We start from the raw sequence: 72089 nt of genomic DNA, 5'->3' as shown, positions 1-72089 counted from the left end.
CTTCCCAAGATTCGATTTACTAGGTACTAGGATCGGTTCCCCACATATATATGGTATCTAACTTATATGTGTTGCACATGTCCATAGGATCGGTTCGCCTTTGCCTAAAAAACGTGTTGCACATGTCCATAGGATCGGTTCCCCTTTCTGCTATAAACCTTTCTGCACCTCATACAAGGATCGATTCCCTTTTGTGATGTGTTGCACTTCTTACTAGGATCGGTTCCCCTTTACCCAGAGTTAGGTCTTACAAACTACACAAACTCGGTCATACCATCAAGTAATTTCTTAAGATCAGTTTCACTAATAAAAGTCATACCAATACATAAGTCATGCCTTATGTGAATAGTTTTACCAAGAACACAAACAAGTCATGAGCGGTTGTACTAATCACACATATTGGTCATTCATAAGATATGCAATGAATAACAATCCCAATAACGCCTGGCGATTTCCTTTTCGATTCACAAGCTAAGTTCATGAAATTACTTCCTTAAAACACATGTAAAATATTGTTTTCTAGGATGAAATCCTCACCTCATACCCATAGATAATCACAATAGCATTCAAACGATTATGTTGATGTCTTATCTACAAAGTTTAATGGTTAAGCAATAAACCTCGTATTGTATTCCTTAATACTATGTCTATATAGAGTGTTCATGCTTCGCAGTTTTGTTTTCAATATGCACGACTTGAAAGATACGTTAGGGGATGAAACAGTTCAAGTCAAATATCACTAACCTCAAGTGGAAGGATGATGTTGTGGTCGTAGGTCCTTACTTCTTCACTTCTTCAAGTCTTCGCAATACTTGTAATGTCTCATATCCTAATACTTTCAAGCTAACCTATACGAAGTTGACTCTAGTACATTTAATCAAGCGACTCTTAAATGAGTTTTGGTTCACTAAAATATGACAACCAAACTTGACATACCAACGTTTTGTGGGTTCAACCGAGCTATGCTCTAAGACGTCCATTCTAAAATTGTGAAAGCTCACATAAAGACATTATTTCATCATAAATAATTGTCTAGTTTCAATGATTATTCAAAATCAAAACTTGATTTTTACAAAAATTTTCTAAAACGTGAACAACTCATGTGAGTAAAAAAAAAAAAAAAATTCTCTCGAACGAGCGTTCACCCTTGAAACAAGAGTTTATTCCATTTTTGTGAAAGCTCACATATTAAAAATAAAATTTTGTTTTGATGAAAGCTCATAGACAAAAAATTATCATTGGACGCATGTCTGTTAAAAAATAATAATTTATTTTCTCCCTGATGCTCGAACGTGAGAGATGGAGGAAGATGAAGGTGCTTGGTCGGTCAGGAGAATAATTATTTTTTTTTTAAAAAGGGTTTCTTCTCTTTTATAACAATTTTATTTCCTAAACCTAATTATACATGGGTTTCCATTCTTGGTCCCATATGCTAAGCCGACCAAGATTGGACATTCCATCACCCAAATCAGCAGTGCCACACCAATTCATGTTCGTCAGAAGATGCTCTATCACGCTACGGATCTTCATTCTAGCAATAGATCGCTCATACGCGACGTCATTTGAGCAAACCGAAAATCCGGTAACATTTTTTTACGACTAAGTTCCATTACTTATTTTGTTTATACTTATAAAAAATCACCATCATGTGCTTACTTCGGAACATGACTGTCCCACACTAAGCAGGGGACTTAATGTTGATGGAGGATTTTTGACAAAGGCTAGAATCGTAAAATCACATTTTAGCATATTTCTGACACGGCTTCAGACACGTATGTGAAACTATTTTAGGATCCAACGAGCAACCTCTGACTGAGCATACATCCTCTCAGAGATCACAATCTTGCATATTCCTGATCCAACAATCAGACGAGTATGTGGCATCCATGTCTCACGATTAAAGAATGAAATATCATGTCGTGACAATTTCTAACTGAGTGTACTGCCTCTCAGAGCATACATGAATATGTGATTATTAAAGTCTCTCGGCTGAACTTTAGATATTTCGTATATTTCATTAATACTGAGCAATTTCAGTAATCACTTGTGTATTGAATCGAAAATGATTGGACGACTCCTAGATGTATTAACCACTAGTATAGAGAAATAACGTCTTCATTATGTCGCAATGTTCCCTGACTTTACATAATAAACATTCAGAACGAGTATGACGCTTCAACTAGCTCATACCTCGATTTTCGAATAATTATAATGCTCCTAAACAACTAGTCTGTTAGTATAGAGCCATCAATTATTTATTTCGAGTTGCAAGATTCATCAACTAATTCCTAGAATATATTCTACGTTCTTTATAATATTTCGTTATTTCAATTCATGGCTTTTCCCAACAGAATTCCATGGGTTAGTAATAAATATTCAACGTACGGGCATCTGGGCCACCACCGATTAAGTCTCGATAAAATGGTGCGAGTGTGCTTAACAATAATGCACGAACGAGCACCCAAATGCACGAACGAGCATTCAAAAATATGGACGAACGAGGAAACCTATGCAAAATAGGGAAGAAAAATAATAATGCACCTAGCTCAGCTGGTCATCCCCGTTCCCCAAAGTTTCATGCGTTCCAGGAGGTCCCAGGTTCGAGCCCCCAATGGCGTAATATTGCAGAAATTAACATGGAAGGTAGAGTTAGTTTTCCCCCTTGTGACACAATCTCAGCCCCCCCACCCCCATCCGCTTCGGCTCCTTTGGCTAGGTTACCCATGAGGCTTGTTGGTAGGCTAGCACAGCAACCTGTTCAATTAATGTAGTAGTATGTCGTTGGAGCTTAGCTTGTTAGTCTTCCAACTAGTTCCATGTAATAATCGTTATCCAATAATATAATAATATTATTAAAAAAGAAATAATAATAATAAGGTAATAAAGAGGCGCCTAGGGGACCGTTGCGGCCGGCCGGTCATGCCAACATGGACGGTCCCACACCTTTCCATTTTATTTTATCTTATTTTATTATTTTTTCTAATCTCATGAAAACTCCTACATTCGAGCAAAACTCTCAGTTTCTCCATATTTTCTCACACGATGAAAATAATATAAAATAGGAAAGAGTGTCAGGGGACCGGCACACCGGCCGGCCGGTCATGCCCTAGCGGTGGCCGGTTCCACAAACTCTCTAACTCCTTACTTTCTTATTATTATTATTTCTTCTCTCATCTCATGAAACTCCCTCGTTTGAGCAAAAAACCTTAATTTTTCCATATTTCACCAATATTGCTCAAACTACCAAAAGCCAAAAAGTCAAAAAGTCAAAAAGTCGAATGGTCACATGACCGACTAGGCCTCTCACGGAAAATTTAAAATATTATTAAATATTGATCGCACGAGAAAAGTTCTACTTGCTCATTCAAACAAAATTGAGAGTTTCAGTCAAGATTAAACTCTTCTGAAAATCCAAAATATTGCTCGAACGCACGTCAGAAAATATAAAAACTCTCAGAATTGAGCCACGAGCAATATCGTGACACAGGCATGCCACCTTGACCGACCAAGGTCGGACCTTTGCCCTACAAGGAGCCGGTCCCACACATCTTCGTAATTTTGACCTGATTTGATCCTCTACAACTCATATTAGGTTCAAATTCTTTCCAAACAACTTGGAATTTGATCAAACGATCATCAATTGATCCCACGACCACCAAGGGCCGGTCCCATACCATTTTGGGCGGTCCCTCATCTCTCCATAATTAGGTTTTACTACCTAATGTTCAGACGAGCACTATTTTAATAAATGATTTAACCAGCATTTAATCATTCTTTCACCAACTGGTCTGCAAAGGACTTTGGTGTTTGCTCATTCGAGCATCTGGGCACTACGTGTTGGATTTATCATCCCATGTATCCGGTCCCTCTCACTCATTGATTGTTTTCAAATCATCAATTGATCAACAATCGATCAAAATTAGGGTTTCGAATCAAATGCTCTGCAAAGCCTAATTCTGAACAGATTCAAACACCAATATTTTTATGTTGATCCAGCAATCAACATTCTAATTAATTATATTCGGTCCAGCTTCCAATATTTTAAATTAATATTTTATTTAGTCGTGTTACCAATAATCATTAAACAAGCAATATTTTCTCAGATGAGCAATATCTTCTCAGACTAGAAATATTGATTCAACTATCAATATTTAATAATTCACCAAACGAGCAACCAGATGAGTAATATTTGCTCAGACTAGAAATATTGATTCAACTATCAATATTCAATAATTCATTAAACGAGCAATATTTTCTCAGACGAGAAATATTGATTCAACTATCAATATTCAATAATTCATCAAATGAGCAATATTTGCTCAGACTATCAATATTTGTCATATTGATTCAACTATCAACGTTCTTTCGAGTACTATACATTTGTCTCAACAGACATGCTCAACCCATGAATCCTAGAGCATTCATCAATCATGCTCGACTTAGCAATACAAAGACTCATCGTCTAATCAAGTCAACAACTGACTAATTAAATACACGTCTGCCTTATAAACTCCACAATCATGAGACATCAATCATGTCACAAGGGGGATATTAAATAGGGTTTTGGTCTGGAGGCCTACGGCACGTGTGTTCATCCAGGATGAGAAATATGAGTAAGTCGTGCAATCGGTTGAGGATGTTAGCAAAGTAGTGGGTGGACAATCAACCAAGTCTCCGCACGGCGTGGAACTGGTTTAACCACGATTTCCCACTTTCCCACTCTTTCACTCGAGCAACCGTCACACTTACTGGAGATCATTGTGTCTATATTATGGAAACATAAATAGTTTTCTGAATTCATGATTGAGAACGACCACAGATATACGGGAATTATCATAAGAATTATCATCTGAACAATCACTCTCAACATAGCAGAATTCAAACTTATTCGAACTCAACGGTTAATCAATTTGCAGAAACCTACAACACGTTCACAATCTTTTGATCATCATTGATCTCACATACTTCTCAGATTCCCTCCTACAGATCGACTCATCCTCTCTTGTGACCGAAATGACTCTGAAACAACCATTTTCTTGGTTTAGGCCGGAGTCCTACAGATTGATCTCTCAAACTCAAAGTACTCCCGTGCAGTGCATCTGTTTGCAAAAGGTTAAAGCAATTTGCTCATTTGAGGAATCGACCCTCGTCTCTTCACTTTCCTAAAAAAACTGCAAATCGTTTTCTCCCATCAACAATAACATAGTCTGAACAACTTAAATTCTGCTGATTTGGGCAGCTCTTCCTTTTAAGTAGTCTGGGGTTTATTTTAACCAATGCAACATACAACATGAACAAGTAAACGCAATAAATAAACACAAATTAATTGCAGCACCCCTAATAAATTATGAGTATCGAGGGATCATAGACCAAAAAGAGAATGATCGAGAGATCATGATAAGAGAAGACAAAGAATAAAGTGGTTCGGCACTAAAGCCTACGTCCACTGACAAACCTCTTAGGGAGAAATGATAGACGCATTTATGTGTCTAATTTGTCCCAATTGTTTATATTGTTAGTGCTCGATTTTGTACTTATTTGGTTATTTTATGTCTTTGTAGGTGTTTTTGGAGAAATAAGCTTTTGCGGCGAAATTGGCTAAAAAGTGGTTTTTGCGCTCGTGGGAGAAAATTACTATACGGACTCTCACTTTGGATAAGGGGTAACCTAATTACAAAGGGACACCGGAACTGGATAGGGGGAGGTCATCTTCAAAGTTTCAAAACTGGATTTTGGCGGAAAAAAAGGCAGCAGCGTCAACAGTTTTGGATCAAGGATTTGAGCGACCTAGGAGGCGATTCAATGGGCAAATTTGGTACCCACGGACTCTACAAGACATAAGGGACCTGTTAGAAGCGATTAGACCCATCTAATTGGGCTGGACAAGTCATAAAATCCACACAAAGTCAAGACAGTGCACACGGTTTCTGTTTAGGGTTTGAGATTAGTTTGAGAGATTTATGGGATATCTTGCGTGGGATATACATCAAAACAGTTGGGTAAAAGTCCTAGAATATATTTGAGACGAGAGAATAGCTATAAACAGCCTGTAACGCAACAAGAAGAAGATTATTCTTCAAACAACCCGTAAAGAATAATGGAGATTTCCAAGGGGTTTGATCGATTTTCAAGGGGATTTAAAGCCTATAAATAGTTGGTTTTATGTCAGAGAAGGGGGATGAAGAGTTTGGGGTCGAGCCAGAGCCAGGAGGAGCGAAGAAGAAGGAAAAACAGCAATGTTCACCTGCTGCTGCTGCTGCCATTAAAAAGCTTCAAGAACACGAAGAACAGACTCTCCAGGGCAGACTTATTTTCAGCAGCGTCAACAGCATCAGCGAAGTGTCGCAGTTAGCTGCAGTTATCTTCTATCGTTTCTGTTGGACGTGTTTTGTGAGTCTCAGAACCACTATTTTATAACTTTTGACTCTTTTAATCACACTTTGAACTTTGAATTAATATTTTGAGTGTGTGATTGATATGAATAGCTAAACCCCAATACTGGGATGATGGAGGAAGCCATATTTTACACATATAAAAATTATATTTAATTCTTTTATGACTTCTTGCATTTTTATTAAATGTTTTATGATTTTTTCTTAATTGATTGTCATTTCTTTTGATGGTTTATGCTTGGTCTTAGTACTTTTGATATGCCATGCTTTAGATTTACAGTTAATCTTCTAAAAATCTACCTTGGCAAGAATTAGAGTCCCTATTTTTATGTGAGCTATAATTGTTTTGGAAATAAATATATTAATTATATGAATGATTATGGTGGAATCCTGAGTCCTAGTGTCTCTTGATCCTGTGACAATTTTGTATATATTTTTGCTTTGAAAATCTTTTCAAGTCCGAGCATCGAATCCTTATTTACCGCAATCGAATTACTACAACAAGAAATTATATTGATCATCAGTAGATACTGAGATAGTTTTACACTTACAACAAAACTCTTATTTATAGAGTTAACTAACCTAGGAGATTATGGAAAATCTCATGTTCTGGTTGACCAGGTATTTAATAAATATCCTGAAAAATAAATACATCATTATCTTGATTATCTTTGACTTTATCTTCATTGCACGTGCACAAGCTCACGTACAAGCTCACGTTCACTTCTTCTCTTCATGTGTACGGTTACCTCGGTGTCCTATACGTACACCCTATAATATTCCAATAACCCCAATGCAAAAATATTAAACAATAAATTAACACAAATTAACTGTACAGGCAGAATTGTAGTGAATATCATGTTTTTTTACCAGGCAAAAAAGAAATGATGATATGAATTTTTCGTTCTGTCTTAAATTGGGATTCTATTCTCTTAAAAAAAAAATTGTAATCTTGTTTGTTTTCTACCAGTGGTTCTATACGATCCGTGAGTTTAAACCACATAAAAACAGCTGACGGATTTTATTGTGAGAGGATGATTTTTACGTAGTTCCAAATCATGGTTCAATAAAAAAAATTGTTTTTCTATTTCCTCTAATGTTGTAGTTTTTGTGTATTATTTTTCTTCTAATAATCTCTTACCTTCTTATAAAAAAAGAACGAAGCGAAAATTGTTTTCTTTTCTTTATGAAAGAATAAGAGATCATAATATGTTATTTGTTGACGTCCAGTAAAGCAAAGATAAAATTTAACTTCTTAGAACCACTTCAGGAGAGACGTCTGCCTATTCACTTCATTGAGTTAGGGAAATTCCAATGGACTTAGCAAACAATGGGATGGCTGAATTACAAATCTTGATGGACAAATGTTCAAATACTTATGCCACGGAGCGGCGGTGCTTATGTTATTAGGGAATGCCATTGCCACTCAATGGATATTATTCAAACTCCTATATTTACCTATTTCTATCCTCATTTGAACTCACATTTTCTCTTAAATCACATAAAATTTCTTCCATTTCAAATCTCAAAAATAAAAAGGCATCAACATCCCAACCAAGATCAACCCAAGCTATCACGAAAGTTCGTAGTGCAAAGTTCTAAATGGAAAAAGATGATAGTTGTAGGAATTATGTATATCTTACACCTGATGTTGTCAATGATGCACAACAACTACAATTATCATTTTGGCAGATAAATTTTGGAAAAATTCTGCGAAGATACTAGGAAGCCCAAAATTGGTGATGCAGAAGGGTTGTCGAGTCGTTTCCATACTATCGCCAAAGAACTAAGTGAATACGTAGTTGTAGTCATGCAAATGAATTGATGCAGAAGAAGCGGTATAACTGATGTTAATGTGTTAAGAACAATTCAAAATTTTGATTGTTGTGATTTTTAAATTAAATTATTTATTCTAAATTCCATGAAATAAGATGTAGGGAGGACTGGAAAAAAAAACACAGTGAAGATTTCACATACGAAAGTTGTTACAACATCCTCATGAAGTTGGATAGATTTGACCCTATATTATTGGATGGGTATGCTCTACCAACTAGATCTCATATGGCATATGCTTCATCTGTTTCTCAAGCATTTGGAACTAGGTCACCATTTTTCTCAACAAAATCACGGTCATTACCCCAATCTCCTATTGGTTGCGTAGTTGTTGTTAGTCTGTCTCCATATTCTTATTTTAATCTCAATTTTCCTGGTAACAATGCAAAAAAAAAGTTAGAGATATGGATAAAAAAGAACTAAAAAAAGTGCCAGAAGGATCATCAAACGAGGTAAACATGAATGAGTACATGGATAACAAGCGTGAAAGCGACTTTGCTAGATCAATACAACGTGGTTTTATAGCAAAACAGTTAAAAAAAGTCGTTTTTCGCAAGAGAGACATTACCGTAGTGCACAAGAATAAACTTCTTTCAATGGATATTTTTGTAATGAATCAGCGGAAGTTTGAGATGTGGCAAAAAAAAAGTATTAACAAGTTACAAAAGGCATAGAATGATAAGTGCACAATTTACATATTTTGAGTGTCAATTACATACTTGTTTTAGTTAGATTTCTTGCATATTATCCTTGTATTACTCCTGTTTTCCATTTTATTGTTACTTTGGGTGAATCATCCGAAGTCAATGGAATCGAGGTTAAAAGAACTACAAATAGAAAAGAATTCATTCCAGCACGAGCAAGAGAGTTGGACTTAAGAATACATTTTTGGAGTGAAGATCCAAAAGTACATACGATCAGGAAATGCTGAAAACCTAATTGTAGAACTGGGAAGATGGCATCAATTCTGTCAGAGTTACGGTTGGGAGATCATCCCAACCCAGGGCCGAAAGAAGTGTCGGAGTCTGAGTTACGACTGGGAAACCAAACTATATACAATTTCAGGGTCACTTACGGTTTGGAGTCACTTCTAACCTAGCCGTAAATTCAAATGAGAAGATATGAAGAATTTTAAGACAACATCTTGTATAGGACGACGATACGAATGCAACACAAAAAGAACGAGATTAATCTGACGTCGGATGAAGAAGTTATGGCCAAAACAGTGAACGAAGGAAAAGAAAGTCTGAAACACTTACGGTGGGGAAACCAAACCGTAAACAGTGAAGGAAGTAAAGTAAACGACACATCAAGATTTTGCTAACGAGGAAACCGCAATATAAAACCCCCGGGGCCTAGTCTAGTTTTGAATACTCTCATAATTAAGACGATATAAAAAGAACAAAGCCAACTTCGAAGACCAAATAATATATCCTTAGTTACTTAGTTCCCTCAGTATTCCTACGCCTAAAACCGTCTGGCCAACGCACGTGAATCCCAAGATAGAAATCACTATCTTGAGTTGCTTTACCGATGTAAAGTCTTAAGCGCTCAACTCCTTTTGATCATCTTCCAAACAGTAAAGGAACAAAGTTGTTTGGCAACTACTCTATAAATATTTAAGAAAAGATATGTTGAGTTTTGACAAAGGCTCTTCCGTTTAAACAAGTAAACTCCTTTGTCGAGTAAGATCAATCAAGATCCAAGATAATCAGATCTGGATTCACAACTATCAGATTCGGATATTGCAGAATACCACCAAATAATAGTTTCCGATCTATACGACTACTTGATCAAATCTATCAAAGATAAAGTAGATCATAGTCGGATCCCAGTCAATCAAGATGTGTGCCTAAAGTAATATCACAAGATGCAAAACCAATCAGAAAAATCTTTTTGTCTTCAAATCTTCAATTGCCTTTTATTTTACCTGCACAAAAAATACTTGATTCCACTTATGATCAATCACACACAAAACGGAGTCTGTTAACGATTAGATCAAAAAACAGTTCTGAAGATCTCGTTGATACTTTGATCTAGTTTGAGCGACCTTATGTCTTGAAGACAAGGATCTCAAGAATAATCAAACCAGGTGCAATCAAAGTTTCAACAATCGTTACGTCAATCAAATCAATAATCGAAAACTAAATAACAATGATCTTGTCTAGTTTCCCACCAACGGTACTTGATAGAGATTCTTGATCCCAAACAAGCCTTTAAATGAGCGACGTAAGATATTTCTCCTAATTAGGTTACTTTCCTCTCTGGTATAGTATTACAAGTAATTCTAGTAGTCATCTTCTTGGAAACAATGAAGTTCTCCTGGCTAAGGATAGTTTGCAAGAATAACAAACTTCTCAATTTATAGACCAAGGTTGTTTGGACAACATGGAAATTCCAAAACCGAGAGATTCTCAAGATATGCAATAAAGTACCTAATTTCGGTTTTCATATTTCCAACTAATATACAACCTGTAATTCCGAAGTCTCCACTTTAGAAAATATCTAATATTAATTAAGCACTTAACTAATATAGCTTTTCTAGAGATATGTTTTGATTGCTGGAAAATCAAAAACATATAATTCGAAAATCTTAATTAAAAGATTCTCAAATATTTCGGTTTGGGATCACCTTGAGTATCAAGGAATATCTTTGAACAATCAACGGTAAGAATTATGTACATTTTCAAATTATGTCGACATCTAGAATTTTCCTATCTAGCAAATCCTAATTCCAAACTCACACAAAACCGTAAAGTAATATGTGAATGTTGAAAATATGTCTTTCTCTTGGGACCGGTTCTACTATGACTCTCAACATAGGTTAGGATCGGTTATACCATGACTCCAAATATAGGTAGGAATCGGTTCTACCATGACTCCCAAAATAACCTAGGATCGGTTCCACCAAGTCTCCCAATATAGGTAGAGATCGGTTCTACCATGATTCCCAGCAAAAGGTAGGATCGGTTCTACCAAGTATACCAAGATATGTATGGATCGGTTATACCTTGACTCTCAATATAAGTTAAGATCGATTGTACCTGAATTCCCTCCTTAGGTTCGAATTGGTCATCCAATAGATCTTCATAGAAAACCAAACCAAAACGCCTTATTGAATTTTCCTTTCGATTACGAAACAAGTTCGTATATCTACTTCCTTAAACCAATGTGATAAAACATAGTTTTCTAGGATGAAATCACACCTATATCCAATATATAATCTAGTGGCAAGTTACATAGATAAACGTTATACTTCATAATTCATATACTTCCTTGACACTTTGATCATACTAATATGACCAAGTCTAATACTAGAGTATCATATATATAACCTCACATGTTATGTTTTTGATCTTAAACGACTTGAAAGAAGCGATAGGAATGGAAACATGTCAAGTCAGTATCACAAACCTCAAGTGGAAGGATGATGTCTTCGTTATAGTCGATATGTCTTCACTTTCTTCAGGTCTTTAGACCAATACTTATATGTCTCAACGTTCCTAGACTGTCTAGTCTAACTTAAACGAAGTTGTCTCTAGTAGTCTTAATCAAGCGACTCTAATTGAGTTTTCATATTAAAATATGACAACCAAACTTGACATACCAATGCTTGGTGGGTTCAACCGAGCAATGCTCTAACACATAAGATTAATACTATTTCATGATCCCGAAATCCAAACAAAAAAAAAACACATCCAACAATCATAAGTAGGCGAAGCTTCCAAAATTACAAGTTAGTTTTGGGTAATGACCTCTATACTGACTTTTTAATTTAACATGGCATCCCTGCCATACCTAACGTATGCAATCAAGACGACCTGACATTCCTGAAAAAACCTTTGTTGTTTTCCCGAGTATTCGAGTCATCATCCTGAACAGGTTATCGTAAAAACATGGTACCAAAATGATTGACTACTATTTCGCAAAATAAAATTACATTATAAAACATTTTTGTCTTACCTATATGAATATACTCATCGATGGCATCTGCTGACATCCCATAACAGAGAATCCAAATAACTAGACTGATTTTTCATACATGACCATGCCCTCGAATATTTCACGCATTATGCTAATAATTAAAATAAATGTTATACCCGGCAAAACTCTGCAATAAGCCTAACCATCAAGTTGCGGCCCAATGAAATCGACGTCGAAATTTTTGATCAGATTATACATATCTAGGAATAAAATAATCTTACTTCAGTTTCTAGTGGTAATATTTTATCTCTAACCACGTTATCTTATTCTCACTACTTCTGTTGGCTCCATAGGGATAGGTATTTGCCTTATATATATTTGCAACATAGTGTTTCTCTTCTTTTTAGCCTCATTTGACTATTCATCTAATAGTTCCAATATTAGAAAATGCTTTTGTTGCTTGATATACCAGTCTATATCCATTCCATATTCTCCTAAGGAAAAACAAAATTAGGATCCATTTAATAGAAATTAGATCGAGTGAAATCGAAAAAAAAAATAAACTTTTAGATGTATATATATAGAGAGAGAAATTTCGGAAGTTGATTTGTGTGAAAAATGTGACTTATGAGTTGACAGTAAAGAACGGGGGAGAATTTATGGCGTTGAAAAAATAGAACCGTAGGCGACATAAAAATTATCACGCGGCAATACATAAGCTGCCAGGCAGATGTTCTATCTTTTTTCACATTTTATAATAGTGCCAAGCGTATTTGTCCATCCACATGACTTATCATATTTTCATAGAAATTGCACTTGTATGCGGTTACAAGCTTAAAATCGATGACTTTTGACTTACTTAATGTCAGAGTCAAGACTGAATCGAACCGCATAAGAATCCATTTCCACTTCTTTTTTAGCTAGGTCGAAAATCAACAACCTAAAAACCTCACGTCATCTCTTATTCCATGTCGAGAGTTGCAGTAACCTCCCCTCTCATTGACCGGTGAACAAAATCCTCGCTTCTAATTGGTTGAAAAGCAACTTATACCCCCTACATTTTGTGGCCGTTAATTTTTAATAGAGTTGGCTCGATCTGACGCTCTGAACCGGACGATAGCTTAGCAAAATTCTTACACCACATTTACATTATTTTAATAAAATCTGGACCTTCGGATTAGCTGCAACTAAGATCGAGAATAATACGAAGGCTAGGGAAAATTTGTTATATTTTCAGAAACAAAATCTGGGAGCGAGGACTAATTTCGGAAACAATCTAGGATTACTAAATTATGATAGATACTTACCATCCCTATCACAGAGATTCATCGAATCACATCTTACGCCAAATTTTTGGATTCATTCATTGGCATCTTAGGCCAAATATAGCGACGGAGATATGTTTTCTTACCCAAAAAACAATTATGCCAACTAAGACCTTACTCTTTTAATAGGACCAATGAGCAAGGAACAATTTCTAGTAAGATTTACTCTTTTGATTAACTTCTCAGTATCAGATCGGACTCTGGGCGAGAGCAGCGGATATACCGATCCATTCCGCAAGAATGATAGAGATTAACTTCTCAATATCAGTGGTTTTTTATGTAGGTTGTCACCCCTGCTAACCCGAGCGTCAAGTTGAATTATCCTTACTTTCAAGTTTTTAAACTCTTTGGCGGTGTTTGTATAGGCTGGTCAGTTCTTGCGCGAACTAATAATGGAGATGAAGGGTTGTGGAAGGAAATTGTTAAAGAGTTACAAAGGAGGCTAACAAACTCTTCTGATAAATTAGAGAGCTTATCGGACACGTGCTAGCCTAGCTAAGTTGAATCATGCTTGCTGTTTATTTTTTCGGTCAAAAGTGTACCTATACTTTTTGATCAATACACATATGAGTGCAAGGATCTATGGAGAATGAACAAGCTCGATAACTTGCCATAGATTGCCCACCAATATTTTTACGTAGATAGATCCCGATGACTCAGGATAAAAGAAGAAGAAAAAATATTTATGGGCTATGAATGAACTGATTGCTTCTTTTTTTATGGGCTATAATAACTATCCATTTGAATAGGTGTTTATTGAGTGAGATTGTTACTTAAAGTAATATATTGATTTCCAACAATTTTTGTTAATTCCTTTAATCTTCTTTTCGTTCATGTTTAACAAGAAGATGAGATTCGGAACAAGGGCTCATCATTAGGCATAGATTTCGGCTGGCATCGTGCACTTGACTCTAGGGGAAAACTTGCTCGGTTTTGTTTTTTGTCACTTTACTGTTTTAAGTAAATTCCAGTATTTTTTTGATTATTTAAGATCATGCCACATCATTAAAAAATAGTACATAAGATTATACTTTTGTATATTGTTTTAGTGCAGAACTTACCGTGACCAGCCATACCGTGCCTATACTGAGATGGATGTGAGCAAGGCATTTTCTGTTGCTTTCGGGAGTCTGGGTATGAATGGGTAAAAAAATTGGCTGCTGCCTGTGCCAGGTAGCTAATTATGGACCTCCTTAGATTTGGTCCAATTTTTACCAAATAAATAAACTGATGCTTTTCAGATAAGCTCTTTTCTCGGCTATTATTTTGCTAAACAATTTCCATGGGTGGGTCCAGATCGTCTGTGCCACTGCTTGTGTGTGCCCTATGTGCCACACCAATAGAATGACGCCACATCATTCCTCTCATTAACCATGACTAACTAACTAACTAGATTTTCTATATATAACAGCAGTCATTTAGGAAAGATAATCAATTATGGACTAAAAAAGAGATTACCAGTATATAGAAAATCTATTTAGTTAGTCATGGTTAATGAGAGGAATGATGTGGCGTCATTCTATTGGTGTGGCACATAGGGCACACACAAGCAGTGGCACAGACGATCTCGACCCCCATGGGTTGGTTAATTGTTTTATGTTAAAAGATCGATGGTCATATCTGCTACTTTGGTATTATCAAATTTACACCTAATTTTTTCCCATAAATTATACTCCCTCTATTTCTGAAAGACCGACTTCTATTCTATTTTGGTCTGTTTGAAAATTATGTCCAGCTTATGTTTATAGTCATATTTTTCCTATAAACTCTCTGATATACCCTTAAAGTTTTATATTCATAAATACTTTTTTAATGGGCCCAATCTAAAACATTAATGGACAATTATGAGATTTGTATAATTAAGGAAACAAATATATCCTCTATTCCTTTTAGCTTTCTTTTTTTATTTTCTATTTACAATCCCATAACAATTTTTGGTAGTTTTTATTACTAACATTTTTATCCAAATAAATTAGGCAAATAACTAAGGGTATGCATGTAAACTACTACGGTTTCCTTAATATTTTGACAAAGTCAAAGCGGACTGTCTTTTGGAAACGGAGGGAGTAGTCTGCATGCGATAACTGCTGCGTATATGCTATTTCCCAGCATAGCTGTTTTATCCGGTTCACTTTTCTTTCTTTTTTTCTGTTCGCGGGTATGTATACTTCATGCACTATTTTATTTGGTTACGTTACTAAATTTAGATTCAATAAAACTCTTAGTTATTTTTGTTACTAATTTTAGACCTGTATTGCTCATGTATAGTATAAATTTCTTCATTTGTTTAGGGCGATATATGATTTCACTAAAATTTAAATTTCTTCAGTATCTTTCTTCATGGTTAGTTTTCACTTCGAAAAACCACACACCATTCTTAACTATCCTTCAATTTGGAAGAAGGTAAGCCTGTAATTAACTTATCCCTATAGGTGGTTATCTTTTGTTTTTGTTTTGTTCTCAATTTTTGGATTGTGATAATATATGATTTTCAACCATCGCTGCTATTTGCAAATAAAATTGAATGATATTTATTTATTTAGTTTGTTTTTGCATGGGTATCAGGTAAATGTTTTAGGAGCATGAAACCAGGAAGGGGAAGAAAAATGCATTAAGATAGAAGAAAGTGAAAGATCTTTCGCTGCTATTTTGTCAACAATTCCTCGCATCAAAGAAGGTCCTAAATCAAGCACAAACTGGGATTTTAAAGGTATCCAAGCTTACAATATATGATTGATGTCGCATGTGTTTCCATTATATAGGAAGTAATTCAGCGGGAAGAAAGACATTAGATGATAGAGCTGTTGCATGAATATGCACAAAGCTGAAGAGCAAGTCCAAACAATGCAAAATGGTCAGTTATCTATGTTTGTAGATTTTATCCCGGAGATCTGCTGGCTAGAAAAGGCATGTCGAGTTTAGAAGTTCTTAATTTAATTTTTCGTGTGACACTAAAAAATTTCTATATTTTCGTAGTATCAGTATTAAACTTAAAATCATATGCCTTTTGATAGTCTTTTCTCACTTTGTAAAGCAACTTTTTATATATTTTCCAAACCAAAAAATATTGAATATAATACTCGCATATTATATTTCGTATGCAAGTATGGTTGTATTTCGTGCATGTATGCAGGATCTTAACATCCCTAGGTGCAAGGCAACATCGACTAAATTTATTGCTGACAATGGTTGGTATTACCTTGCATGCATGGTATGCAATAAAAAGGTGGTTGGTACCGAAATGATAGATGTCTGAAGGTTAATTCAGAAGACCTAAATTCATTTGTATATTTATATATTTGCTTTATGTACTTTATAAATCTCTTATTACATGCGTCTTTTTATCTAAGAAAAACAGTTCGGATTAAATATGTTATTTTAGTTCTAATGCTAAGAACAAGCATAAGAGATGGCATGTCTGTCTCTTTTTTTTAATTTTTTTTTTTTTGCACAGAAGGTACTTAATGAATTCCAAGTTTTACTTATCACCATTGTTTGAGCTACACTCTTGCAGACAGTAAGATCTTCTCTGGAATATGTAGTCATTACATTGGTTTCCCGCAGGGGAACTCAGTTGCAGGCTAGGGTACATAAAGATCACGTAGACTAAATGCCATCTTTTAGACCTCTTCAGTAGACTAATTGGCAAAACTATGTTTTTTTTCCATTACGGAATATTTGTGTTCAGTTCTAATGGAATTTTTTGGTGTTTCATAGACATACGTATATCTAAAGTAATATTGAATGTTATCAAACACTTAGAGATATGCTAAGGCTAGCACAATAATAGATAACATTTGATGATTTTTTTGTAATTATTGTTTTGTTTGCGGTTGTTGGAGTTGATTTCTCCAGCGAACGATTGTAAGTAGCTGCATAGACATTAGGATCAAGAAATCCAATGTGAATAAAGAAAAATTCTTGCTTTTTGACAGTCCGGGGATGAAGAACCAATATTCTACTTGCTTTTTAACATGAGATTTTTTGCTTTAGGATATTTTTGAGAGTCTAGCAATCACAAATATCTGAAACCTTGAAACAGTTCTAAGCAACAATATTTCGTAATATTCTCTTTTTATTTGTTGATTTCAACATTTTTGACACGTATAATTTAATATTTTTTCCGGTTGTTTGGGAAGGGTTATAATTCAAATCAGAATTTAGAAGATTTTCTCTCAAAGAAAATGTGTTACCGATGAATCTTACCACTTTTCAATAACTCAATTTTGGTAAAAATATTATTTGAGAATATGATATTAAAGTTGAAACACTAAGTAGAGAAGAAATTGGTCCATCATATGTATTTCAAGAATTGTATTATACTTTTACGCGTACGTACTATGAAATAAGTATAATAAACATGAATTAATTTGCAATGTTGGAAGGAACAGGAACTTGATAATAAATTCAAGAATAAGTGTTCAATCAAGTTCAAGCCAAGTGTTTTATCGACCGTTCTTGATTTGTTGCTATGATGATATGCACGTAATATAGAACATCTTCTTATGAAGTCAATATTTCGATAATATGTATAAGATATGTGATTGTGATAACATGCAATTAGGGTTTGTTAATGAATTTGCTAATGCACAATGTGCTTGACTTAATCTTTGGCTTGACTCCTATAGTCACCCACACCGATGTGTCATCTGTATCGAAAACAAGTTGCCCTTCATAATTAGAATAAAACATTATGATACGTACGAAAAACCACTAAATATTCTAGTCGTTAGATGACACTGTCACGAAACAAAAAATTAAGACACGTCTCTTGGAAATTAAAACATACTTACAAAGTTATACCTTCATATACTAGAAATTAGTTCACTATGATATATCAAACCTTATCATCAGTCAATTTTAATCTTGGAATGTAAAATAAATCATCTAAACTGTCCCTATATACCCGACATTTCAGTATCATTTCGATACCAGTTAAAAGTCCATTTTGGTGCTATCGTTAAGGGCAAGTTGTCAACTTATAATATATGGGATCATCATACATTTCAAGGCTAAAATAAATATATGTACTCAAAATCGTTAACTTTATAATGAACCATATCATTTTATATTTCACGGGTGCCCATAAACTAATTCAACGAAATCAAGTTTAAATATTTACTTATATTATACGGGCACCCAACTCTCACCTAATGCACGAGATCAAAAAATAATTTGTGGGTAAACATATAATAAACGAAAAATCATTCACTCACTTGACAACTTTTTTAATTTTCATATAATTAATCAAATAATTTTTTATTGAATGAAACATAACAAATTAATCAGATAATTTCGAGGTATTGTAGGTCTATGGAATGCTTCTGAAAACTTGAAGGTGGGGTTATAAAGAAAGTGAGTGTAAAAGAATTGCAATTAGGGATATTGAACAAATAGTGAAGAGGTTAAACAAAATGCTAAGATCGAGATTAATTATGAAAGTCCAAGTCAATCATTTGCTAATTTTATCATTTGAATTCATTTTCAAGTTATTTATTTAGGTTTTGGTTGGTTGCTTATTCGTCAAAATTACTTTGATGTTGGATTCATTTCTTTTTCAAACATACGAAACAAACAACTGATTATACGTTTTCTAATTGTTTTAATTGGGCATCTGACAATTTATCATTTGTTCATTATCTTCTTGCACAAATGTGCTTTTGTATAGTATTAGTTAGTCGGAAAAATAATATAGTATTATTAATTTGTATAGTATTAGTTAGTCGGAAAAATAACGTAGAAAACCGTAATTTTACAAATCATATTCAATTGCACAAAAAGATAGATTATTTGGAATGGAATGGTTTTCGTGTGATCGTGATTTAAAACTTTTTATTATGAATGAGAAGATTTACGGTAAAATTAACAATTTAGTTTTGTTTTGTTTTTTCATAGATTTACTATGAATTAAAAATATACTATTTCTTACTGTACAGATGTAATAACAATGGGAATATTTATTTTTACTATAATATTATTACTTACATAAATTAAATTAGATATTCCCACAATATATTACATATCCAAGGACATCAAACTTTTTTATCAGTAAAAAAATAGTATATTAATAAAGAAAAAATTTAAATGTACTAGAGACACTTGGGTCACCAATCCGCAGTTCCCACAAGCCCCGGTGCGTAGCACGGGTTACATACTAGTTTCATTAACAACCTCACAAATTTACAAGTATTACGAAAGATAGAGGACAGAGCCAAAGCACCTCAATTTACACGGCACTAGCTGAGAATTTAGGTACAGAAACACGAACCTTGGTTAAGAACAATAGTAACCCTCTCTTCGTCTTCTTGAAAATTCCCTAGAACCAGTTACTAAATCCTACTCTTCTTCAGTGACGGACTAGATTTCACTCCATCTCTTTATCTCTCACTGTAAAAAATCAAACTAAAGCAACATCAGCAGAAATGTTTAGTTTTTTTAATGGAAAGCTAGCTTCTCCATACACATGAAAAGTTAGATCCTTGAACCCTCTTATTTTCATTTTGAGCTAAGTAAATTGGTTTGGAGGAATTAGGGTATCAAAATTTCACTACATTTAAATTTTGAGGTTATGGGTTTCAGTCCTCTGAAATTAGGGTTTAACTTGGGGGTTTTTAGATGTGATTAAATTGGTACTGAAATTGGGTTTCATTTGTATCAGTCGCAACTAATTTCGACACATTATCTCAGCAATCCAAACGAAAGTTAGATCTGATATACTAACTGGAAAAATACTCGAAAATGGCGGAAGATTCTCCTGTCCGTGAGATTGAAAATGACAGTGCAGATAGTTATGAGGAGGAGGAGGAGGAGGAGGAGGAGGAGGAAGAGGAGGAGGTTGTAAAAGCTTTGGAGGTGGAAGTAAAGCAAATGGCTAAATCAATACTCGATTACCGTCAAACCCTCCCTGATCAGTTGAAGAAATCACTTGCCACTCTCCTTGTTGCACAGAGACCATCGTTAGTAGAACCTATTGAAGAGGATTTTCCTTCTCCGCGTACATCTCAGACGCTCGTGCCTGGGATATTAGGTCCAGCTGGCTCTGCAAACCAAGGTTAAAATTCATGGATCTCTACTGACAATTTTGTTGCTTGTTGTTTATTTGTGATTTTTCTTCAGTTTAGAGCACTGAACAATGTGACCTGAGCATGGATATTATGCGTTCTGCCTTCTTTTGATCCATACCAGATGTTCTAAGAAACGTGCATTAATATTATGTCCACTCAAATTACTCCGATTCTCATTGCACCTTGATTTTACTGAAATTTTTGCAGATGGCGCAGAGAGTTTGGAGTCAGGTAAAGTAGCATTACTAGCAGAAGACGATCCCGAAACTGCAAGGAAGATATTGCAGCTTAAAGCCAAGGTTTCTAGCAATGTTGCTGCTCTGCCCATAGTTTTAAAGAGAGTGAATGACTGTATTTCGAAGATAGATAATCTTGGTACGTATGATGCTAACCTTTTTCCTGGTTTTAAAAGGAAAAAGATGTAATGGTTCAATCTGCTTGTGGAAGTTGTTCTTGTGCTTCTCATTCTCTTGTGAAATGGTGATTTAGATCACCTTTAGTGTAAAAACATAAGAACGCCAACATTGTTCTGTTCTGTATTCGAGTGTTCTTTTTCTATTCTAACATGCTCTAGGCAGGATACAAAGTTGATGTCGTTGAAAATCCCAACTCTTGTATCTTTTGGTCTATAGAAAGAAGAAATCAGCTTCCTTACTTAGGTGTGTTTCATGGTTTCACTAATTTTCTGTTTTGATTTTTATTCCATGAAACCGACTTTAAATTGTACAAACTGTAGAGAAATCTTGCCGACTCAGTGCCTGAATTTTACACTGGTCAGAATCAAATTTCAGATCGTCTGTTCTATGCTTTTGCAATGTCTGATTTGTGTCTCAGTCGGAAGTTTGTAACTTGGCAAATTCCAAGTTCAAAAATTAGAGTAGTCAACTAACTAGAACATTAAGTTCAGGAAATTGGTGCATCTGGAGAAAACAACAGGAGAGTTTCTGTATCGGGACATAGAATGGACTTATTGTACTTTCTGTACCAAGTATACAATGGATTTTGCTGATACCAAGGATTTTGATTCGGTGAATTTGTTACTTATAGTCTGTATATCCATTAGGAAGGTTTGGAGACTATTATGCTAGAAGGATACTTGGAGTGTTGGATTCTTTTTAACTCGTATGGAATATGATGGAGAGATTTTTGCTGTCATGTGAAGCTCATATGGTGATTTTGGTGGACTTAGTAAGTTCAAAGATATTAAATGTGACAGAGTTGGGCAGTGCTACATTTTTGGTTGGTCCATTGACTCCATTCAGTTCTTGTTCTTGTTTGCCTTTTATGAGAAGGACTGAAAGTTGGAATGAAATATTTACAGGGCATAGTTCTAGGTGAAGTGTGTGGTTTACAGTTGTGATGGTAGCAAATGGCAGTAGGAAAATGCTTTTGCAGCCACAGTTTGGTCTTCATTACACTAGTTTCTGATCTGAATAATTGAATTTGAAGTTCTTTAGCTCGAAAGAGAAATAAAAGAACACTCCAAAACGTTTGGACTTCATTCCACAGTTTGGTCTTCTTTAGCTGGAAAAAGCAATAATACAAGACCCCTAAACTAGTACCCATACTGCATATCATAGGGACAACTAGTACCCATACTGCAGGCAACTAAATTTACAGTGGAGGCTACATACATGATTTACAAACAACACAAACAAGACAACTTTTGCAAACGACACAAACAAGACAACTAAAAATGGCGACGAAAACACATACTGATATTACAAAAGGATGCAAACCCCCCAACCCAAACAGTGACCCACAAGTTACCAACCCGCGACTAGATAGAAGAATCCCTAGTGGCCCAATCTTCACTCTGAATACGTATAATTAGATTATCAGACACTTCAGGTTTCTATATAAGAGATTCAGGAGTCGAGATTGGAGACAATTAGAGGTAAACAATCCGAAAACATCCTTCTATATACACACCAAATTAACAAGTTCAACATCAGAAACTAGAAATCCTCTCTTATTGAACTTAGATATAACAGGAGGAAACAAAATCTTTTACTTTTTTCTACTAAATTTTCTAAAAACCGAAGTATCTAACTAGTTATAGACATGTCAGTCATCTGTGGCTAAACTTTCAGCTTCAGCTTCTTCTACTAAGAGCTTAGTTTGAATCCAAGTACCAGACTTATTAGTGAGACCATCAAAACAAAGAGAGAAGGGAAACCCTTTTGAACGTTTTGTACACCATTCTTCGTTTTTAACATGCTCTGCACAGAGAAATAGCAAAGAACCAATTAATAAATGGATTCGAGCAGCATTAAAATTTTCAAATCTTCGAATTTAATGAAAAACAGTACATTTGGTAAAAAAAAAGTTTGCCACAAGTACCAAGAAACCAGGTTCCTCAATATTAAATTGTTCTGTTCAACTACATGTTTATTTTTTTGTGTTATTACTTAGATCAACTTTTTAAAAAATGAAAACAGTTGGAAGAAGTAGTAAATGCAGTAAAGAAAAGTTTACTCACAATTTCTTGTTGTAAAGTTAGCTTCTCTTCACTAATTGTACTAGTCTCTTTTCTTAACTTTGTGTTGGTAGCTTCAGCCTGCAAAATGGTTATTAGCTATAAGATGTCAGAATAGTATATTTCCCGACACAGGAACCAAAACATGCAGTCTGGGCTACAGCAAAACTGGTCTAAACTTAAAATGACTATACTGGGCATGTGAACCAATAATTTAATGGAAATAAGCGATGTTACTGCAATCCAACAATTCAGGCAGTTATTGAGTGTAAGAAAAGGAGTTATAAACAAACTGACCTCACTTAGCTTGGACTCCAATTTGTTTAACATTGATCCCAACTTCGCTACAGTTAACTCCAACTCCTCCACGTCCTTGGCTAATTTCAACTTTTCTACATCCGTGTCTTGTTTCAAGTCCTGAACTTCCTGGGCCAGCTTCAAATCCTGAACATCACCAGCTAGCTTGATCTCTTGAGCAACATCAACCAGATTCCACTCTTGCATATCCTTCACTGGTTTTAACTCCTTCAACTCATCATCCAGTTTCAAATACTGTACGTCCTTGGTTTGCTTCAAATCCTGCACATTCTTATCTGGACTCAGTTCCTGAGTATTCTTGGCCATTTTCAATCCGTGCACTTCCTCCACTAGGTTCAAATCCTTCACATTCTCAGCTTGGTTGATGTACTGCACATCCTCCTCTAGGTTAAAATCCTTCACGTTCTCAGATTGCTTCAAATACTGCACATCGTTCGCTTGTTTCACCTCCTGAACATCCTCAGCTAGTTTCAATTCATGCACATCCTTCACTACTTTGAACTCTTCCGCGGACTTAGATAGCTTTAAATCCTCAGACACTTTAGCTACCTCACACTGAAACAAAGAGAAGAAATTGCCGCATGAGGATCTCTCAAGATGGAAAGAGCAAAATAAAATCTCTACAGCAATATGTGCCCATGCCATTACGCATGTTATATACCCTTTTTCTTTCATACAGCTCAAAGATTTAAAATAAAATTCATACAAGATAGTTTAGGCAGTGACAAGATAGATAAATAGTCGACCTAATAGGTACAAGAAGGCATATATACTACATGTCATAAGAAAAGTGAGCGACATAATTTGATGTTGAAAGTTTAGATAAAAACAGAATTTCTTTAGAATTAGAGCCAGTTAAGATATTTTACCATATGAAGCAGCGGATAGTTTTCCATTTCTTTCAAAATTGGACCCTTTACACTTGAATCAAGACAAGTCAGGTCCTGTTTTGGACTTCCATTGATTGGTAACAGCACTGGAGAATGGGGCGGGCTTATGAGGATCACTCTCAATTTGTTCTCTTCAATATATCTTCCGTTGTCTTTGGCGAACTGTCAACAAAATAATAAGAAACTCTGACAAATTTAGTCTTGCTCCTTTTGCCTTTCACATAATAATACTGGAGAAACTTACCATGCTAGGTGTGATGTTCTCTTCAGTGGTTCCAAATGGAACAATTGTGCTCTGAACAAGGAATTTATCTTTGCATTGCATATCAGGAGGAGTTATCTTTTGTGCTTGCATAGTAACTGCATTTAAACCAAATGGGAAAACATTAGAAGTTGATTAGAGAACTATTGAACATACACGTGCAGAAAATACATGGCTATTGGCTGGGCACTTATGCTCCTTTGAGTTATTAATATGAAAGGTTAAAAATAATGGAAATGGAAGCGACTTGCGATGATATAGCGTGAACATTATAGTATCCAGGGAAAATGACACTGGTGTGCTTACTCAACGGCTTTGTTCAGTGTTAAGTACCATATGTAGGACTCCACCCTGAACACTTTGCCTTCATTATTGGAAAAAACATATCTGTATACATATGCGAGTTTTTGGCCCTTTATAAAGTGAAAAGTATATGTAATAATACCTGCGAAATCACAAGTAGACCTTGGTTGAACAATACCAATGTTTGGCCGCACACAATATCTCTTGGGAGATGTGGTTTTAACCTGAACCAAAAAAAAAAAAAAAATTTACACTAAATGCTACCGCAATCACATAATGTTGGCCTAAGCGGCTACCACCCATCAATAGTTTAGTATATTTCTGGGACAACATGGTGACGGTGTGCGGATCATAAGGGAGATAACTTTAAATTACCTTTTTCTTCTAACTCAGTGTTTTTGTAATTTAAGAATAAAACACTAATACTATGCTAGGGGGTCTCATGGAACTGGATAACGAAGTAGCAAGGGGGACAACATTTTATTCAATCTGAAATGAACTTAGATAAAACGTCTGATTTTGGTGTCACCCTTTTTGCCACCAAATACTTGGGACTTGGGATGACGTATTAACAAAGTAAGCAAGAACTTGCTCCCAGGTCACTCATATAGGGTTAGTTAGGATATAAGAAGTTCATTTTCAGAGAAGAAACCAAAAAATCCTGACGTAAAAATCAAAATAAACACAGTTTGCACCTTGAAGGCCACATATTGATCCAAGTTGTTGACAAGATGAACTGAGCACATGCTTTGCTTCTTCAATTCAACTAGAAAGAGAGGAAGTAGTATCAGAATAACCTTGTGAAACATCAAAAAGTCTGAAACATGAAGTGAAATAACAGAATTTACTATTTGAATTAACAACTATCAAGACAGAGCATACACATCCTGCGATGAAGTAATTAAGACAGTGCAGCCAACAAGAACACTAAGAACTACCAGTAGGAGGATAAAACAAATGTTCCAGATGTAGACTAACATACTTGGAGAATATGTCATACGAGTATTAAATAGAGAAGCAACATACAAACTAGTTATTTGATTTTTACTAAATAGCTCCACAAGTTCAGTGTTCTTTACGGTTTTCACAAAGTTAACAAAGTTTATACCATATACTTTTAGGCGCTTTATATAACTGAAAGCCAAGACCACTAAGTGCATTCGCCTACACCCACACTCTCACCCAGACTGTAGCATCAGATTCACTAGCCATTTATTATTCTACTTCAAAAAAAATCTCTAACTTTTTAGACTGGATTTTCTATTATCAACCAAGCAAGAAAGTTTAGCAACAGGTAGGCACTGCTAACAGAATTTTTAGCAACTAAGCATGAATTTAAAACATGCGGGAACTGTAACGAAGTAGAAGTGTAAACAAGCGAGGCTACAGATGATAATCCTTTTTATCAGTAATTTCACTGCCATATAAAACCCTAAACTTGGTTATCAAAGACTTTAGCCTTGCTTCTGTAAATCTTTGCTCCCAAAAGATAACATATAGCTTAAATGCAGTAAATAAACCTTTCCCAAATTTTCCGCATACCACTTTCCACGCATCAACCAGTGAAAACTCATATGTATGCAAACAAAAGCTAACAAATTCACCAACACAATGACACTTTCGATCAGAAAACTAGTAAGCAAATAGTCTACTTAGAAAAACATAATCTGATCAAACACACTTACAAGTAAACTTGAGTTCTTGAGGCTGAATCTTCAATAGCTCTGGTCCCATTTCTCTAAAAATCACAAAGCCTTAAATGAAACAGCAGTAATCAAGAATAAAACACTAGAGCGGATCTTCTTCCCTACAAATCATATAAACCAAATCAGTACAGAATGAGATCCAAATCATTAACTACCTATAGTCACATCAAAAACTCAAAAATTACTACTAGAATTACTTCAACGATCCGAAACCCTGGTTAATCAACTCAAAAACTCTATTAAAACTTGACCAGAATCAGTCAATATTCAAAAATCAGATCCTTCTGGATTTAACCGAAACCGATCAATGTACTTACATTCAACACAGATCAAGATCGCAAAACCTAAAAAAGATCACAAAATTCAACAAGAAAAAAATCGAAAAAAAATCAGAAAAAGACGTGAAAGCAGAGATAGAGAGACTTACAGTTGACGAAGAAAGAGAAAAAATGATGACAAGAAGAAGACTGAAACTGAAATTGAAGAGTGAATTTATGGTGAGAGATAGATAGGCGAAGAAAAATATGAATGTTTTTCGGTGATTTTACGGAAACGTCACGGGGGGACTAAGTGAATGTGGGAAAGACAAACCCTAGAAATTATCAAAGAGGGTTCGGTTTTTCGTTTGTGTTTTGGTAGGTCTGGAGATTCAGAAACACTGACGTGACTGTCTACTCTGAGCGTAGAACCGAAGAAATAGAATTCTGGTGGGAAAAAGAAAATTAATTCAAGAAGTAAATATATTAAATTAATAAATAAATAAATGTATTAAATTAATCGAAACCTTTGATAATTTCTAGGGCCTCGGAGCCCACTTGTTGCTAGGTTATCAACCAAAAGCTTTGTATAATAATAAAAAATTTATTTTTATTTTAAAAAATATTAAATTAATAAATAAAATAACATTCTTGCGATCGGGTTGCTTAGCCGTGGGAATCGATTGCAGTGGGGTTCGATTTTTGTCCGCATCTGTTAATTTATCTTGTGGGATTAAAGGCTTAGTCCTATGGTGTGCACATTTCTACCCAAATTGCTAACCTACGTTCATGTTCCGTTGAACATCCTTAAATAAAGCATATTGACCATACGATTTCTCGATGAAATAAATAAACGATTTAGATGAGCTATGTGGGACCATGTTATTTCAAATTTCGAAAACAAAAAGTAAAAAGTTGGTAGTTGTATAAATGGGCGAGAAACACCGAATCAACGATCATTTCCTTTCCCTTTTATATGCAGTTGGTACTTGGTAGTGCTAATTAATTTAGCAGCTAGATTAGTAGACCACGTCAGCTAGTACAACCTCCTAAGTCGTATGGAAGTTTTAATCTAACATGTTAGTCGCAGAATCAAACAGCGTCCAGCGCTGAATGGTTCAGCGCAACCAATCTCAGCTATCTGATCAAAAAATAGATCTAGATGCGCTGAACCATTCCGCGAAAATGTGATTTTTGTGTCCCCGAACCATTCAGCGCAACTATCTCGCTGCTAGTTCACATGCGAGCAAATGCTAGCAGAGAGAACTAATGTTAACAAATAGCCAATACTTTTTGTCTAATCTAGCAGTTCAATCTAGCCCATGGGACTAAGCCTAAGCATGATTTACAATTTTACGCGTAATGGTTGTTCGTTTGTCTATGCATCAGCTCCAGCAACTGTCACCAAGCCTTCAATGCCGATTTAACCCGATTTAGATCTCTCTTAATACGGATTCGGAAAAATTCTCGTGTTATTGTTATTTTAAACTTTTGGTTATTATTATTTTGATAATCTTAGTTATTATACTTGTTCTTTGCAAAATCGATTGAATCTAACAATGATCCCATTGTTGTTATGTACGGCGATGCATCTAGTCCTTTTTGGTTAGTCTGGCCACCTGATTTCGTTCTTGCTCTCAAAAAATCTCAGTTGGAACTTTCTAAGATCCCATTGTTGTCATTTGCAGTGATGCAAACTATACTTGTAAGGGTAGGATTGTTAAGCAAGAACAGGTGGAGATACTATAGATTTGCAGGCTGTATTATGATTTTAAAAACCCCTGTAAGGTTTTCCGATTTCCAAAATCGACTGTGTGAATAAATTTACAAAGGTTTTTCCACTTTTATGAAATAAAAAATATACAATGCAATGTTGCTTGTACTTGCCAAGATTGTTGCAAATGGAAGCTAAAATGTCGAAAACTCATTGGGTGCGAGCTAGCGTGAGACCACGTTTACCACTAGAAATCTAAGTATCATTTCTAAATCTTGTCGATCTTAATTATAAATGTAGATCAATTCTCTAGCCTATGAAAGTTACCTTGGGTTCAGGCATAATTATTAAATATTTTTATCCATTTTATTGTTGGTGAAAGATATCTTCTAGCCACGTGGAACCATTTGAGGAATCAGTACGGCAATTGAGAAGAACCTGCAAAATATAGAATCATGTTTTAAAGTTCTTACACTTTACCTAAGATATCTACCATAAACATAGGACGACGTCATGCAGAAAGAAGAAAGACTGTTAGGGTGGTATTTGAGTAGGTAATATTTTGCGCTTAATGGTAATTCAGAACATTCAGATTTCGAGAATACCATATTGACTTATCGGCATATCAAAAAGATCTTTGATTGACTAAATCTCCACAGGTCTAGCTGGATTAGGAATGAAAGTCGTTACTCTACTCGGGAATGTCCATCGAGATAGCAAATTTACCATATTCTCATTTCTCACATGTATCTTATAGTCCAAAATGCTAGCATAAAGTGGCGGCACGTCAAAGTCCATGTAAAAGAATACTCTAGATAGTAGGTAACTTAGATATGTATCTCTCAAGTAGCACTGGATCATGGAGATCTTATCTCCATTATCCATATAAGTAGGATACTTAACCTCCAAGTTAAGGGTTAGATAGGTCCTCTTTAGTATGAATCCACATTCCTGTAGGGGTTCTCAGAGCTACAATATTATTCATAGCTCTTCTCCTATTAGCCATAGCATGGAAGTAAGAAGTGTTATTATCCATGTCCTTCACCCACTTATCACCCGATTTTTGTTGCCGATAGTCAGCTTCAAGTTTTTTTCCAGTGTTTCAACTGTTCTACTATAGAATGTATTTGAGAACTATTTAGATCATTGTGAGGGAGTGACTGATAATAATCTAGCTGATTTTTGAGAAAAGCTACTTTCTTATCTATTTGACCAAAATGCAAACGTTTCCATCTTGCTAGACCCCTCATAGTGAAAGTAATTTTACTGCTAAAGTCTGAATCTGTAGATGTCCAAGACTGAGCAATAGTTTGCGAACATGATGGATCTGAGAGCCAACATTTGTAAAACTTCCATACATTAGAAGGTTTAAACATGTCTGCTTTAGTTGTTAACAGGATTGGACAATGGTCCGACCCAAGAAACGGTAGGTGATACAATTTTGATTCAGGAAATTGAATCTGCCACTTATCATTATGAAGTGCCATATCAATCTGAGCCCTTTTATATCCCTTACCATTAGATTGGTTTGTCCAAGTATGTTGTTTCCCTATGAATCCTAAATCCATTAACCCCGCTTCCTCTATGACATTGCATACCCAATTATCAATAGAAGTATGAGCAGATGATTGACCTACAAGTTGGAGATGGACATTTAGGTCTCCAATAAGCACCCATGGCTGGAAAACATTGTCACTGAGATCTTTCAGAAAATCCCATTGCAATTTTTTGTTATCCTCACAAGTCGAACCATACATACAGGTGAGAAGCCACTCTTCCTTATCCGGGTTTGAAGTAACCAATAAATGGATCATATTATCCTTAACACATGCTATGTCACAAGGAAAGCCATCCTTCCATAGAAGAATCAAGCCTCCAGCTCTACCTACTGAACTTATAATATAAGAGTGAGGATAATAGTAAGGTTGAATAAGGGCTTGAGCTCTTTCTTCTCCTATTTTTGTTTCACATAGAAACACAATATCTGGATTATGGTCTCTAGTTATATCCCTCAGATAGTTCCTAGTATCTCTATCCGCAAAACCTTGTACATTCCATGTTAGAACCTTCATGCTTCTACTTTGTTTAACATCAATAGAGATGCAATTATGAAATAAAGTAATGTGCTGGATATGTAAATAACTATGGCGTTGTAAATCAATATAATAGAATTTCGTATGGGATTGTACCTGGTCACCAGAGCCGGATGCGTTACTGCCAAAAGCCCTCGAATAGTTTTGCTCCCCCTAGTAGTATGGATAATTGCTGGATCTGGGCTATCATAATTATAATTATCCATTGAAATATCAAATTCCCCCATCTTAAGATATGCTCTCAGTAGATTTTAATCTATTTTATTCCCTTTTGTAAGATCTTCCTGAGGTAAAATCGGTTGCCTGAGAGCCCTGAATCTATCAGAAAGTGATGTTGAATCCATTTGTTGTTGAACCCGTTGATTCTCCATGAAGGGATTTAGCATGATGAGAGTAACAAAGACCAACCCCAGAAGGTACAAGATAATGGAAGACATTAAAAGATAATTTTGTCTGTCAATGAAACAAGTAATGAATGTTGTACACCTGGTCAAAGCCCTGTAATCTTGTCGAGAGAGCAAGTGGAGAATAACCAAAGCCATAGGTGGAAACAATGAACCTTAATAATTTAATAATGGAAACAAAGATAAGTTGGCTTTCTGAGAAAAGATATGGAGTGTAAAGGTGGAAGCTGGATCCTCTCGTGCAAGGGAAATCATAGTGGGGAATTGAAGTAACCAAGATGAAATCGAAGGTAGGGACAGAGGCAAAACTGCTCACTTGTCACAACGAACGCATCTAGCAAGGTAGACCAGATAGATCTAAAGGAAGAGAAGAAAAACAATCGTATTAACCATTAGATGATAAAAAATTAGTATCATTAGAACGAGAAAGAAGAGATTAAAACATGCAGGATTAAACAATTAAGAATTTCATAAGGAAATTCTTGTGTAATCGAAAATCTGATGTTCAAGTTTCGCTCGATTTTCGCCGAGTTGTTAAGGTGGTACTAGCTATCTTACATCACATTTCTCCTCAATTGCTACAACTACTTCACCGCAACTGCCTGATCACTCCTTCAATCATATTCATAGTACTGTCGCTGAATCAGATAATATTTCGCTTATGACTGTTCCATCTGAGGAGGAGATTAAGCTTGTAGTTAAGAGTTTGGCTAGCTGGAATTCCCCAGGTCCAGATGGCTTCCTTGCTGGGTTTTATCAAACCCAATGGGAAGTTGTAGGTGACGATATTGTGAAACTGGTGCAAGATTTCTTCATACATAAAAAATTTCCTCATCATCTTAATGAAACAACTATATGTCTCATTCCAAAAATCAGTAATCCTTGTACTCCAAGTGATTATCGGCCTATTGGGCTCTGTAACACTAGTTACAAAATCATTTCCAAATTACTGGTCAAAAGAATGCATCCATTTATGCAAAAACTCATATCTCCAACTCAAGCCGCATTTGTTGCTAAAAGATATATTAACGATAACATTGTCATCGCACATGAAATAATTCATTCAATGAAAAAGTCAAAGACCACTAAGGGTCAAATTGCCCTCAAGTTAGACATGTCTAAGGCATTCGATAGGCTCGAATTGTCTTTCTTGGATACAATGTTACGGTCTATGGGGTTCTGTGATGATTGGAGAGCTCTCATTCAACAATGTATCTCGACCACGACTGTTTCAATCCGTCTTAATGGTGGTCCCTGTACATCTTATTCTCTATCCAGAGGTTTACGGCAGGGAGACCCGCTTTCTCCCTACTTGTTTATCACTGCAATGGAATATTTAACTAAATCCTTACATCAAGCACAACAACAGAATCTCATTAAAGGCATTCAAGTGGCGAAGAACGCTCCACCTATCAATCATCTGCTTTTTGCTGACGATTGTTTGCTTTTCTTTCAGGCGGATGACAAAACAATAGATAATATGTTGCACATTTTAGAGGAATTTGGTTCCCTCTCAGGACAAATGATTAATTTTTCTAAGTCGGCAGCATTTATCACTGGGAAAGTATCTGATGAAAGGAAAAAACAAATAGTAAATAGGCTGGGTGTTCGAACATTGACTACTACTGATAAGTACCTTGGTTTACCAATTCTTCTCGGTAAATGAAAAAAATACTTCCTTTCAGGGTCTGTCGGATGCTTTCGGTAATCGATTGCAGGGCTGGAGCTCAAAAACCTTGAACCAGGATGCAAGAACAACTCTGGTAAAGTCAGTTCTTAACACAATGCCTTCTCATTATATGGGAAACTTTAAAATTCCTCGTAACGTTATTAGAAGGTTAAACTCAATTCAGCGCAGATTCTGGTGGGAGTATAAAACTAATAAAGGTATTAACTTCTTAGCCTGGGATTCTTTCACTTCAGACAAACAGGGGGAGGTCTTGCTTTAGAAATCTAGAGCAGTTTAACATGGCTTTAATGGTTAAACTAGCTTGGAGGCTATGTACGGAACCAGACCAACTATGGGTTAGGATACTAAAGCCAAAGTATGTTGCATATTGTGATTTCTTACATCTATAGGAGGATATTACAAACTCTTCTTGGATTTGGAAAGGGATAGAGCAGGGGCTTAAAATAGTACAACAACATTATAGATGGGCTATCAAATGTGGTACTAAAGCTCTAGTTTGGTATGATAGGTAGATAAATGGCCTCACTGAACCACCAACCCCAAAGCACAACTTTGCTGAGCTGGCAAGAATAGTATATGTCTCGTATTTGATGCTTAATAACCCTAGAAGGTGGAATGTGCCTCTTATTACAGAGATTTTTGATTCTCAAATAGTGCAACTAATTCGTAACATGTATATCCCTCAACATGGTGAAGATGCACTTATTTGGGAACCAAATCGAACATGAGTCTTCTCTGTCAAATCTGCATATAGAATTCTTGCACCACCAACTAATTATATAACTCATAATCATCGGCAAGTGCCTACTTTAGTCTGGAAAATATTATGGAAGGTTGAGGTGTCTCATAAAGTGAAGCTATTTATATGGAAATGCTTAGAAGGGATTGTCCCTATTTTGTTCAAAATCGGCCATTACAAGACTGGAATTGATACTCTCTGCCCTTATTGTGGATCACACACTGAAACTCTAGAACATCTTCTTTATGACTGCACTTATGCTTCATCTGTCTGGATGGATATGAATGTTAATGTTTCTAATTTACAGACTCAGCACATCCCAGTATCCACATGGATAATAAGCTGGTTTACTTCCTTTCAAGCTGCCCATAATGAAGAATACAATAACTGGTTGCTTATCTTAATGAACACTTCCTGGCAGATTTGGAAAAATCGTTGTGATAAGCTCTTTCGGAACAAAAGTCCTAACAAGTGGATCACACTCAGTAATATTAGATGGGTGATAAGGCAATGTGAGAATGATCAAGGCCAGAATAAGCAAGTTAGGCCAAAAAATAACAATTGGAAACCGCCGGCGAACAACCAACTTAACATCAACATTGATGCATCATTTGATAATGTAACAAAAAAAATGGAATTGGGCTAATTGTTCGTGATTCTGCAGGCAAATCCAGAGGCATCAGGGGCAAGAGCTGCAATGGAGGACTAGACCCTGAACAAGCTGAATGCTTGGCCATTAAGGAAGCACTGCTTTGGGCCAAGAATTTTCACTCAGTGCATATACTGCTAGAATCGGATTGTCTAAATGCAGTGACAACTATCAATGATGCTGGCCCTAATGTACATTGGGTGAATCAGGATATTGTAAATGAAATAAAGCATCTGTTATCTACTACTGTAAGAGTTTCTTTAAATTATGTAACTAGGTCAGGTAACAATGTAGCGCATAAAATAGCAAACAGAGCTAGAAAGCTAAGAGCTTCTTCTGATATTTTGCATAATATCCCTGATGAAATTGAAGATGCCATAAGGGATGATATGTTTAACCTGAAGTCGGTTCTTCAATTTAATTGCATAAAAAGCCTTTCTTCTTTACGTTTTTTTTTTTAACTTATGCTCATTTAATGTTTACCTTTGTTTTACATTTGGGTGTATCTTCTTTTATATCTAGCAATTACATCTGGTGCCAATACAAGAGGATCGAAAAATTCCAAAAACCAAAAGTGACAACGCGGGGTACCAAAATACACCATCAACTTTTTCTTAGGCAACCTGTATGGACAAACTTAAATATACGATCCTGTTATAGGGGCGGCATGGTTTATTAGAGGGGCGGCATTGTAATAGGACAAAAAGGGTCATTACATGACAATTCAAGTGTCCCTTATCCAAAAAAAACTGGAAGTGACAAATTAACCCTCATAATTGATAAACTAGTTTAGTGATGATAATCAAGTTTAGTGTTAATGATTAATTTCACTTATATTAACTCAAAATCAAAACCAAAATCATATTTTTAGAGTTAAAAGAAAAGTTTAGAGGAGAAGGTCAATCTCAATCAATTGAAGAAATTAACCAACAAAATGAAGAACCAGGACCTGAAAATGACCGGGTATACTTCTAAATTAGTCCCAACTAGCTTTTTGTTGCTCAAAGTTATCTAAAGTACGTAAAAAATTTAATTTTTTTACATTTTCAGAGCTAATTACGGTTGGAATTTTGCTCATAACCAACCGTAAATCGAAGTTACGGTTCGTAAAAGATGAAATACCAACCGTAACTGGTTAAATTTGAAGTAAGCCCAATCGTAAAACCAGTTACACTTGGTAACCAAATGCTTGATACCAACCGTAACTGAGTTACGGTTGGTAACCAAATGCTCGATACCAACCGTAACTGAGTTACGGTTCGTAAACTAAAATGGTTACAACCGTAACTGAAGAAAAATCTCAGATATAAGAACATACGGTTGGTAATTGAACTATTATCAACCGTAACAACATCAAAATCTCCAGTTACGGTTCGTAACTGAGTTAAAATCAACCGTAACTCACATAAACCCAGAAATTTTAATTTCAATTTCATCTAAAACCTTAATTTTTGATAGAAATTATACTTAAATCGAACAAAATAAACCAAATCGTAATTGGGTTTTCAAAACATACCTCATATAAGTCATTACACTACACTTGATTAATTTTCGAATCGTCGATTAATCGAAGACGATGAAATTTTGAGTTTTAATGGAGGTTACGGTTGATGGGAGGAGGAGAAGAGAAGAATAAAGAAAACAAATTTTCAATTTAGGTTTGATTTAGGTTAAAAAATAGGGAGGGTAATCTAGTCAATTTGCACCCCTATAGGACATCCCCTAACCAACTAGAGGGACATTACTATCACACTGTCGCCCTCTAATAAACCATGCCGCCCCTATAACAGGCTTGTATAAAATACCATAAGATTGGAAATAGTCTTCTGTGTTCCTGTCGTTGTTGTTTCAATAACAAGTCTTTTTGTTTTCAAATCAGAGAAATGAGTTGATCTATCATTCATTGCGTTGGAATAAAGTAAGAAATGGCCCGGTTAAATATAATTCTGAGAGTTCAACTTAATGAATCTCAATCAAGGAATAATATTTAGAGATGTATCTCATTCTCTGACAATCAGAAAGTTTGCAGAGACTAGTCTGTGAACCTGATTTACGTGTGAGAGTTCTTGGACAATTCCAAAGATCAATATCCAAGAATCAATCAAGTCGTATCCAACAAACAAGGATGGATGTATCTACTTTGATTGGTTTATGTACAACCTGTGATTTTTCAGTTATAAAAATTAACAATATAATGTGGAAAAAAATAACACAAACACCAGAAATTTTGTTAACGAAGAAACCTCAAATGCATAAAAACCCCGGCACCTTGTCCGGATTGAACACCAAACTGTATTAAGCCGCTACAGACACTAGCCTACTACAAATAATGTCGTACTGGAATATAGTTGAGACCGAATTAAACCCTCACGGCGATTCAGTTACAGTCGCGCTCCTTACCCCTCTTGAATCCCAGCAGGACTTCGTGCAATTGATTCCCTTAAATGACGTCCTTTATATCCTAAGAGTTGCTTCAACTCAATTGAAGACTTTAAACCAATCTGCCTCCCACAAATAAGCTTATATGTGATTTCCTTTTAGATCAAAGATTAAGGTGAGACTGGAAATCGATAGCAATAGACAAAAGTCCAGCTAACCTCAAAACCCGAACTTATGCTTCCCGAATAGCAGCCCAGATTATTATTCACCTCACAAGTATTAAACTTGTGGAATCACAAAGTCTGAGACGAAGAGAACTTTATGATTTTACATATCTTTTATTAGTGAGCATCTCAATAATCGAAACAAGATCAAGATACTCGACCTATTAAGATAAAGATAGTTGGACCTGGCTACAAATCCCTAGGTGAAGTCTTTTTAGTCACTAAACCCTGGAAGGGTTTAAGAGAGATGAAGACTCTAGTTTACAACTAAGGTACACAAAGAATAGTGTCAGGGATTCAAAATTCCTAGTTGCTTAAGGTTCTCCCTTATATAGACTTTCAAAGTATAAGTTGATTTAGGTTTAAGATAAGATAGCTTTGGAACCAAGCAAATAATATTCACCATTAGATGAATCTTTCAAATGTGATTAACATATCAAGATATACACTCTGGTTAGGATGAACCATAACCGAACCGTGTACAAAGATATTGTTCATAGACGGTCAGCCGAAACTAGCCGATTGAACTATAAGCTTAATCATTTTCATTAACACTTTAAAATTTTAAGCTTGAGTCACAACCATAGGTTATAACTTGATCAATCATGTCTATATAGTGTTTTTAGAGATTTATTCAAATTATCTCACAAAAATAATTTTATATGCATCCGAAAATATTTGACAGGGCATGTATGTGCACTAGGTACGTGTACTCTTCCTTGTTCGTGACTATTTTTGTCATGGTACATGCACTGGATATGTGTACCCTTAAGACAAAAACGGATTTAGGAACTCACATAACTTTTCCGGTTTACGTACCGGGTATTGATACCACACCAGTTTCAAAACAAACAGTTCCTTTACGGTATGCATACTGGGTATGCGTATTATTCCTGGTTCACGAGCTACAGACTTTTTATGGTATGAATACCGGGTATGCGTACCAAAAAACTGTTGTCGACCTGTAGCTATGCCGGTATGTGTATTGGGTACATGTAATGCGTATCCATACCTATGACAGTTCTCCCAGTATGTGAAATGGTATGCATATTGTTATGTATCTGGATTTACAATAGTTCTATATTTCTCTCTAAATCAATTAGAGACATTCCCAAATAACATCAATGACACATATCGTTGTTCCAGGCTATTTTCAAATGACAATCTTGAATCACGATTTAGATTATGAACATAAATTGTTCTTAACCGAAATTCATCAAGTATGAACAAATGTTCATTAAGCTTAGTCATATATATTTCGAGAACTAGTTACCAAGATAAACTTGACTCGAAATTCTTGACATGCTTGTGTTAGTCTAATTAGTCATGCGACAACGTCTCATAGATAGAAGGATGAATATAACTTGAGAAATAGGTGGTTTAGTCTTCACTTAACTTTTGTTGAAGAAGTTCACCAAAAGCTTCGGTTGATCTTCGGCTTCAAACGGTAGAACACAGTGATGTCCGGTTCTCGACTACATACTTCTATCGTAATCCAAGACTTGATTAATTGTAGACAAGAAATCAAGATATAGTTTTGATCAACTAAATTTGACAACAAGCTTGATATATAAACACTTGTGAGTTCGACCGAGCGATGCTCTAACAATCTCTTCCTTTGTCAATTTTAGTAACAAAACTATCAATACATGTGGATTAAAAACATTAAGTTTCAAAAACTCCTTGAATCCATTATGCTTGATTTCCTTGGTTTCTCCAACTCCTTGAATTCTTCATTACTTCAAGTTGAAATGATTCTGAACGTGTTCAACTCAGCATCGTTGTTGTTGAAGATCTGTAGCGATAACAACTTTGGAAACAAAAATTCTCAATCGTCGTTATACAAAAACATAATATTATTATCTCCTCTAAAGTTCAACTATATCACAACTTCGAAGTAATACTACGGTGATATGTTTCTCCACCTTAATCAATACTTACATCTTTTGCATAATAGGTGAAACCTATAGATATTGGTTCACTCCTCCTTACATAATGATCTATAAACCATATTTATATAGTGCGAAACTACTAATTAATTCTCCCCCTTTTTTTAATAAAATTTGGCAAAGGTACGAAAACTATGGGATCATAATGACTTCAACCAAAAGATACTTCAAGATTTAAAGGAATTACATATATATCAACTTTATTTAGATGATATCACAGAGTAAGAAATACTAAACACTCATCTAGGAGATTTAAGATACAAGCATCCCTTGTAAATTCCACAGTCACACACCCCACAAAGATATACGATTAAGCACAAGTTCATTTAAGAACTCTTCCCCATTTGATGTCATTCCCAAGAGAACAACATGAGTGTCCTTAATTTTGTAAAAAGAAGGATTTTGTCGGACATTAATAAATCACACGGATTTATATTCTGAACATCGACTTAAACTAGTCTCAACGCCAGTTGCGAACAAAGAGATAATTTTAATCAGTATGACTCAACATAATTAGAATATCTTATGGAGTGTATAGTGAAGTAATAAAACATAAGTGTGATCACGAGTAGATAGATACTGCAAAAAATTCTCAAACAGTTTGTTCTATTTTTAGTTTATAAAAACATAATAGATTTAACTTCTGAGCATATATATAAGATATCAGTTCAATTTACAAAAATTAAAGGACACATATATCTCATAAGACTTTGCAATATATTAAACCAATAATGATTACATAATGCAAGTTCATCTTCCAAAAACTCTAGAATTTAAATAACTAAATCTAAAAAACATGCAAGATGAAAATTGTCGGAAATAGCTTGTGCAATCACAGTTTGTGCTATACCAAACCCTAGTTATCCTTCTCAAAAGCAAGAATAAATTCTTATAAGAAGTTTCCTAGTACTTAAAATAGAAAACAAAGTAAACTAGAATTTTCCACTCTTCATTGGTATTGAGATCCTTGAATTTGTCATCAACTGTATCCATGAGCTCTTCAAAGAAAATATCCTCATTGAGAAGATCACAAACATGAGATTTCATGAGAACAAGGTCAGCAGAAACCTTTTTCAACTCAGACCTTAACATGTCTAGACCTTTTAGCGTTTCCACAAGTTCTAGTTTTGCTTCCTCAAAGTGTTTAAGAACATCATAAACAACGTTAGCAGATATCATCTCTTCACGCTCAACATCTTGATGATCATATGAAATATGACAATTCATGCCAGAAAGATCTTTGGATGATTCAACAACTTCGTCATCAACCAAAGTTCTCTTCTTTTCTCTTGTTTCTATACCATCGCAATTAAGAGCTTTCTCCATGCTTTCGAAGATTCGTGACATAGAAGACATGCTTGGTTGCGGAACTCCTTGGATGAGAATTTCTCAATCACAAGAGAAGGTATATAAACAAGTTTGTAAAGAGGTATTTTCTAGGTTGACGGTCGGTTCGTGACCTAACTTGAAATTGGGGTTTTTGTACGGTCACAAAAGAAAAGTATGGGTACCTTCTCATGGTATGTAAACCAACGTTCCCAAAAAAAAATTAAGCACGGACTTTTGAGGAAAGTAAACAACTTTTAGAGAGCATAAAACATTTTTCAATACTGTAATTTCTCTACCTTTTCATATGATGATATTCCTTTTTTGAACATCAATACATTCTTAGCTCAATAAACAAAAGTTTAGAGCACAAGAGCATTAATATTCATGAAAAAGGTTTTATCATTAAGTGCTTGATAATCATGGAGCATGGATCAACAAGGAAATCATGGAGAATACGTAAAGGTTACAATATGAGAAAGATTATAGCTCATCAATTCTAAGTACTACTTGAATCAAATAATACACCTGTTCCACAACAATCCTTATCCAGCGGGATTTTTATGGATAAGGTTCCAAGATCTTAGTTTGCACAAGGGTGAGTGGTACGCTCACCAGAGGAATTATGCTGACGTTTACCTTTGTTTTTGCCTCTTTCTTTTGCTAAGAAAGTCCTTTTGGAATAGGAAAAGTGATCATAAAAATTACTATCATCATGAAAGGAGACAAGCTTAGAACCTTTACCTGAGGTTGACTGCATGGAAGATGAAAGTTTATAAATAAGATCTTTATAACCTGTAATGATCAAATTCATGTTAGCTTCTTGAATTGTTTCATTGATGAAAACATCAATTTTCTCAGGAGGCGTATGAATATCCTTATGAACCCATATCTGTGATTTTTATGAGTTCTTCTTTAACCGATTTTGCATACTTAACTTGTTTGGATATTCGTGGACCATGAAGGACTAACATTCTTAGAAGCAGATTTGCTTGAATGTTTTTTTACCCCAGAAGGTTTAGACATCCGAATATCAGTCACACTCTTCGGAATTAAATCTAAGGTGTTTTGAAGACGACTGAACTGATAGTTTTCCAACCTCAATTTGCACTTTCTTTGAACATGTACTTTAGTGTTGCAATAAAATAACTTTTCTTTGAGCATGTCCTTTCTGAGTTTCAATGAAAGCAGAATAGGTAGTTTTATCATACTCGTCTTATAAAGAACTTTTCCTCCTTTGAGACACAATTTTTTCTGGGTTAAAATTTTTTAACTGATCATCTCCTGTCAAAGTACTAGTACTTTGTTTATCAGTTTTCTGACTGCAATTTTGTTAGCATGCCATGAACAACAAGTATATTTACTTTTTCTAACTCATCGCCTTTTTCAGAACCTAACTTCATGGTAGTTTATTTGGATTCACTATCGCAATATAGAATTGAGTTCATACTCAACAATCATTCAATCTTCAAGGAGTTATCTTTAAGTTTAACCTCGAGTGAAAGAATTTTCGATTTCACTTTGGCATGCTCTTCAAGAAAAATCCTTATTTTGGAATCATGTTCAGAAATAATACCAATGAGAGTGTTGACTTTGTGTTTCAGCCGATTGACCTCAAAAGACTGGAATCCTACATGTGTTAAAATTTCACTACATTCTTTGACTGCTTCTCATTCTACTTCTAAGTCAGACTCATCAGAAAGATAATAGGGAGGACAGTTATCAAAACCCAACTGTTTTATGAGAACGGAATGTTATTCTATAAGAGAGTTTGAAAAACCAGACTTTTTTAAAAAATCCATAACAACAGTTTCTATTAAACTGGTGGGACGCTTATCAGATATTGCACTCTTTTCCATATAGTCAGATTGCTTCAAACACAGACTTATTAGGTCTTAAACGTGTTTGCCTGCTCGGATACCAATTGAAAACGCGGAGGTACCAAAATACACCACCAACTTTTTCTTAGGCAACCTGTATGGAAAAACTTAAATACAATTCTGAGAGTCCAACTTAATAAATCTCAATCAAGGAATATTATTTAGAGTTATATCTCTTTCTTTCACAATCAAAAACTTTACAGAGACTAGTCCGTGAACCTGATTTACGTATGAGAGTTCATGGACGATTCCAAAGATGAATATCCAAGAATCAATCAAGTCGTATGCAACAAACAAAGATGGACGTATCTACTTTAATTGATTTATGTACAACCTGTGATATTTCAATTATAAAGATAAACAATATAATGCGGAAAGAAATAACACAATCACTAGAAATTTTGTTAACGAGGAAATCGAAAATGCATAAAAACCCCGGGACCTAGTCCATATTGAACACCAAACTGTATTAAGCCTCTACAAAAACTAGCCTACTACAAATAACTTCGTACTGGAATGTAGTTGAGACCGAATTAAACCCTTACAACAATTCAGTTATAGTTGCGCACTTTACGCCTCTTGAATCCTAGCAGGACTCCCCGCAATTGATTGCCTTAGTTGACGTCCTTTACAGCCTAAGAGTTGCTTCAACTCAATTGAAGACTTCAAACCAATCTGCCTCCCACATATAAGCTTATATGTGATACCTTTTTTTATCAAAGATCAAGGTGAGACTGGAAATCGATAGCAATAGATAAAATTCTAACTAACCTCAAAATCCGGACTTATGCTTCTCGAATAGTAGCCTAGATTATTATTCACCTCACAAGTATTAAACCTGTGGAATCACAAAATCTGAGACAAAGAGAACTTTGCGATTTCTATCTATCTTGTTTGAGTGAACAACTCAACAATCAAAACAAGATCAAGATACTCGAACTTCTATCAAGATAAAGATAGTTGGACCTGGCTTCACGAATCCTTAAGTGAAGTCTTTTTAGTCGCTAAACCCTATAAGGGTTTAATGGAGAGGAAGACTCTAGTTTACAACCAATGTTTTGAGACCCGGACCAGACAGCGAACCAGCAAAATCACCGGGTCAGGATCGTATAGTTCAACCAGTGATCCAACCGGCGGTTCACTGGGTGAATATATAATATAATACATGAGAAATTATTTATGTGATAGACTCAAAGATGGCTAATACGGGGATGGTTCTGTTAATTAGGCTAGTTTTTACTTATTCCCCAAATTTCTTAACATTCCTAACTCCATATTTGCCCGTCATATGCTAACTTATTACGTTTCCCACTACACCAAAACCCTAATCGCTTAAAGCATTTGTTTTCTCTCACTCTCGTACACCTATCTCTCTCTCACTATGCATTTTAACTATCGCTCCATCTTTGTTTGTAGCAATCAAAAATGTATTGTTATGAAAACTCTACTCTCTCTTTCTATGGATTTGTAACATGAGAAGAAACCAATAATTGACGGATGGTTATTTCATCATGATTTTTGTATTCTTCTAGCCTATTTGTTTGATTGTTTATAATAGTGCTCATGCATGCTAGCATATATATTTTTGTAAATCTTTCTCCATCTGTGCTTGATCTTTTAATGGAATGAATACGGTTACTGGTTTCGAAATTTAATCGGGGGTTCTAACCTTTTTTTTTTGGTTCTTTATTGAACTGGGTCTCATGGGTTACTGGTCCAACCGCCCGATTCTCTCGGTTTATTGGTTTTATTAACATGTTTGTGGGTCAGTATTGAACCAGACGTTTTTGTTACTGGTCAGAAGTTTACCGGTTCAATTGACCGGTTTGGTTCTTAAAACACTATTTACAACTAGGACACACAAATAATAGTGTCGGGGATTTAAAAATCTCAGTTGCTCGAGGTTCTCCCTTATATAGACTTTCAAAGTATAGGTTGCTTTAGGCTTAAGCTAAGATAGCTTTGGAACCAAGCAAACAATATCCACCGTTAGATGAATCTTTGAAATATGATTAACATATCAAGATATATACTATGGTTGGGATGAACAGTAACCGAACCGTGTACAAAGATATTGATCATAGACGGTTAGCCGAAACTAGCCGATTGAACTATAAGCTTAATCATTTTCATTAACACTTAAGACTTTTAAGTTTGAGTCACAACCATAGGTTATAATGTGATAAATCATGTCTATATAGTGTTTTTAGAGATTTATTCAAATGCTAATTATCTCGTAGAAATAATTTTATATGCATCTGATAATATTCTACAGGGCAAGTACGTGTACTCTTCCTTATTCGTGACTATTTTTGTCATGGTACATGTACCGGGTATGTGTATCCTTAAGACAAAAACGTATTCAGGAACTCACAGAACTTTTCCAGTTTGCGTACCGGGTATGGATACCACACCGGTTTCAAAACCAATAGTTTCTTTACGGTATGCATACGGTATGGATACCTGGTATGCGTACCAAAATGTTGTTGTCGACCTATAGCTATGCCGGTAGATGTACTGGGTACATGTACTGCGGCTCCGGACCTATGAAAGTTCTCCCAGTATGTGAACCGGTATGCATACTGTCATTATCCAAATTTACATTGGTTCTATATATCTCTCTAAATCAATTCAAAACATTCACAAATAACATCAATGACACATGTCATTGTTCCAGGATATTTTCGAATAATAATATTGAATCATGATTTAGATTATGAACAATAAATTGTTCTTAACCGAAATTCATCAAGTATGAACAAATTTTCATTAAGCTTAGTCATATATATTTCGAGAACTAATTACCAAAATGAACTTGACTCGAAATTCTTGATATGCTTGCGATAGTATAATTAGTCATGCGACAACGTCTCATAGATAAAAGGACGAATATAAATTGAGAAACAGGTGGTTCAGTCTTCACTTACCTTTTGTTGAAGAAGTTCTCCAAAAGCTTCTGTTGATCTTCGACTTCAAACGGTAGAATGCAATGATGTCCGATTCTTAACTACATACTTCTATCCTAATCAGAGACTTGCCTAATTATAGAACAAAATTCAAGATATAGTTTTTATCAATTAAATTTGACAACAAGATTGCTATAGCAACACTTGTGAGTTCGACCGAGCAATGTACTAACAAAAAGTCACATAAAAATCTCTTCAAACCCATTAAGTATGAAATGATTTTAGATATCTCTGATTGAGATACAAACCTTTGTTTGTTATAATCTCTGCCAGAAACGTGAAATTGAGTTGATATTTTCCGTTTGAGTTAAGTTTAGTTCTCAACTCAATAATAGGCACTTAGGAAAACCTTCGTCTGAAGGCAAGCAACTAATATATAATTCTTATTGAGAGGAGTACTTCATGGATCTTGTCATACCAAACTGAAATAACGAGGATACCAAGTAAACCGCAATCTTTTAGGTATCAACCTATGCAAGACGCACCTTGTGTAATCTAATACAGACAAGCATTGTCAAGAAGATTACTTCAACAAGATGCGCACTTGGTATATAGAGTAAGTTAGAAATCCAGACCAAACTATGAGATCAAACCAAGTGTTGGATTAACATATCGTGCTATTACTTTAATTATAACTATAGAAATAATTATAATGTGGAAAATAAAGTAAAGGCACATAAAAAATTATGTTAATGAGGAAACCGCAAATGCAAAAAAATCCCGGGACCTTGTCCAGTTTTGAATACAAAGACTTCGTATAGTTGAAACCAAGTAATCTAACTCCAAGTTACCCAGTTCCTTCAGTATACTTGCGCCTTAAGCACTCAACTCCTTTGGATCGTTTTCGAAATAATAAAGGACTAATCTGTTTCAGTAACTACTCAATCAATCTCCTAGATCAACAAGTTAATCAGGGATGTAGTTGAGTATAAAAGTTAATCAATATAAGCTCGTTCGTATCGGTAAGATCAACTAAGATCAAGATTACCTAAATAATCTATCTTAGTTCACGAACTATTAAAGTAGATCTCAAAGAGATACACACAAGGATTGTTGATTTATACAACAAGCTTAAAAAGTCTGTACGAGATAAACAATCTTGTCGAATCCCAGTTAATCAAAAGTTATCACAAATATCAGAATAACAAAAAGAAATCTTCTAGACTTCAACCTCCAGTCTTCAAGTTACCTGCACAAAACAGAGTCTGTTAACAATGATCGATCACACACATAACGGAGTCTGTTAACAATGGATGATTAAAAGTCATATCTTTAGATCTATCGAAATATCAGAACCGAAATTGCAGTTCGAGTGACCTTATATCAAAAAAGAAGGATCATATAATAAATAAACTAGATTTATCAAGGTTCAACACACTGTTAGTCATCAAATTGATAATCAATAATTAAATAACAGTATGATCTAGTTTCCCACCAAAGGTACTACTAGTACTTCTTTGATCCCACAAAAGTCTTTAATGAAACGCACATAAGATTTTTCACTTAATTAGGATACTGTCCTCTCGAATGAGTATTACAATAATACTCTAGTGGGATTTTCGCAAAATCGGTTAGATCAGTGCGTCCAGTGGATAAGTTGGTAAGAACGAAAAACTTCACTATTTATAATGACCAAGGTAGTTTTGACAACAAGGAAATTCCAAATCTGAAAATACTAAAGATATTCTATAAATGCTTATTTTCGGTTTTGTAATATTTCAACAGTAATCCATGTAATACTCCAAAATATCTTTTGGATGATAACCAAATATTAGCTAGTATATAATATATGCTTAACTAATATATCTACCAGAGATATGGTTATCCACTGTGATATGAATAGCATACTAACTCTTAATATCAAAAAGATATTTAGAATATTTCGGTTGGGATCACATCTTGGGTATCAAGGAAAATACTTGAAAAATAAGAAATAGTAGTTTAGCACATGTTCAAATATATTACATCGACATCTTATGAACTTTCCATATTAACCAAACACATCTTCGGTATCTATCCAACCCCTAAAGTAATAGACAAACCTAAAACGTTCATATTGGTGAACTAGGGATCTGTCCTGCTAGACATCTATGGGATTGATCCTTAGGATTAGTCCTAGCATAGATTCTTGGTAAGAGATCAGTCTTACTAGAGATCCTTGTTTAAGGGATCAGTCCTAGAATATATCTTTTAATTTCATTCAACTACTAAACAAGTTTCACAAGTCTAATTCCTTAAACTCATCTAATTAAACATAGTCTTCGAGGTATGAAATCAAACCGAAAGTTCAACACACTAATTAATAATGAAAACACGGGGGTATAACTACCACACCAAATATTTTGTTCGACAATATTTACGGACTAAACTCCAATATAATTCCGAGAGCACTAACTTAAAAGTGAGACTCAATCAAGAAAGATATCAAAGTGTTTTATCTCTTTCTCAATACAATCAGTAAATCAACTAGATGAAAATCCGTGAGACTGATTGATATGAGAATAAGTCGGATGGTACCAAAGACCAATGACTGAGTGTCAATCAAGTTCTATCCAACAATCAAGGTCAACTACGCACAACCTGTGATATTTCAATTATATAAACAAATATAATGCGGAAAAAAATAACACAGACACCAGAAATTTTGTTAACGAGGAAACCGCAAATGCAGAAAACCCCCGGGACCTAGTCCAGATTTGAACACCACACTGTATTAATCCTCTACAGAGACTAGCCTACTACAAGTTAACTTCGGACTGGAATGTATTTGATCCCTAACCAAGTCGCACCGATTAAGATATAGTCGCGTTCCTTACGCAACTTGAATCCCAGCAAGACTCTGCGCACTTGATTCCATTAGCTGATCTCACCCACAACTAAGAGTTGCTACGATCCAAAGTCGAAGAATTAAAAACAAATCTGTCTCCTACTGATATGTCTATCCTTTATTCTTTTTATTTCGTCTTTTGATACAAAGATCAAGGTGAACAGGAACCAACTAATAACCCGGTTTTTTACTCCCGAAGAGCAGCCTAGAAATATTAGTCAACTCACAACAACCTAACTGATAAACAAAGGAAGTTATTGCGGAATCACAAGAGTCTCAGACGAAGAACTGTTGTGATTACTTTTTATATCTTCCCTATCGGAGAAAATTCTCGAGTAAATCTTAGAGAAGATAAAACTCAATACGATAGAACAAGTAAGATCAGAATACACAACTACATAGAAAATAGTTGGACCTGGCTTCACGAATCCCAAATAAAGTCTTCAAGTCGTTAACCTAATAATGATTTTGGAAAAACCCAGGTTAAAGGAGAATCGACTCTAGTTTACAACTAGGACACACGAGCGTGTCGAGATTAGGTTTCCCAGCTGCTAGAGTTCTCCCTTATATAGTCTTTCAAATCAGGATTGCTTATAATCAAAGCTAAGAAAGCTTAGTAACAAAGCAATTGATATTCACCGTTAGATGAACTCCTGATTTAAGATTCAAGCTAGTCTGCTTAGAAACTAAGCAATCAATCTCCACCGTCAGATGGTATTAGCTTGATATACACAAATGAAATATACCTATATTTAGATATGGATGAGCCATACCCAAACATGTATACCTTGTTCGCTCAATAACAGTTAACCGAAGTTAGCCATATTAACACTTATAAATTAGCCATATTCATCTAACACTTCTAGATCAAATATGATGATCAATCAATCATGATAGATAATCAATTGAATATAAAAGTGTTTCAAGAGATTTGTTCAAATATATATATATATATATATGAACCATTTGAAACAAAATCGGTTTGGTTTGTAATTATACAATAGTACTTATACAAGAACCAATTCACGAACAGAATGCCACGGTTTTTAAAACTAGTTCACATACCTTAATTATTAAAGTTCCAGTGACTTAAGTTCGCAAACGAACTTGAATTCATGAGTATGAAAATCGCACTTTACCGATTTTAGAGTCTGACCACTGTGTTCGCAAACTGAGTACCCGAACAATAATTCCGGACTTCGCCTTTTTCCAGCTGTTCGCAAACATGGTATGCGAACAACATTTCCGGACCTGACCTTTGTCTAGCCGTTCACAAACAGGATACACGAACAACAGTTCTAGACCTTTTCACAGGTAAACCAGTTCGCAAACAAGGTTCGCAAGCCATAGTTCCGGACCTGAACTAGACTTCCACAGTGCACATACAAAGTATACATACTGTGATATATCCGGGTATTGATACTCGTTATAAACTCTCATTTAATCATTGAAACATTCTTAGAAGACAACAATGGTAATCTTACACATACCACTAGCTTCAAGCAATTTTCAAGTGATTAACCGATCAATACGAAACTATCCAATTTAACATCAAATGACTATCTCACACAAATCACGTAAGATGTTCATGGTAATTTTCACATGATCATCTTTGACTTAATATTTAGTTTCCAACAAATAAATTGTTTCCAACTAAACTCGTCAAGTATACGATGAACTTAGTTAAATCTAAAAGCTTCCAACACATATTTCGAGAAATGGATAAACGAGATAAACTCAGCTCGAAATATGAAATGTGTGTAATGGAAAAGTCTATATGTTTATACTACTTAGTCTCTTTAGAAGATAGAATAGGATAAACTTCTGAGTGATAGATAAGTTTTAGTCTCCACATACCTTTTGTTGATGAAGTTCCTCCAAGCTCTTCAGTAGATCTTCTTCTTCAATTGGTGAACTTCGTGAAGTTAAAGCTCAACTACACACTTTTATCCTAGTCCGAGACATAGCTATAAGTAGACTAGAAATCAAGTATATAGGTTTGATCAACTAAACTTGACAAACAAGCTTGAGATAACAATGCTTGCGAGTTCGACCGAGCAGTTCTCTAACAAATAACAAGTCATCAATTAATGTCATGTCGAATCTACGAAGTCCAAATATCTAAACCATACTTTGTAATCCAATATACCAAAGTTGTAAAACAACTAGTATATGCTTCATTGTCACTTTGATCATAATAATATGATCAAGTCCCTAATACGATAAATACATGAATATACTTCGTATGTTATGTTTTCAGTCTAAACGACTTGAAAATAAATGCAGACTGAAATGGAACAAGTCAGGTATGTGGTTTTAACCTCGAATAGAAAGATAGAATGGGATAGACTTCTGAGTGATAGATAAGTTTTAGTCTCCACATACCTTTTGTTGATGAAGTTCCTCCAATCTCTTCAGTAGATCTTATTCTTCAATTGGTGAACTTCGTGAAGTTAAATCTCAACTACACACTTTTATCCTAGTCCGAGACATAGCTATAAGTAGACTAGAAATCAAGTATATAGGTTTGATCAACTAAACTTGACAAACAAGTTTGAGATAACAACGCTTGCGAGTTCGACCGAGCGGTTCTCTAACAAATAACAAGTCATCAATTAATGTCATGTCGAATCTACGAAGTCCAAATATCTAAACCATACTTTGTAATCCAATATACCAAAGTTGCGTTAAAAAACTAGTATATACTTCATTGTCACTTTGATCATAATAATATGATCAAGTCACTAATACTGTAGATACATGAATATACTTCGTATGTTATGTTTTCAGTCTAAACGACTTGAAAAAAAACGCAGACTGAAATCGAACAAGTCAGGTATGTGGTTTTAACCTCGAATAGAAAGATAGAATATGATTGACTTCTGAGTGATAGATAAGTTTTAGTCTCCACATACCTTTTGTTGATGAAGTTCCTCCAAGATCTTCAGTAGATCTTCTTCTACAATTGGAAAACGCCGTGAAGTCTAAAGCTCAACTACACACTTTTATCCTAGTCCGAGACATAGCTATAAGTAGACTAGAAATCAAGTATATAGGTTTGATCAACTAAACTTGACAAACAAGCTTGAGATAGCAAGGCTTGCGAGTTCGACCGAGCAGTGCTCTAACAAATAACAAGTCATCAATTAATGTCATGTCGAATCTACAAAGTCCAAATATCTAAACCATACTTTGTAATCCAATATACCAAATTTGCGTAAAACAACTAGTATATGCTTCATTGTCACTTTGACCATAATAATATGATCAAGTCCCTAATACGATAAATACATGAATATACTTCGTATGTTATGTTTTCAGTCTAAACGACTTGAAAATAAATGCAGACTGAAATGGAACAAGTCAGGTATGTGGTTTTAACCTCGAATAGAAAGATAGAATGGGATAGACTTCTGAGTGATAGATAAGTTTTAGTCTCCACATACCTTTTGTTGATGAAGTTCCTCCAAGCTCTTCAGTAGATCTTCTTCTTCAATTGGTGAACTTCGTGAAGTTAAAGCTCAACTACACACTTTTATCCTAGTCCGAGACATAGCTATAAGTAGACTAGAAATCAAGTATATAGGTTTGATCAACTAAACTTGACAAACAAGCTTGAGATAACAACGCTTGCGAGGTCGACCGAGCAGTTCTCTAACAAATAACAAGTCATCAATTAATGTCATGTCGAATCTACGAAGTCCAAATATCTAAACCATACTTTGTAACCCAATATACCAAAGTTGCGTTAAACAACTAGTATATGCTTCATTGTCACTTTGATCATAATAATATGATCAAGTCACTAATAATGTAGATACATGAATATACTTCGTATGTTATGTTTTCAGTCTAAACGACTTGAAAAAAAACGCAGACTGAAATCGAACAAGTCAGGTATGTGGTTTTAACCTCGAATAGAAAGATAGAATAGGATTGACTTCTGAGTGATAGATAAGTTTTAGTCTCCACATACCTTTTGTTGATGAAGTTCCTCCAAGCTCTTCAGTAGATCTTCTTCTTCAATTGGCAAAAGCCGTGAAATCTAAAGCTCAACTACACACTTTTATCCTAGTCCGAGACATAGCTATAAGTAGACTAGAAATCAAGTATATAGGTTTGATCAACTAAACTTGACAAACAAGCTTGAGATAGCAAGGCTTGCGAGTTCGACCGAGCAGTGCTCTAACAAATAACAAGTCATCAATTAATGTCATGTCGAATCTACAAAGTCCAAATATCTAAACCATACTTTGTAATCCAATATACCAAAGTTGCGTAAAACAACTAGTATATGCTTCATTGTCACTTTGATCATAATAATATGATCAAGTCCCTAATACGATAATTACATGAATATACTTCGTATGTTATGTTTTCAGTCTAAACGACTTGAAAATAAATGCAGACTGAAATGGAACACGTCAGGTATGTGGTTTTAACCTCGAATAGAAAGATAGAATGGGATAGACTTCTGAGTGATAGATAAGTTTTAGTCTCCACATACCTTTTGTTGATGAAGTTCCTCCAAGCTCTTCAGTAGATCTTCTTCTTCAATTGGTGAACTTCGTGAAGTTAAAGCTCAACTACACACTTTTATCCTAGTCCGAGACATAGCTATAAGTAGACTAGAAATCAAGTATATAGGTTTGATCAACTAAACTTGACAAACAAGCTTGAGATAACAACGCTTGCGAGTTCGACCGAGCAGTTCTCTAACAAATAACAAGTCATCAATTAATGTCATGTCGAATCTACGAAGTCCAAATATCTAAACCATACTTTGTAATCCAATATACCAAAGTTGCGTTAAACAACTAGTATATGCTTCATTGTCACTTTGATCATAATAATATGATCAAGTCACTAATACTGTAGATACATGAATATACTTCGTATGTTATGTTTTCAGTCTAAACGACTTGAAAAAAAACGCAGACTGAAATCGAACAAGTCAGGTATGTGGTTTTAACCTCGAATAGAAAGATAGAATAAGATTGACTTCTGAGTGATAGATAAGTTTTAGTCGCCACATACCTTTTGTTGATGAAGTTCCTCCAAGCTCTTCAGTAGATCTTCTTCTTCAATTGGTGAACGCCGTGAAGTATAAAGCTCAACTACACACTTTTATCCTAGTCCGAGACATAGCTATAAATAGACTAGAAATCAAGTATATAGGTTTGATCAACTAAACTTGACAAACAAGCTTGAGATAGCAATGCTTGCGAGTTCGACCGAGTTGTGCTCTAACAAATAACAAGTCATCAATTAATGTCATGTCGAATCTACGAAGTCCAAATATCTAAACCATACTTTGTAATCCAATATACCAAAGTTGCGTAAAACAACTAGTATATGCTTCATTGTCACTTTGATCATAATAATATGATCAAGTCACTAATACTGTAGATACATGAATATACTTCGTATGTTATGTTTTCAGTCTAAACGACTTGAAAAAAACGCAGACTGAAATCGAACAAGTCAGGTATGTGGTTTTAACCTTGAATAGAAAGATGATGTATTCGCTGATGCCGATACGTCTTCAGGTTCTTCAGAGTAACACGAGCGAGTATCAATATTTTTATTGCTCCTAGTCTAACCTAACGAAGTTGATTTTAGTAATCTAATCAAGCAACTTCGAGTTTTGGAGCTAAACCAAACTTGACATACCAACGCTTGGTGGGTTCAACAGTGCAATGCTTTAACATAAACTCTCAGTTTATGAAAATGAGAATAACACAAAGTAACAACAAAGTTTTATGTACCAAAGATACACAAAGTTATCGTGTACCTTGCCTTGTAAACTTGAAGGATCAAAATGATGGGAGTAAACAAAAAAACCGATCTAACAACAATGACAACAACACTCAGAAGGAAACGCTACTAGCATGGACGTTTTCATATCATCAATAAAAAGAAAAGACGAAGATTCAATTGTAGAAAAATTTTCGTATGAAACTGGCAGTCCATCGGATTAGTCAAATAACATCGATGTGCGACTAATGCGTCGTAAAACCTTCGATCAAAACCTGTCTAAGTGAGACACAAGATAAACAACCACAGTAAGGATAACGGACACCTCATGTAGAGACTATGTGTAATACTAGACAATTAGTAATACATAAAATATTCGCATCACCCCAACATGTGCGGCAAAAAAGACAGAATACCGACAACAAGCACAATAATAACAAATACAACTAGACCTCCAATAAAGGCAAAGAAAAAGTATGGTATAAGGATAACACATGTTTGAACTACTAATGCGATCAACAAATGCAACAACGTGAATATGCAATGTCAACTATGTAAGACCAGTACTAGCTAGAAAAACTAACTCAACATATAAAGATGCAAGCGGCGAAGATACGAGAAATGAAAAATTAAAATTCAGGCTAACACTACTATACAAATCTTATTATGTATATTTACATAACATGGATGAGTACTATGGAGTAAACGAAAATTGAAGACTACATGGAAATACTAAGAGCTGGAAACTAACCAAAGATGATCATAAATGAATCAAGTTATTTGTGCAGGTACATTGAAGACCGAAGATTTGAAGACAAAAAGATTTTTTTAATGGTATTCTGATCTTATTGATTACACTTCGTGCACACTTGATTGACTGGGATCCAAAAAGTTGGTTTATCTTTGATAAACTTGCATAACTTGTTGCATAGATCGACAATCTATCATTTGGTGGTTCTCTTCAGGATCCGAATCCGATAGGTTATAAACTAAGATTTAATTATCTTAATATTAGTTGATATAAACCAATACAAATGAGTTTCTATATACTATTTAAATGGAAGAGCCTTTGTATAACTCAACATATATCTCTGATTTAGTTGTTGAGATTGATAAAGCGACTATCGAATACATGTTAGTCCTTTACTGTTTCGGTGTACGATCCAAAGGACTTGACTGCTAGAAGTCTCCACAATGGGTGAAACAACTAAAGATAGTATACTTTATCTTAGGATTCACGCGCATTGACCAAATTGGTAGTAGGCACAGGGATGCTGAAGGAACTAGGTAACTTGGAGTCAGTTTACTTGATGTCAACTATACGAAGTTGGTATTAGTCTTTGTATATCAACTTAATTCTGAGAGTATCCAAACTGGACTAGGTCCCGAGATTTTTCTACATTTGTGGTTTCCTCGTAAACAAAATCTTGTGTCGTGTTATTTACTTTATTTCCGCATTATTATGATATGGACACCAATGGACCACATAATATATCTTGTCATTTCTAGAATTAATTCCAACTCCAACCACACACCTCAGACATCTGAATTTCCATCCATTTTACGGACAAAGTACCGTATTTTAGTCTAATCAAGCTTTATTTACTAAATTATTCAAAACTAGATAAAATCATCGAATATGTACAAAATAAAGAACTAAATAAATATAAATTAAGATGTAAAAACAAATTGTTTGCGCACTCATCAACCACTTTCTACATTTCCTGGTTGTGGGTTGTCATCAGGACCTGGGGAGGTCCAAGATTTTATTTGAAAAACAAATTATGTAATCTCCTCAATAGTTGGGGTAGCAAAAATAATTTCATTATCCTCAATAGAAATACAAGATTCAACATTATAAAGAAAGCAATCGGGAATTAGAGGTTACAAGTACGGAAAATGCTAGAAAAATGTCTCTTAAATTCACTAGCATTACTATCTATGTCAATTAGGTGCACACACCGATCTCAGATAGAATGGTGTCTATATGAGTTATTCTCTATCTATACTTTAGCTTGTCATGGAGATACCTAGTATTCTTATCAACATAAGCAAGATAATTTTCCTCTGCCGTCTACGTATAGAATTCTTGTTGCACATCATACCAATATTTAAGTTTATCTTCAAGCTCCTTGACACTAGCCATATTAATATTAGCATTAGTAACACTAACCCAACTAACTGGTCATGAACAAGTTTCGACTGCGTTTGAGTATTACCAAAAGTGTTTAGGTTTCATTCCCTAAGGACATGTTTAACATTAACGAGGGATTCAGTGAGTCGAAAGCATGAGATCCTCTATCTTGATAATGCCAGTTGGACCTTGTGATATCCTTACAAGAATTATTAAGGAACCAACATTTATACATTTACTGAATATCTAATGTTTCCTAGTGGTGCTTTCTTCCCTAGCACTAACTAATAAATAAATTTGGACAATAATCACTCCCCAAAGCAAGCAGATGATACACAATAAAATTTGGAAAGCAGTCACAGTACCAAGAGTTACCAAAATCCCTATCAACCATCTCAAAGATCATAATAACATCATCCTCGTATTGCACAAGGTAAAAGGATTCCCAATAAAATTTACACCGGACAACCAAAAAAAATCTAGATGATTTATAACACCATCTATCTGATATTGGGGATAGGCTTACTACTTAAATTTTCTTCCTTCCTAATAACATAATTAAGGTCAATTTAATCCAAGGATATCGAAATCTACATGAAAGACTAGCTAAGAAATCCCACTTTCAAGCATCACCACTATCAACTAATGCACCATACATACACACAAGTAGGACCTTTCCGCCATAGTGTCAAATTGAGCTAAACAAACAATAAATTTGTATTGCAGTCCATAAAATCAATACTCAAGCCATCCCTACCCATCAAAAAAAGACCACCCGACAATCCAATTGGGTTTACAAACCAATAATTGGTGTAACTATATTACTTGTGAACCTAATCATTTCTTTATCTTTATTTTTTGTTTCATCTAGAAAGACTACATCAGGGTCATTAGATTTGACTAAATCCTTAAGGTGATGCCTAGTGTGCTTATTCCAAGAGCTGTGAACATTCCTTGTCCACACCTTCGTTTTAAAAAAAAATCAAATGAGGACCACAACAATAAAACAATACCCAAAATTTCCCAAAAAGGTTATGAGAAATAAGAACAAAAATAATCAGACGAATCGGTGAAAGAACCTGAGAAACCTTAAATTTTTCTAGACCTATTAATAAATTGATTATAACAAAATCTAGATGATGTAAACATAAAATATTTGAAATAATTAGAATCTCGTACCTGATTCCAGTGCTTCCTCGCTTCCTCAGTGATGATTCAATCTTCCTATCTATCATAATTTTTTCCTCCATTTCAGTATTACCTGTGCATCCTTTACTTTACTCAAGATGGTGGCTGTAGATGTAGACATGTTGAGATACTCAGAAGCATGAGTTTCCGCTATCAAGGTTGATTGATCAGTGATTTGGTGATTAGGGTCTTGAATATTGGCTATAGTGGATAAAGGATGAGAAGACGCGCGACATCTGATTTCACTATCCTTTCTTCTCATCTTGTTTCTCCTTGTATCTTTTTCTAGGTTTGACTGAGCCTATTATCCATAATAGCTAGCAAGAATACCTTGTTTGGTAGACTTAAACCCATTATGACTATTTTCTTCCCCTTCAACAACAACTCATTCTCATCAATGTTATCCCCGTCTTCAAGTTCACCAAAATCTTAAGCTTGAAGATACTCATTATATTAAACAATGTTAATTTCGTAAATCATGACTTTATAAGCATTCGCTTCACAATCATTAAGATTATGATTAATGACAAAACATTTATTGCATATCTTATCCATACTTCTTCTTTACTGCGTCAGGAATCCCTATACCTCCCTTAAGTGGTCGCCAAAGATACACTTCAACTTCAGCTATCACCACATTCCCCTTTACGGAATAGCTCACTAATGAATCCATTATACCCAAGTGGCAGAGGGGAGCTAGACAAACACTTGTGCGCATAACTTGTGAGACGGGATAATTGCATGTGGTCTACATTTTTTTTTAAATATTTAAATATATCCATTTATATTTAAATAGATAATATGTATGATTGAATACACTCCTCTAGTCGTTTTGGAGCTGGATTATTCCAATCTGCATTACAAGATAAACTGTTTGTTAATATAAGATTTATATCTACGATTGATTGGGATCAATCATAACATGCTGACCGTTAACATCGATCGTTGATATAAGATTTTCAGCGACCCGCATAGCCACGTCATATATGAAAAATGCGCTCAAACAACGACCCTTTCCCCGGCTGCCAAAGCAAGTCATTTAACTTGTATATATGACTTGCTTCGACGGTCGCAAAACTACTATTTTCCACTAGTTGTTTTGCTAAAATACGAGCCATATTAATTTTTATTTTTATAGAGAAAGGCTTTAAGAAAGGCTGATAGTCTGCCTCAGCAATAGGCGAAAGCTAAATAGAAGGTGTGGACCAGAACATAGACATAACATTTACCTTAGCTCGAGGAGATAAAGTATGAGCAACATGATTACAAGTTCTTGGCATGAAAGAAAAATTACATGCCACAAGACTAGAACTAAAAATAAAATGTCCTTATAAAGAGCATACGTCCGTTGGTTGCCCTCAAAGTTTCCTGCTGAAAATTGGTCAACCATTTCCTTGACATCACTTTCTATAATTACATGAGTGAACTATAAATCCGATACCTTCTTTAAAACTGCCCATATTGCTCGAATCTCGGCTTCTTTTGGAGAGTAAACTTCAAAGGTAATAGAACCATAAAAGAAAGTCTTATTAGAGGAGTCACTCATTCAAAAACCAAAGGTATGGGGCTGGCAACGGATAACCGAAATCCGATACCGTTTCCGAAAATCCGTCATATCGGAATCGGATATTTTATCGGATAATACCTCTTAACCCTATCGGAACCAGATTGGGATGATTCCGTTAGGTTAATATCCGACATCCGTAAGCCTAGGAGTGTACTTGTAATTTCCTACCCCTAGGTATTATCTCGTCTGTGGTCATCCAAACAACATCAATTGTTGTGTCTATTTTAGCCGAGAAATCGACTGAGTTTGTCGACCGGCTTCGTCCAATCGACTCTGGATTCTTTTTCTTCTCAGTCATCATCAAAGATTCCAACTCTGACATTGTTTCTAAACCCATTAGCCTAGAAACCAACCCTGGTGTTGATGGAATCTTCTTATCATCAAGCAATGTGAATTCATCATCATCATGCATGTTGGACTTGATTCGGTTCTTTAATGCAGTCGAACGGGTGCGTTCGGAAACCACCGATGCCGAGAAAATGTCGTTTAATACTAGAGAAGCACTTGGTTGTGACATTGTGAGAGTTGCTTAGGTTTGTATCCAAAAAATTTGAAGTTGAAGAAGTTGAAGGAGAAGATGACAGGGAAAAATATATATTCATTTGGAAATTAAAGTGAAGAAGAGAGTGGAATAGGTTTTTTTGGGGTTTAAATTGTTGTGAATACCAAGGGATGATAAAAGGTAAGTAACAGAGATTTGAATTAAAGAGACACTTACCATCATGCATTAGGTTCAATTGAAATAAAATGAAAATGGGGGTTGCCGTGGACAGAAATTGGGTTTGTTCGAGAGTAAAATCTGTTGATAGAAGAGGTGTTACTGTTGTGATTGATGTCGTCGATTCATGGGTATCTATCTAGGGTTTGCTGTGGTTGAAATGGTCGTCTGTGATGGCTGGACTTGATTGGATGCTTGTAATGATTGAACTTAGGCATGAATGGTGACTTGTACTTCTGTTACCAGATTTTAACGGATAAAAATCCGATATCCGATAGCTTAACCTTAACCTTATCGTATTGGAATTTTTGGGTTCCGCCGGATGTTATCGGATATCGGATATCCGCTAACCCTTAACCTTATCGGTATGGCCAACATCCGGCAGATATTTATCTGTTGCCAGCCCTACAAAGGTATATCATCAACTGCTTTATCTGTATTGCATTTAATCCACCAAGGAGGAGGAGGCATATCTTTTACAGAACTAATAACATTCAGGAAGGGTCTGGGGGACATTAGGGATTCCAAAAACTAGCATAGCTCTAGCTCTAGCAATAACATCACCTTTGTTCTCCTTTTTAAAACTGAAGGTGAGATTATTCCTACTACTCCAGCTAAACCACATGAAGGATAGAAAGCGACTTTTAGACTCGTCAGATAAAGCAAAAACAAGATCAATAAGCCAGTAAAAAAGCCAACCAAAAAAAACGGAGAAAGAATAAGTAGTCAAGTGAAGGGGAGAAGAATTCCAAATGGAGCTAGCAAAGGCGTAAAAAACCAAAGCATGCATAACATATTCATTTGAAAGTAGACATCTAGGGAAACTACGATGTTTATAGGCATTTTAACCCGAAGAATAGTTCTAGTAAGAACAGTCACGGAGCCTGTTAGAGCATCGCTAGCTCGACCTCGGCAAATTTTTCTAACTAAAGTTTGTTGTCAATGTTAGATGTACAAAACTATATCTTGATTTCTCGTCCACTAAAGTCAAGTCTCAGACTAGGATTACAGTATGGTAGTTGAATAACAGATATCACTGAATACCCTCAAAGATTGAAGTCTGAAGAAAAACGAAGACATTTGCGAGAACTTCATGAACAATGACGTATCTGACGACTAACATATCCTCCTTATTCATCGTATATACCATTCTATCTTATGAGACTATGTCATATGATTTTAATATATTTAATATTACAAAGAAGAAATTTCGAGTCCAAGCCAGCCTTATCTAAACTTTCGAAATACGATTCGAGCAATAGATGTTCATAGATCTTTAGTAATCTTAGTTAGAACAATTTATTATTCACAAACTATTTTTGTTTAAATTGATCATTTAGAAATTGCCCAACCAAACAAGGAGAACTGTCTATGGATATTGGAAATGTTTCGGATTTGAATATATGTAAATTATGGAACTGATTGGAACAAGGTACATGTACTAGTATGCATACCTAGTTGATCTGAATTCCGCTAACTGGATAGGTGCGCATAACCTGGATACATACCCTTTCTATATGAGTTCGGGAATGGGGGAGGTACAGATACCCAATATGCATACCTACCTAATCTTACTTCGCGAACTGCCTTGAGGTACGCATTCCCGGTATACATACTCTTTGGATCCGAATTCACGTACTGCGAGGAGATATGCACACCCGGTTCGCATACCTACCCAGTTTCAGATAACCTAAGATAACAAGCTATCTAGTATGACTAAGTTCACTTTTTCTTCAACACTCATATAAACTTCTAAGATAACTTTATTAACAAAATCACTTTGGTCTTGTAGATTATTGTCGACTTTGAAGACTTCACTTAGGGATTCGTGAATCCCAGACAAACTATCTTTTTACTTGATCATTCTTGTATCCAAATCTTGTTTTACTGGTTATTGAAGTAAACGAACTTTAAATCAGGAACAAGATAGAAAGAAATCACAAAGTTTTCTTCGTCTCAGGCTTTGTGATTCCTCAAGATAGATATCTAAGCTCTTCTTTGATTTTCTTTGAATTGTTCTTGAGAGGTGGTTAGTGATCTAGGCTTCTATTTGATAAGAGTGTAAATGTTCCGGATTTGTGAGGTTTACAAGACTTGTCCACTGCAAACAGATTTCCAAACCTAGATTAGAATATACCAAAAGGAAAATAAAATAAGTTTGTCTGCTAGAGGCAGATAAGTATCAAAAGTCTTCACCAAGGTTGAAGAAACCCTTAGGTTGTAAAAGACGTTAGCTAAGGGATCAAGTGGGTATGATCTTGCGATATTCAAGAGATGTAAAGAGCATGACTAAAGCTAAATTGTTTGAAGGGTTAATTCGGTTTCAACTACATTCCAGTCTGAAGCCTGATAGTAGGCTAGTGTCTGTTGTGGTTTAATATAGTGCGACTTTCAAAGCAGGATGAGGTCCCGGGATTTTTCTGTCCGTGCAGTTTTCCTTGTTAACAAAATTCTGGTTTCTCGTGTTATTTTCTTTTTTTTGCATTATATTGTTTATATTTATAAAGAAATATTACAAGTACTACATAATCAATCTTGATAATTAAATTCCTTATTGCTTGAGATAAAACCAAGACTTGTTCTTGTAGAATTCATATCTTGAAAGATAGATTACAAGTTTCATGCTCGTTAGAATTCAGATCTTGATAATTCAGATACAAATATATTGGTCTAACATATTGATTATTTTTTGAGATTGTTTAAGAGCTCTTATACACAATCAGGTACATGGACCTTTGGTCCATACATATTGATTGTGGAAGAGAAACAGAAAAACTCTATATACAATCTGATTTAAGGGTCTTTACTATTGACCTACTTGCGATTGTATTAGGTTTTGTCCATACAGGTTGCCGAACGAAAAAGTTGGTGTTATACTTAGTACCTCTTCATTTCAATTAGCTACATAAATTCTTCAGCAAATGAAAATTGACAATTTCATCCTAATGGAGGAATCACTCAAATAACTATAAGGTAATCATAGGCATACCATGATCTTAGCTCATTAACTTTTAAAAAACCAGCTTCAGCCAGAAAGCGAATAAGGAAATTATTTCTTAACCCACTAAAGGTGGTGACTGTGGGAATTTGAACTAGTTAGTGGCCATTGAGAACATATATAGGTTCTAACTGATGTTGTGTGTACAATGGATTCATTATACACATGCCCATTCATACACCATTTCTAGTTGTTATCATTTTCATCTAACACCACAGTTCTATCAATAAACACTATTTCAATGAGGGAATAAAGGAGCTCATTACAAAGAATGAGTTTTTTCTCTATTTGAGATGAAAGTTTCTGAATACCTTCTTCTAGGGAAGTAGAGGTTTCTTGGTTTCTTTGATCTTCCATAGGATGTGAGGGTGGAAGAAGTTATATGGATTAAGAAAGACAATAATTTTATCAAGTAACGTTTAAAATGGATGGTAAAGATGAGTTTAAGAGGGTATAGTAAATGTGATCTTAAATGTTGCATACCCATATGGTGAGAAAGTGACAGTCCACCTAAAGGTTAAAATGTAGCATAGATAAGCCACCTGAAAACGTCGGGGGTACCAAAATACACCACCAACTTTTTCTTAGGAAATCTGTATGGACAAACTCAACACAACTCCGAGAGTAAGAACCCAATCAAGGAAAGTGCCTAGAGTTATATCACTCTCTCTCTTGTTGTTAGAACGCTTACAGAATTGAATCCGTGAATATAACCACAAAGAGAGTTCTTGGACGGTACCAAAGACCAATGATCCAAGGATCAATCAAGTCTTATCCAACTAACAAGGCCGGACCTAGATACTGTGAAGGATTAACACACAACCAGTGATATTTCAATTATAAAGATAAATAATATAATGCGGAAAAATAAATAACACAGACACCAGAAATTTTGTTAACGAGGAAACTACAACTGCAGAAAAACCCCGGGACCTAGTCCAGATTGAACACCAAACTGTATTAAGCCGCTACAGACACTAGCCTACTACCAATTAACTTCGGTCTGGAATGTAGTTGAGCCCAAACTCAGTCTCCCATTGATTCAGGTACAGTCGCACTCTTTACGCCTCTTGAATCCCAGCAAGACTCCGCACAATTGATTCCCTTAGACGGTCTCACACCAACTAAGAGTTGCTTCAAATCAATTGAATACTTTAAACCGAATCAGTCTCCCACAGATTCAACCTATTATTGATTTTCTAATTTACGATCTAAACGGATGATCAAATCAAATGATAGATCCAGGTGATGGAAATCGATAGCAACTTAGAAAAAATTCTGGCTATCCTCAAAATACGGACTTATGCAACCCGAAGTGCAACCTAGATTATTATTCACCTCACAAGTATAAAACTTGCGGAATCAACAAAGTATGAGACGAAGATACCTTGTTGATTACTATCTATATTGATGGATGGATCAAGGCTCTACAAACAATCAAAATCAGGGTACTCAAGTTATCAAGATAAAAGATAACTGGACCTGACTTCACGAATACCAATGAAGTCTTTGTAGTCGTTAAACCCTAAAAGTATTTCTGAAGAGGACGACTCTAGATACAACTAAGACACACCAAAAAGTAGTGTCAAGACTTAAAGATCCAAGTTCCCAAGAGTTCCCCTTATATAGAATTCAAAGCTTAGGTTGCTTTAGGTTTAAGCTAAGATAGCTTTGGAACCAAGCAATCAATATTCACCATTAGATGAAAGATTTAAATCTTATTCACATATAAAAGATATACACTATGGTTAGGTAAACCGTAACTGAACCGTGTATAAATACTATGTTCAACATGGTTAGCCGAAACTAGCCGATTTGAACTTAAAAGCTTAACAATCATTTTCACGTTCACAAGACATTAATATTGACTCACAATTATGCGATCAAATGAGTCTACTGTTAATTAGAGAATTGATCAAATGCAAATTACTTCAAGGAAATAATTTAGTCACAATTGAATCATAATCAACATAGTTTGTAAATGTACAAAGTACAAGTACTTGAACTGTTCGTGAATCGGCTGAGTCACAATACATGGACCTGTTTGCAAACTTATATGCAATAACCGAGTTCCGGAGTCAACAGAACTTCTCAGTTCATAAACCGGTTTGCACACTTATGCAATTACCGAGTTCCGGACTCTTACAGAACTTTTCAGTTCACGTACCGGTTTGCAAACTTTGAACTAACTCAAAGTTCTGGAGTCTACGGAACTTTTTAGTTCACGTACCAGTTTGCAATTGGACTTTTGTCGGTTCCGGATTTCACAGAACATTCGGCTCGCATACCGATTTGGGTACTAAACTGGTTCTAGAACATAGAACTATTTTGCCTCGCATACATGTTTGATTGTTTTAACCCGGTTCCCTTACCACAGTTCCACAATGATTTGTATACGAATATACATACCTATCCGGATCACGAAACAAACAAATTTTCCCATGATGTACATACGAGTATGCATATCTCTCAAATCTGAAAGTCGATATATAACTACTCCGCTACGTGTACGAGTACATGTAATACGACTTCAGGCATATAACAGTTTTCTCAGTTTGTAAGACTGATAACACTGTCTTGTACTCCGAACATAGTAGTTTTATATTTCTCTAAATCGATTCGAAACATTCCTGGATAACATCAATGACATATATCACTGCTCCAGGCTATTTTAGAATGATAAACTTGAATCATGGTTTGGTTTCGAACAATAAATTATTCTCCACCAAATTTGATCAAGCATGAACAAATATTCATTAAGCTTAGTCATTATATTTCAAGAAATTTGTAAACTAAATAATTAGTTCTCGACTCTAAATTCTTGTCTATGCAAACTAGTCTAATTAGTTATGCTACAATCGTCTCAAGATAAAAAAGTGAATATAACTTGAGAAATAGGTGGTTCAGTCTTCACTTAGCTTTTGTTGATGAAGTTTTCCAAAAGCTTCGATTGATCTTCGCCTTCAAATGGTAGAACACAAATGATGACTAGTTCGTTTCTGTAGATGGGGAAACACGATTTGCTAGTTTTTAAGGAATTGAGGAGACGACCGTACGGAGGAGACTCATCGAACCGAGCGAAATGTTAAACCTCACACAGATGCACCGCTGCAAAGGGGGTGCTTTAGATTCGAGAGATCAATCTGTAGTACTCCGTCCTAAATCAAGACAATGATCGTTCCAGAGTAAATTCGGTCACAAGAGAGGATGGGTTGATCTGAAGGAGGGAAGTTGAGAAATGTGTGGAATCAATGGTAATCAAAGATTGTGGGTGTGTGTATTCTGAATATGATAAGCTCTGAGTGATTGAAATTGCTCAATTGATGAGTTGATGATCTCGTGTTGTCAGTTTGACGTGAGATTGATGATACTGATGATGCCGATGATTCAATCATGATTCAGAGACTTATTTATATTGCTGGAATTTTAGACACCATGATTCCATGAAGTGTGACAGTTGATGGAATCAAGGAGTGGGGAAGTGGAGATCGTGTTTGAAACCAGTTGCTCAACGTGTGGATACTTGGTCGATTTTCCACCCACTACCTCGTGAATTCCTTCAACTGATTGCACAACTTGCTCACATTCCATCGTGTGTTTGAACATACGTGTCGTAGACCTCCAGACCAAACACCTAAGTGATATCCCCCCAAGTGACACGATTGACGTCTTGTGGTATGTTAGTCAATTGATGACTTCGTGGTTTGATGGGACGATGAGTCCATGTAATTGCTGAGTTGAACATGATGTTCTGAAACTCATGAGTTGAACATGTCATGAGATAGAGGTATAGTTCTTACGATGAAGTGAGCAAGTATTTCTCATTCGATGGATCGTTGAATATTTATTGTTGAACCAATATTCCTTGGTTTGAGCAAATATTTATCATCTGAGCAAGTGTTGCTCATGTGATGAATTGTTGAATATTTGATCGTCTGAGCATGTGTTGCTCATCTGATGGCTTATTGGCAGTGTACCAAATGTATAACCAAGCATAATTAATAAAATTAATGACCATGAGGCCTTCGTAAAATTATTAAGGTTGGAATCTGGAATGATAATCCTTGGATTCAGAAACCCTAATTTGATCAATTGATGATCAATTCATGGTTCTTCAGAAGTTTAACCATGGGACGAAGGAGGGAGCGACTACACGGGACCGTGGATCAACCATGTAGTGTCCATATGTTCACGTGAGCAAATACGAAGAACTCCTGAAGAGTTGACGATTTTTTGGAGGAGGAATGATTAAATGCTGGCTTAATCATTTATTCAAAATACTCGTCTGAGCCTTAGGTGAGAAAACCTAATTAATTACGACGAGGCGAGGGACCGACCATGGGGTCATGAAACCGGCCCTGAGTTGTCACGTGACCGCCTGACGATCGCTTCATGAAAATCCAAAGTGTTTGGAAGAGTTTTGGACCTAATACGAGCAATTGTGCAAATTAAGTCAAAACTGTGAAAATTGATCGGACCGGCTTCCGTGAGCCAAAGAACCAATCTTGGTCGGTCAAGATAGCGTGCTCATATCCCCAAGGCATTCGCGTCTCACTCCTGAGAATTTTGATATTTTCTGGCGTGCAATTGAGCATCCATTCGAGAATATATGCCAAAATTAGGGTCTCGACGAAACTGAGGAAAACACCATGAGATGATGAAAAATAATTATAAAATAAGGAATGAGGAGGCGTGGGACCGTCGTGGTCAAGGCATGGTCGGCCGGTCGTGACCACGGTCCCGTGGTGCCTTTTCCTTAATTTATAATATTTTGATGATTTTATGAAAAATTCATGAATTTTGAGAAATTTGATGAATTTAGGGAGTTTCCATGAATTGAAGGAGTTTTCATGAGTTCATGGAAGCAAAATATTAAAATAATAAAAAACACGGGCATGTGGGACCATGGAGGCATGGCCGGCCGGCTATGGACCGGTCCCACGAGTTTTTCATAATTTTTTAATATTTTTAGGTATTTTTGATGATTTGAGGGAATTTTTCCTAATTTGAGAGAAATACCATAAAATCAAGGAATTTGATGAATTCAAGGAAAAATAGGATAATAATAAAATAATAAAGCAAAGGGCGTGTGGGACCGGCTAGGGCATGGCCGGCCGGCTAGTGGCACGGTCCCACAAGTTTTTCATAATTTTATTTTATTTATTATTATATGATGATTTGTGCAAAAATACCATGAAATCAAGGAGTTTTTTCATGAAATTAGAGAAATAATAATAATAATAATAATAATAAAATAATAAGGAACAGAGGGGTGTGAGGCCGGTTGGGACCAAGGCATGGCCGGTTCGCCAATGGTCACGCCCCACACTCCTTTCCTTTATTTTATATTATTTTTTATGGATTTATGGAAGTACCATGAAACCGAGGAGTTTCCTCGAGACGAAGGAGATTTGATAAAATGAGAGAATTTTCATCAAATCGTGGAAAATAATAAAAATGCATTAAAAATATAAAACTGGCGTGGGATTGACCACGACACGGTCGGTCGGTCGTGTGTCCGTGCTCCCAGCACCCTGGTCAATATTTTTAATTATTTATTATTTTCTTCTCTATTTTGCATAGGTTCATCGTTTCGTTGTATTTTTGAAATACTCGTTCGTGCGGTGACTGTTAGTGTATCGTCGTTGAATACACCTTCACCATTTGAATCGGGGCTTACTTAGAGGTAGCTCAGACGCCCGGTTGTTGATTATTTATTACTAATTGTGGAATTCGGTGGGTAATAATTCACAAAACTGAGCAATAATATGTTTATTATTAATTCATAAGATCAGCTGAGGATTCGACTACGAATTCAGAATAATAAAGTGAGCATTACCATTCCATGGGATCGTAGATTCGACCATAGAATCATAGTAATTATCTATTACCATTTATGAGACCAGTTGTGGATTCGATCACGAAATCGGAATAATGAGATAATATAGTTATTGCTATTCTATGAGATCAAGATGTGGATTCGATCATAGAATCAGAACAATTGTTTATTGCCATTCCATGGGACCAGTCGTGGATTCGACCGTGGAATAGGAGCAATAATAGATTATTCCGGGAATTCAGTAGTGAATGTCACGACAGAATTAATCTTAATTAGGAATAATTAACTTTGTGGCTCTATACTAGCAGAGCAAGCTATATAGGAGCCTTAATTATCCTGATATGAGCTTGTCGTTAAGTCATATCCTTTATATAGTCAGGGTAAACTTGTTGTTTGTTCCTGAAGACGTTATCGCTCTATACTAGCAGAGCAAGCTGTCTAGGAGCCGTCCATCTCGTGATACTATATAGAAATAATCACTGAAAGTATTCAGTATTCATGAGATATGCTGTTGTCCAGTCGTGAGACTACATATCTACATGTACTCTGAGAGAAAGTACTCTCCGTTGAGAATTCGATGAGAGACCCGTGTCTCGATACTCACGTCTGATTGCTGAATCAGAGCTTCATGTAATTATGAGTTTACGATTTTAGCCATTGTCGAAAATCCACCATCTACATTAAGTCCCCTGCTTACTGAGGAAAGCTGTGTTCCTCAGTCAACATTAAATGGTGATTTTCCGGCCATAAATAATAATACCAGTAATTGAACTTAGTCGTAAGTTGAGACGTTACCGGATTTAGAGAACATGAGCAAACCACGACTTGATGAAGGCTTCAATGTCATGATTGGAGCGTCGTTTGATGAGCATAAATTGGTGTTGAACCGCTGGTTTGGACGACGAGTCTGTGGTCGGTTAGGATTCGCGGGTCGGGCCCAATAAGGAAATCCTTAGAAAATTAGATTTTGGAAATAAAATTGATATAAAAGGGATTAATCCTTTTTTTTTTCCCACAACCAGCTCTCCATCATCTCTGCACCTTCACGCCAGCAGGAGAAAATTCCCGCCGCTGCCGGACCACCACCTGCCGCCGCCGTTGCCTTTGTCGCCGGCCGATTTCCGGCCAAACCGACCAGGTACGTTTTTTTTTTTTGATGTTTGCTGATGTTGTGACCTTCATGAGTTGTTCATGTTTTTATCATGATGAATTTATATACATGTGTGTATATTATTGTGATTTTTATGAAAAACCCTCGTTTTTTGAAAACGTATGTTCGTTCGATCGTTAGTTTTGCAAACTAACTATAATCCCTGATTTAGGAGAGATTTTTTTTTAGTATATGAACCTAGGTTCAGTGATAAAACTTAGTTTATGAGCTTTCATGTGTACCAAGGTTCTATCATAAAAGAAGTGAATTTTCATGAAATCGGAATAATCCTTCGTTTTAAAGACAAATAATGATGATAAGAAGGAAAAATAGTTTTTTTTTATATATATATGCAGCCGTGACATATATTGTGCAAAATATGATGATATATTTTATTTGCATGAGTTTTTTTTCGTTAGTTAAAATCCTTGAGAATTTATGTATGCAAGTTGCATTAATTGCTGTTTTTTCGAAAAATCAAAACGTGGGTTTTGAGGATTCTTCAAAGATAGACAATATATTTATGATAGAATATTGTATTGTTATGAACTTCATAGGTCAGTTGTGTGAATGTTCACATTATGAAAATTGTGTCCGTGATTTTATGAAAAATCAGTTTCGAAATTAATAAAGTTTCGTTCGTTTTTGCAGTTTTCGAAGAGACGAACGATTTTGAGGTGTTAACTCTACCGTTACTATCACTATTGTTAGTGGAAGTACAAAAGGTAAGAGTTAAGAGTTACCATTTTTTCCGTATTTCCTTGATTCATGTCTGGATAGCATACTGAAGTAGAATGTAATGTGGACTTTGCAGTTATTTTAGCAAAAACGACCAATTCCTCGGCCAACGATACTTCAAGGGACGAATCGCATACTGATGATGACATCTCCAAGGATGATGCATACATGGACGAGACCTCCATTGGTGAGGAAGAGGAGGATGCCACTGGCGTGAAGAACATTCCTAATATAGACGACGCGTTCTTTGAGGAGGATCCAAAAGGAGTTGAAGCATATCTCAAATCCCAGTATATCGTCTTCTGATCAACCCTAGGACTGTGACTCAGAAGAAATTGGTGACCCCGAAGATGATAATACGTCTTTGTCTCGAACGAGGGATTTTCCTTGCATCGACCATAGAGTTTAAGCTTTCTCGACGCCCTTTGGAAAAAATTTCTGGATGGGCGAGGCATATGTTGGGTTTCCCTCATGTCAGGTCTATGCTCAACCAGGCACGAGTGACGAGAGCTATTTAAGCTTCGGGAGACATTCTATTAATCATGATGTGAAAAGTATCGTGGCTTTGCTGGCTCTTTGGTGTGTTCCCACTCACACCTTCATATGTAAATGGGGAGAATTTACTGTTACCTTAGAAGATGTGGCTGCTTTGATGCATCTCCCGATTACAGGTAATTTCTCTGGAGGTCTTTCGGATGGGAAAAAAGTGGTTTTTGACACTCTGACAGCTGCGATGGAAGAAGTGAACAAGGCGTCTGGTAGTAAAGGTTATTATGCCCATTGGTTGACACGTTGGTGGCCAAGAGATGAAGTTTCTGATAATCTCATCACCGGTATGTTACCTATTGCCGCTTTCTTATGCTTATGGTTATCCAGAGACATATTCGAAGACAGTGGACATTTGTTGAAGCCTTTCGTAATCCCTTTTTCTATTAAGATGGCTCATGGTGAGAAACTCCCAATAGGTAGCTTATTCCTGGGTTCCTTGTATTCTAACTTAGACTCCTTGGTGTTAGATTCCAGCGTGTCGAATGGCTTCATGAAGATTGAGTGTTATGTTAACACGATGTTTCTTCAAGATTTGATGTGGGAGCACTTCAAGAATTATGCGCCTATCCCACGTAATATCCTGCAAGGACCAAATACTGATGCCCGTCACATCTTCTCCGAGAAAGATAATGCTCGAATCATGCGTTGGTCTACAAAGCAGCCTCGGTATAAAGCACGCCTCATTGATTTGTTGGATAAAAAATCGGAGTTCGACTTTTGTCCGTAGGTGTCGGTTCCTGATTATGTTTCTCAACCAACGACTTTCAATACTGGAGAGAGCACGACTCTAAAATCTGGTGTGAACCTGAATGATGGTGAGAGATCCTTCATGTTGAGCTGTACTCCTGGTCACTTGTTATCCGTTATGCATGGAGAGTGGGCCGTAGAAGAATACAACATTGATAGGGAGGCTCGACAAATGGGTATGGATCAATGTGTTCCAACTATCCGGAGAAGGAAACCATCAGTTGATCAGCTTGCGTCTCGTTTAGATCACACTCACGTGGAAGGGAGTAGTTACTGGTTTCCTGGTTCTGATAGATTTGCATATGTAACCCCAGGTTATATAGAATTCTGGCATCAACAATTTGAGAGGTTGCATGAATTCGTGACAGTTAGTCAGCCTCCAGTGAAGATTCCTCCGTCTGCTGAGATGATCTCTGGTCGACCAAGACTGAAGTACCTTTCTGGTGATAAACGAAAATTATCTCCAGGATGTTCTCAAGTAAGATTCTCCACATGTCTTTTATGAAACCATGGTAACTGTATTCTGATCATGTTATTGAATTCTTTACAGGACGGTCGTAGCGTAAGACCTCGAATCCATGCAGATTTTTCAGATATTGGAGAAGTTGTTCACGGCGGAGAAGGAAGGAACAAAAGTTATAAGTGTTACCTAATACCGTGAAGTCCCCAGTTCGTTCTTTGGTGAGTTCCCAATATTTCTCACCGTGACTTTCATTGCTATTAACATTAGAATCATGAAGCCAATGTTGTTAATTTTGTTGCAGAATTTTACTCCATCAAGTCTTGAAGGTCTTCAATTTTCTGCTACTGAACAAGCAATCGCTGATTTGAGTGACGAAGAAACTGTAAGTATTTCTTCACATGTTCAAATGTGGTGCTTCATAGATGAAAATGATTGTAAAGGACGTGTACAGGAGGATGTCGTCATGGAGATGGAGAATTCTGGAACTCAATCATCCTCTGGGAATGGGAATGGAGGTAATTCCCAAGATTCGGAGCCGGATGGAAGTGATGTTCCTCTTGTCGTTGATGTGGACAATTCCAACCCCTTGGACACTTTGGAGACTCCTCAAGTAAGTATATATCCTGTATATTCTTCATAGAAGTATAA

At 35.6% G+C, this 72089-nt stretch overlaps 2 protein-coding genes and 1 long non-coding RNA gene across 6 annotated transcripts; 1 reads left to right on the top strand and 2 right to left on the bottom strand.

Annotated features, from left to right (window-relative positions):
* Nucleotides 1-19690: 19690 nt before the first annotated feature.
* On the top strand, nt 19691-21192 carry LOC113317435 (enhancer of translation termination 1-like). Its single transcript, XM_026565557.1, has 3 exons — nt 19691-19944; nt 20133-20525; nt 20746-21192. Exons 2-3 carry the CDS (start codon nt 20213-20215, stop codon nt 20961-20963), a joined length of 531 nt encoding a protein of 176 aa, XP_026421342.1. The 5' UTR covers nt 19691-19944; nt 20133-20212; the 3' UTR covers nt 20964-21192.
* A 1156-nt stretch (nt 21193-22348) lies between these two features.
* On the bottom strand, nt 22349-27193 carry LOC113318682 (vesicle-associated protein 2-2-like). Of its 4 annotated transcripts, none has more exons than XM_026566896.1 (10): nt 26924-27193; nt 26814-26840; nt 26476-26597; nt 25486-25607; nt 24933-25014; nt 24470-24585; nt 24205-24387; nt 23315-23890; nt 23021-23098; nt 22349-22760 (listed from the first exon to the last, which is right to left on the bottom strand). In XM_026566896.1, the coding sequence occupies exons 3-10, from the start codon at nt 26522-26524 to the stop codon at nt 22647-22649; spliced, it is 1320 nt and encodes a 439-aa protein (XP_026422681.1). In that variant the 5' UTR covers nt 26525-26597; nt 26814-26840; nt 26924-27193; the 3' UTR covers nt 22349-22646. The 4 variants fall into 4 exon arrangements, with proteins under 4 accessions (XP_026422681.1, XP_026422683.1, XP_026422680.1 ...); XM_026566898.1 differs by having other exon boundaries at nt 25486-25556; XM_026566895.1 differs by lacking the exon at nt 26814-26840.
* Nucleotides 27194-45688: 18495 nt separating this feature from the next.
* LOC113317840 lies at nt 45689-57356 on the bottom strand. The gene is made up of 2 exons (XR_003344049.1): nt 56664-57356; nt 45689-45955 (listed from the first exon to the last, which is right to left on the bottom strand). It is a non-coding gene; the product is annotated as an uncharacterized LOC113317840 (long non-coding RNA).
* Nucleotides 57357-72089: the final 14733 nt, after the last annotated feature.

The sequence above is a fragment of the Papaver somniferum genome, chromosome 10, assembly GCF_003573695.1.
Source record: "Papaver somniferum cultivar HN1 chromosome 10, ASM357369v1, whole genome shotgun sequence".
In the NCBI taxonomy this organism is placed as follows: Eukaryota; Viridiplantae; Streptophyta; class Magnoliopsida; order Ranunculales; family Papaveraceae; genus Papaver; species Papaver somniferum.
This window is presented reverse-complemented; position numbering and strand designations above follow the sequence as displayed.

What these genes read in the sequence shown, in the direction of transcription:
- LOC113317435 (XM_026565557.1), top strand. Translation starts at nt 20,213, where the DNA reads ATGGCGGAAGATTCTCCTGTCCGTGAGATTGAAAATGACAGTGCAGAT. An exon ending in AGCTGGCTCTGCAAACCAAG is followed by an intron (nt 20,526 to 20,745) that starts GTTAAAATTCAT and finishes AAATTTTTGCAG; the next exon opens with ATGGCGCAGAGAGTTTGGAG.
- LOC113318682 (XM_026566896.1), bottom strand. Translation starts at nt 26,524, where the DNA reads ATGGGACCAGAGCTATTGAAGATTCAGCCTCAAGAACTCAAGTTTACT. An exon ending in AGAACATCACACCTAGCATG is followed by an intron (nt 24,388 to 24,469) that starts GTAAGTTTCTCC and finishes TTTTGTTGACAG; the next exon opens with TTCGCCAAAGACAACGGAAG. An exon ending in TGGAGTCCAAGCTAAGTGAG is followed by an intron (nt 23,099 to 23,314) that starts GTCAGTTTGTTT and finishes ACCATTTTGCAG; the next exon opens with GCTGAAGCTACCAACACAAA.